The sequence below is a fragment of the Battus philenor genome, unplaced genomic scaffold (assembly GCF_028537555.1).
Source record: "Battus philenor isolate CCGP_79_NKW_IND1 unplaced genomic scaffold, ilBatPhil1.0.hap1 SCAF_12, whole genome shotgun sequence".
Classification (NCBI taxonomy): Eukaryota; Metazoa; Arthropoda; class Insecta; order Lepidoptera; family Papilionidae; genus Battus; species Battus philenor.
This window is the reverse complement of record NW_027181674.1, coordinates 15,210,511-15,271,475: the sequence shown is the minus strand read 5'-3', so window position 1 is coordinate 15,271,475 and position 60,965 is coordinate 15,210,511. Positions and strand designations below refer to the sequence as shown.

Sequence of the window (60,965 nt, the reverse complement as noted above, 5' to 3'; positions counted from 1 at the left end):
TTGTAATATCATATAATAAATATAAATCCCCACACAATACAACCTATCAAAGTGTATTAAAATTATAATACAAAATAAAGAGATGCATTGCTACCCACAACCAGTAGGCCTTTTAAATTAAATTTTAAAATTGATGCAAATATAAATGAACAAATCAACATAGTTCTGTGTATTGACACAAGGATATTACATATTGGTCTTTGTATTTTTGTCATGCGTAAATCCACATGAATATTAAAACTAATGTTACGTGTATTTAATCCGTTAAGAACTGAAGGATTACAACGGCGTGTTTGCGCGGCTATGTAATAATAAAATTATTAAAAAAACTATATCACTATATTTATCGTAACGAATTTAAGAAACGTTATAATTTATAATTACAAAAATTATATGGGATAATTTAATTCTAAAGCCGAAAAAAATATTGTAAACAATGAAGTGGTGCGCGACAATAGATGATATAATAAATAGGAGAACGAACATGAAGTCATCCATTTATAGCGAAAACACGCCAAGAATTTCTTTTCTTACTTAATCCATTACACAATAATGCATCGACTAAATACAAAGATATATTTTTATGTATAAATATAAAAACAAAACAAACTTACATTAAACTTTTAGTTATAATGTGCTGATGTTTGTAATAGGCGATACACTATTTCCCATTGAACTCTCACTGAATGTAACAGAAACAAAGTTATTTTGCGAAACTTAAATTTCTAATTACTGTTCCGTTTCAATAACTTTACTATTTTCGATAACCTTGTTGAATGTTTTCGTTTTATCCGTAGGTTACGTACAGTGTAGCCAACTCCGTGAAATAATTTCCTTTTCTATGCAGGCTGCTTTAAGTAAATAATTGAAAAAATATCTTCAATTATAATGTGATTTTTTACTTATTATGGCGTGAAAAATTTTAATTAAAATACACTTAAAATTTGAACAAAATCATAATTTGCACATTGCACCAGAATAATTGACATTGACAGAAGACAATAGGACAATTGTCATTTATTACTGAACTAGTTAGTATAACCTGAAACTAAGATCAAAAACGAATTGTTTTAATATTAATGTTTTTTGTGTATCTTAGTATAAGCAGGGATAGAAATAATTCATGAAGCGTAACTTAGATTTTTTATATATGTTGTCAATCAGTTATTTCATTTACATTTTAGCTTTGAGTGGTTCACTCAGTAGCTATGAGGAAGTCAGCAGTGTTGCGGTGAGCTAGTACTGTGTTAGACTCCGTGAAAGACGTTACTTATTAAACACGATGTGGGAAAACTTAATCGACTATTTAAAAGACCCGTCGCTAGTGGTGAAGGTGCAAAACTTTTTCGGTGTCATTTACAAAAATGTAAGCCCCGAGGAGTCTACAGAGATTGTACACTCAGAGAAATTAGAGAGAGAGAAAGAAGAGTTTGATCTACGACAGCATAAGAGGATTCCGAGTAACCTGTCAAGCAGTTCACAGTCATCATATGACACTGATACATCTGCAGATAGCACTAACAGAGAAGAAGTTGTGTGCCATGTTAATAACAAGTTCTGGTACTGGGTGTTTGTGCTTGGCACCGCACTTGGGGATGAGATATTTTATGCCACATTTATCCCATTTTGGTTTTGGAACATAGATGGTGCAGTTGGAAGAAGAGTGGTTCTTGTCTGGACTGTCGTCATGTATATAGGTAAAGTATAAATTTAAATATTTTTTTAATGTTTTAGAAATTGACAGTTATTCAAACTGTTTCAAAATAGTGTGTTTAACTGGTCTATATAGTTTATAGAAAAACTTGGTATCTCATGTTAACAACAAAACCCATTCATTCTATGTGGTTTCTATGATTTTAGTATTTTATTTTAACTATTTTGTGTGATTTTACCTGCAAATTCATTGTGAATTAATAATTAAATAAAATTTCCTCCTTTATAATTTATTTGTAAGAAATAAATTAGGAACTTTAAAACTTATCCACATATTTTTAAAAAAAATTTAATTATGATATAAAAATTATGTTACCATGTGTGCAATGTAGTGCTAAGGGTCCTTATTGAGACTGAGGTTTTGGATGTCTATGGACTATAATTACTAAGAGGCCTCATGTAAAGTTTTTTTTGTTGGTTGGTGGGATCAATACATCAATGAAGAACCTAGGTATCTTACCTACTGATATTAAAACATTCTTTAGTTACAAAAGTCTTTTGCAGTATTGTCGGAAGGAATTATTGTTACTATATGAGGATTTGAAGTTTATCAAAAATAGTGTAGTTTTGAAAAGCCTGCATACTTTAATGTGTGCAGTAAAGCAGCAATTTTAACAGTTTTTTTTTTTAACTTTTAATTTTTTTTATGAAAGATCCCACAATCACAATCAAGCTTGTATACTCCTGGATGCATATGACCTTTGATAGGTGGTAGCTTAAGTGACTAATTTTCCTTGGTAGCTTAAAGAAAGATAGTTAATTTAATCTTGCCTTTGACTCCGTTATGTAAGGAAGCACAACAGAGTGACTTGTAACTGTGGCAGGTCTCATTCTATCGCTGTGATATTGTTTGAAACTTGAACCTTATTGTCATGCCATACTTACTTGTCTTAGCTTGTTCACCGGGTGTTACCTGTCACAGATCCCATGTGTTCTCTAAAATGAATATCTACTCATGGTTGCTCTTTGGTTTGAAACATTGTCTAAGCATATATTATTATGGATCTTTTTCCTACATACAGCATTACCAAAGGTGTTATGTAATCACAAAACATTAAAATCATTTATGTAGTGTGCTAATTAAGCTAGGCACTGATGAACATAGTTAAATAGTTAGTTGAAATTTTTTTTATTATCCTCTATTACTAAAAAATACAAGTTTTATTACCTCATTTAGATGCCGAGAGGTGCATATATTAAGGATTGGTTTGAAATATACATAACAGTACTTTACTTGATTACAATATACATTTTTTAAATCTTTTAGTGTTCTCGTGAGATATATTCTAGCAGAACCGATAACATCTATACCACTGCTATATGTATTATGTAAAATAATATGTAAGTGTACATAGAGATCGATCCAAGATGTGATGAGTTGTAAGTTTAAGGGGTTGTAAGGGGTACTCTCCTTGAGTGGTGAATAATTATGACTTTAGCATTATGCACTCTGTTGGTTGCTATAGAATTGCTAACATTACGACCGCATTACAGACAAATGTAAGATAAATAAGATTCATACTCTAGAACAATACTGGTAAGAAATAGGCTTATCATATATTGGATTGGATATATTGGATGGATTAAAAATAACTATGTTGATAATAATTGATAACATAGATAAGCCAGGAGTGTGTTTGTGAATTTAACTATTGCTTTTATATTTTGTTCACAGTTTTTGCTTTTATTTCATTTCCATAACATGGAAAGAATTTTTTTTAATACTAAAATAATTAAATTATTATATTTGCGTTTAGATTAATGTTCAAGGACAGAAATTGTGATATAATTGTAATTAATAATTTTGAACTTGTAAGATACTGGATACTTTTTAATATTCATGTTGATGACGTGTTTATTTATTAATCATTAATGATTTTTGCAAGCGTGTACTTATAGAATGCGTCTCATTGGAATTCCTTGTGAACATTAATAAAACAATGGTGATGTTACACACTCTTGCCAAACATAAATTATATCATATAAACGTCTGAAAATCCATCATTCACAGATTCCAGGTCGTACAGAACAGGTTAATGCGTAGGACACCAGGCGTGTTGACACCGTGGTGTTGTCCTGGAACTGCTACCGATCGCCTAGTTCTTAAAATTAGCAAGATTCGAAGCGAGCGCGAGTGAAAAGCTTCCGAAAGAAAATAAAAAAAATTCAATTAATTCTTATCAATGTTTTGGTGATTTAGAGCCAACGTCATTTCGACGAATTGAAAAGTTTTTTCTAATATTTACATTGCAATCATGTCCAGAGGCGGTTTAAGGTTTAGCTGTATCTATGTTTGTTCGGATTCTCCTACAATTACATATTACATTGTCCTTTTTATCATTTTTATTATTTGTTAATCATGTCATTCTCTTTTTGGTGTCCGTACATTTAAAGTAGGATCAGGTGTTCAGTTCATCGATTTAAAAATTGAACGCACAATCTCGTTTTATGTAATCAAAGTGCAAGTAGTGGTCCGAGCCGGCGCTCCCGGGGGACCTCTGAGATTGCTCACAAAATAACAGGTTTAGGCTACGAGCCATCTGCACCGCGCTTTATCAAACTCGCGGAAAAATTACAACAGATTAAAATACTAAAAAGCCGGCTGTTTGTTATTCCATTTTAAGTAGCTCCTAATAAATATAAATATATATTAATAAATTAAGTTGTTTTAGCATGTTTACCGTAAATAAGATTATTCAAAATGTAAAATAGTATGAGCAAATGAATATAATCCAGTACCGGAATCTTACTCCCTGGAGATTTAGATTTCGCGGGTACGGCACAGCACGTGCTGTATGCAAATCAAACGACGCGGCGGTGTGCGCTGTGAATTATTTAAAACAAACACAAACAAACAAACATTGGCGCACGATGTCGAGGCAATATATATATTTTCATAAAATAAATCATAGCAAGCCCTAGAATATTTCCATATAAAATCTACAAAGTTATATTACGTTTGTGTTACATCACAATTATTTTTGCGCAATATGAAACCTCGTTAATATTTGTTAAACATTCGCGTGCACAAAAACTTATTGAATTAGCATATTCCATTCGGATAAAAAATGACACCAAAGGCGCAATCTGCCTCGCTCGAGACTTGAATTAAATTTACATTTTTAACCTCGCCGCAAGGTCGCTAACGTCGTCAAACTTTTATGGCTGCTGGTTAACCGAAGACGTTAATTTTTATATGTTTAGTATTATTACTTTACAATAACACGAGGTGGCTTCTGTGAACCGAGCGCGGGCCGGACCGTGGTCCACCTTGTGGACAACTGTCCCACGTTCGGAGGACTGCGAGTCGGCTCCGAATGCCGGTTAGGCACCAAGATCTTCGAGGACGCTGTAGCCTTTTTTTTTTGTTTCGGTGGGGGAAATCTTCCGGTATTCAAGATGCCCTGCCTCTGGGAGGAGGACAGGGGTATGTGGGATTCCTACCCACTAAAACCCCCCCCGGTGGTCGCCCTCTGCGCTAAACGGGGGACCGCGGTATCTCCAGGGATCGCCACGAGGTCTTCTCTCGCGCCGTGCTATTTTTCGATAGCCCGTCCCGGGGTATGCGTGGATACGTCTCCCCCCGAAACCCTCGAGGCTATCACGATGGTTCGAGACCACGTCGAACCACCGTCCGCCTCGGAGTCGCCGAAGCTAGTGGGAGTTTAGGGCCCCCACCCTAAACTCTCGCGACTCCGAAGGCCCCGTTTATGGTAGGGGAGCACCATTCATCGGAGGGTCGTCGCGAGGCACGTCTCTGCGCTGACGGCGTCGTCTCCGAGCAGGATCTGTCCTCTGCCGAACCCGTTAGGACGCTGTAACCTCGCTTATCGAAAATGATGAGATGCAACCAGAGTTCTTAGGCTATGTAGAAAAATTGTGATAAACGTAATAAGAAACAGTCAATAATTCAACAAAAACTTAAATAAAATAAAACTAATGTAAGCAAAATAATAAGTACATAAATAAACTATGAAAAAAAAAGAAATTGTAAAAAACTGATAAACGAGGTGATGAATGCAAGGCATAGGTAAAGAGGGAAAATGGAATGAAAAGGCAAGACAGATGAAATGTAGAATGTAAGGAAAAAATGAAAGATCTTAAGATGCATGGAAAAGCGCAAAAATAAAAATATTAGAAATAAAATTATTAAAAAGAAATAAAAGTCTCTAATTCATAAATAAGTTATAGATACGAGAGGCCTCCAATAGCGGGGCTATTTCAAGAAAAAAAAATACGACTCACAGCTAGAAGAACTTCACAGCTAGAAGAGCTTCACAGCTAGAAGAGTGAGCTCATATTCGCTGTATTTAGCGCACATTGTGAAGTTTGAGCGTCGCGTTAACAAAAAATTTTGATTCAAATTGTAAATGCAAACCCATGAAATGTTAAAGTTAGTGTATAGGGATAAAGTGCGACTCAAAAGCGGGAACGAATCGACGACAATGCAGCAAAGATCGGGGCATCTTTCGACAGCAGACACCGAGGAAAGCTTACAAAGAGTAGATAAAATGTGTCGGTCTAATAAACGATTGACTATTTTAGAGCTTGAGGAACTAAACATCTCGTATCAGGACTTCATGAGAACAATTATAATTAGGAGTGAAGGTTGGGTATGTGGCTATGATTCTGAAACTCGAAGTTCCCAATGCAAGGCGAGTGCTTCTGCTCGCCCTAAGGAGGCACATCAATCAAAGTTAAACGTTAAGGTGTTGCTCATTGTTTTCACTGACAGTGAGGGCAGTGCGATAGGAGTCCGACGACTGTGAACTTCAAATATTACAAAGGCTCACTACCACGTTGCGAGATGACGTATAGAGAACGAGACTCGCAAAATGGTACGGTCTACTATACGACAAAGCAACGCGTCACACATCGCTACTGATTCGCCACTTTTTGGCAAAAACAAATGTAATTGTATTTGTACGGTCCGGATTTAGCAGCGTGCGAGTTCTGGCTCGTCCCGAAAATTAAAACCGCGCTGAAAGGAAATCGTCTAGACAAAATTTTCGACGTTAAAAGAGATACGACAGAACGGCTGAAGGACCTTTCGAAAGAAGCATTTCAGAAGTAATTTCAATCGTGGGATCGACGTAAGAAGAGTACTTTGAAGAAGCAGGTATACCATAGGCTGAAATACAAAAATAAGCAGTCACCCGGCCGCTGCGCGTGGCTGACTCTGCCTTTTGTAATTGTGTTTTTTTTTAATAAAAGACATTCTAGGTCATTTTTGGATGTTCCTAAAAAAAATGTTATCAAGATTTATACCTGTAAGAGCTATATGAAATGTTATAATAAACAAATTTTTTACTGGACTGTCAGTGGCATTATGAATGGCATTTGCAGATTTCGTCGAAAAAAAAAGAAGAAGTTTAAAAAAGTTAAAGTAGCGAAGGTCTACGACTTCCGAGGGAGCCTCGACTCGGGCCACTAAATACTACTATTTTACCTGATTAGGAGGACATCGAGCTATTAGATCCCTTGGGTAGACGCTTCATGAAGTGACCACGTCGAAGGACTACCATGAGGGGACCACGGCTTGGGTTGTCACTCATTGATAATACCCGCATAGCATTCCGACACGAGGGCGCTCGGGAACACCGAATTTCGGTTTAATCGGTGGCTATTTCTTGGCTAATTTTAGTAACACTTCAAAAAATTTTGCGTTAGGAAAGAAGTAGAGAAAGGAAAGGAAGAAAGGAGAAGTGGCGAAAGAAACTCCAGCAACGCTTCTGTTTAGTATTATCAGGATATACCATCCGACCTCGTTTCCGACGAGACCGGTTGGTTATCGAATGGTGACGACGACGGCGTGCAGTGTACGCGGCTTGTCTTGTTGTCGTCGCGTCGTCCGGAAACTCGAGTATGCGTCTCAGGATCGTGCGGACTTTAATTGTACTAGGTGTTACCGTATTGCAGGTGACAGCATCCACAATCAATGCATTTAAGAGTTGAGTGGCAGAGTCAAAGTAATGAATTGTTGCTCGTTTGACAGGGCGATTGTAGACAGTTCCAGGTAGACATGCAGGCCTTTATGGCGTACTTATCACGGAGCGCCTGTTGTGAGGCTGATAACAGCTTTATGGAGTTTCATTATCGCAGCAGGAAGGCCGTCATTTTTCGCGGGCTTTTGAAGTGCGCTTTCAAATAGAGTTTTTCATCTAGGACGACACATTAATAACGGGTTTGTGTCACCCACGGCACTGAGCTGCCCGTGAGTGATCGGAGCTGTTTTTTTTTATGGCCCCCGCTATTGGGGGCCTCTCGTACCCCTAACTTTTTGGGATTAGAGACTTTATAATTTTTTTTCTGTCTTTTCTTTATTTATCACTCTCTTTTACGCGTCACAATATCTTACATTCTTTACTTTTGTCCTTCACAATATCTTTCGTTTTGCTCTTTTATAACTTCTTCCATTCCTCGCATTTCTTCCATCATCTTCTTACTCTAAGGTGGCTAGGTACATTTTATTTATTTTTATTCTTTAATTTTATCTTACATTTATTTTATCTCTATTTACACATTTATTTTACTTTCTTAACTCTTTATTACACATTTCTTTTTCTTATTATTAGTTAACAATTTATTTTGTGCAGAGTTTATTGAGTACCTTTTTCTATACAGTTTGACATTTGAATCTTGTTTACATTAAGTACAGTTAGTGCAATTCTTGTAGCTATATAATTTTACTGTGTACACCTTACTTATTGGCTAGTCATCATGAATTGAGAATGCGCCTGCAAGGTTCGGTCGCGTTCTCTTGTGCTTATTGTTCCTGTTTATTTTACGGTTGGGCAGGTTTTTCGTATGTTCTCAATGATGCCGATAAGCAGTTTGTGACAACAGAGAAGACACTTGCCATTTGAAAAGAATCTGTAATTAAACTCGTATCAATATTTATTAATGATAGTCGTCAGTCATTTCATTTTGTCTGGAGAATAAAGGATACACTGACGGTAACAACACGCACAGAGCAGTTAGATGATGCAAGCCGACATTGTAACCTTCCTTATCTAGATGTGAGATTGTGCCCACGAGCGCTCACGCCGATAAGAGATCTCTACTGAACAAATGTTACCGTTTTTATTTTTATTCAAGCGTTGAAAATATAAATAGATCGCTTCCGTGTCGCTTGCGGTGAATAGCTATATCGCGGACAAAAATCTGACAGTGGTAATGACAATGGAAGAAGTTGAAAATTCAACACGAATTTTGTCCATTTATAGATTCCGTTGTTCAATAGCAGAGCGCAGATAGAGCTAGGCTTAAATTTTTTAGTTAATAAAGTTTGAAGGCTCCGTCAAGAGCGTCAGTATGGGTCACCACGAGAGAGCTCTTAGGTCGTTTAAGTGGACGCTCCATCGAGTGACCTGGCGCAAGGACACCCTGAAAGGTTTAACATTCCTAACTAAGGGCGCACTAGAGGACCAAGTCTCGGCTGTTCTAAATGCGGGCGCGCAATGTGAATGTAACCACAAGCTTGCGGTCATAGACTATACTGTTTTTTTACTTCAACTATTTATATCGCAAAACTGTTTGACGGATTATTTATTTCGATATTCAGTTTATAATTGAAAGGCATATAATTAATCGATCGACTACATGTCTGTGTTGTACATCGAACGAAAATATGAAATTATTTATATAATGGTTTTGTTTAATGTGTCGTTGGCGCAATGGAGTGCTAATAATGACGCGTGTTGTCGCAAACAGTTTTGTTTTACGGTATGGTTAGTTAGGTGGTGCCTCGTCGTGATGCCGCGCGCTGCGAATTCCTCGATGTTCATAGATAATGACAATTTTTTTTTACGATAACGTCACTGGTTGAGTCACTGGCTATCGATACAGGATAGATAGATAGTTGGTGTGCTTATCGCTCGTTTGTATTAATCTTGTTTTTAAAGAAAGAGAAGTTGAGCTAACGTCGCGGCCTCTGCGTGTGCAGCCAAATGACTCACGGCGGGACGCAACGTGACTTCACATTTTTTTATATTTGAAATGCTAACATTAAAACGATACAAAAACGATGGCTATGCCATCTTTCCTCAAACAACAATCGGAACCAATTCAACTGCGAATTACATTCCTATAGTTGTAATTGGAAGGCAGCGTCTCAGCGCCGGTGTTATTTTATTGCACAATATTATCAATGATTTCGTTGACCAATAAAGATAAAAAATAGAGAATAAAGAATAAAGCTTACAGACTAATAATAATATGACAAAAAGCAATGCAATTATAACAGATTATTAATAACAAGCTCACATGGTTATATTATTTAGGCAATAAATTCACACGTGTGTTTAATAGGAAATACGTTTTCATTCGAGACTAAGTCAATATCTTTAGTTTTAATGATTCCGTAGGCTAATTTTCTTATCACACTTACATAATTTTGTGAGACTGTGACAAAACATTTGTCTTTATTACCTTTAGCGCGTGTCGCGTGAACACTGCAAGTTTGCTCACTTAGTACCTATGTACGTCAATCCATTACTACTTTTTATATCACTTTTCAAGTGCTGCAGTTAGTTTTGGAATCCTTCGATAAAACATATCATTTACAACAATTTGAACCGGCTTAAATAATAAAATAGAAACTTTATCACTACAGATATACTAATGTACGTTTGCTTGGATATACCATTAGGTAGTTATGTAGACGGCGTCAATTTTTTATATCAAAACTAGCTGTTCCCGCAAACGTTGTTTTGCAAAAAAATAGGGTTTTAATTAACAAAAAAAAATTAGGGTTGATCGTAGAGGGGTGAAAATTTAAGGTTGTATGTATTTTTGTATGCTGTATCATAATAAAATAAAAACCAAAAAATTGTCTAAAAAAAAAATAATTTAGGGGTGGACCACCCTTATCACTTAGGGGTATGAAAAATAGATAGTAGCCGATTTTCAGATCTACTGAATACGCATATAAAATTTGGTAAAAGTCGGTCAAGCTGTTTAGGAGGAGTTCAAGTTCGAACACCGTGACACGAGAATTTTATATACTCGTATTAGATAAAGTATTTTTGCAGTGCCTACGTACGCACAAGCAGGTGTAGATTGTACTGTCATTCGCACAAGTACAGTTATATCTATTTTTTAGTAATTTTTTCTATATTAAGGTAACACTTCTGCTTATACTAAGTATGATATCAATATTCGACCCCTGACTTTGAGTCAACTAATGTGTATCACTTCTGTATTTTGATACAAGGACAGTGGGCACTGGCCCTGTTTGCTCCAGAAGTTGCTATGAGAAGAAAAATAACACAAGAGCAAAATTTGAAATTTTAATCATTTCTCTATGATGACATCCTACAAGGGTTTGTTTGTGATCACCTTTACAATACACTTAATACACGTCATCACCACCATTTTAACCGAACTAAAAATCTCGCCTAAACCTCATAGATTTGTCAATAAGACCGGTTAAAAGCGGCCTGCTAACAACAATTTTCGATAACATTATCAAGGTCTGACCACCTCATAGGTGGACGCGCAGTGCTGCATTTGCCGGTCTGTGGTCTTGACTCCAGAACTCAGCTCCCAACTGCACTCTGTTCTGCTCGCTGTTGGTTTGCCACTGCTTCTTCAACTTGCCAGTACGATGGGCTATGACGTTTACTTTCGTATTTTGGATCTCTAAAAGAAATCCCGAGCATAGTTCCTAATGAGGATACCAGTGTTTCCCAATCTCTATAGTGCTGTGCCCTACCTTAGAATGTATAAAGTTTTTTTGATCCCCTTATGGTTACGTACATGATTTTTAATAGTAAAAAGTGGTATTGTTCACATAAGAAATTAAAACGAATGGTTTTAGGAAGAAATTACTAGGGATTTGGTAACAAAACATAATAAGTATATTTTAATAAAATTCAAAACAAAAGCTGAAATTTAAATTTCAAATATTTTTATAAAGATTTTTCTATGTTCATTTATTACTTTATATAGTTGTTTAAGAATTTGATTTTGAGAAAAAGTTGATTGAGTGAAAGGTTTAAACTCGTGTCGAGTCCATCTTAGAATTTCCCACCTTAAAAATGGAGGGGTAGGGGGGCCTCGTTGGAAAACAATGTTGTATATGATAAAGCGCAAACTACACAAGCTTTATTATTATCAAAAAAAATCTTCATTTTGTGTTAGTAGTTTTTGTTCAATAAACAAAAACTTAAATATTATCATAATTAACTAAATTCATATGCATATTCTTTTTTTGTTTACATTCTATTGTCTACATTATTAACAATTCTGTATGTTTTTCTTTAACTGCCTGTGCGCGTGCCACTGGTATTTACCATTTTACTATTAACAGATAATAAATTGTCTTGTGTCTTGTCTTATACATTTTAACCTAATTAATGTTTTAGTTCTATTGTTGTAATCCCCGCCGTGATATAAGCTGACATTCTTGGCCAGAGCGTCCTTTACTTTGCGGCCTATGAAGGCGACGAGCGGTTGGAGCTGCCCGTTGCCAACTCCAAATCATACCAGCACCGGTCGTACTTCGGAGTGTCCCATAGCAGGTGCAGCGTCCACGTCCAAGCCGCACTCACACGCAGAGCTGTTCATCAGTCTACTATACTGTGAGCATTTGGTTTCGATCTGAATGAACAGGCCGCTGAGCACTGGTTTGTAGGACGCCTGGACGTTAGGCCAGAAAACCTTCGTGATGATGCGCGTACCGCTGCGCCTTCGATGTAACGGTTCTGCCCTGCCTCCTGCGTCAACATGATATCATTTCTATTTTTATTTCCATGATTCGACACTTCTATCAACATAGAAATCATTTCCAATCCTTGATGTACGATAAAATTATAAATAAAAAAATTTATAATACTTGTTTGCCCTTGATTTTTTGTATCGTTTGTTCGATTCGATGTTATACAGGATGATTGGTTATAGGTGTAAACGTTTTAAGTCGAATAAACTATACATAACCAATTTGCGGGAATTTAATTCATGGTACATCCTATTTTGCCAAAGAAAACCATGCGCTCTATTTATGACTTAGGGCCGCAAATCTCCTCATGAAAGCGGTTCAAAGAGGTCAATATTCTTTATTTATGATAATAAGTTATACGTTTAGAATAATTATAATAAATAAAAAACGGTACGTCCATAGTGTTTGTACAAGGCACCGTGAAAAATGACCGCTAAAGTTTCGACTGCAAAAACTCTAATTTATATGTAATAAAAGGAATCATATTTTTTTATAAAAGTGCCTTAAAACATTATTGCACTGACATTAACAAAATTAAAACGCACATTAAAAGTAAATTGACGCTAAAGGCTTATTATGAAATAAACGAATATTTAAATGACAAGAATCCTTGGCAGTGATGTCGCCTGATTACTTTGATTTCATTCAAGATATTCAATAGTGTTTATGTATGAATTTTTATTGTTAAACTATTAAAAAGATATGTTGTTGTAGAGTTTCTTCCTGCTTCTTGTCTATAACTATAGCACTTTGCGAAGAGTCGACTCAAAAATAAAATAGTTTAAGATGAATAATAAGCTGAAGATCAATAAGAGGTCTGTAAAAAGTTCCAGTGTCAAATTAATGAATTTTATCTTTGTCCAAAAATCAATATTTTTAGTATCGGAAATCCATTGTACATACGTTGGTTCTAAATCTTAAATAATGGTGTTAAAGTTTCGTCAATCAGCCGCAAAAAAGAGCACATGTGTGTCGGTATGGTCGAGTTATAAAATCTTAAGTTTTTAAAAAAGTAATTATTGAAAATATGAAGGAGCGTTGTTTAAAAACCATCGGAGCGAGCCAGGTTGGCGAACGCTCCTGTGGTTGTTTATAATACTTATATAAAAACAGGTTATGGAAAATCCAGTGTAAGGTTGGTTGTAATTGAAATTGCGTTAGTGATATCGGCAGAGACTTTGTCTGTTTGAAAAAATAATGAAAGTTTATTTTTAACTTTACAAATAATAAACCACAAAAGTAGATATTTTCTATGTATTGTAGCTTTCAGTACAAAGCATAGACATTATGTATAGTACTATGTAGTATACTATATAGTACATTATGGATTATTAGCTTTAATAGCATCATAAAAATAGTCTTGTTCAAAGTAACAACACTTTCCATTCATTTATAAACTGATTGATTTTTAAATGATAGGACGGTAAGATTGTTTAACAATAAAAATCAACTCAAAATATTGTTTATTCGGAGAGGCTGTTACAAGTATTTTCAAATCGTCAATTGACGTAAAAAGTCGTCATTGTCAGTCTTGCGGGAAGCCACCGCCGGCTCGGAAGGCAGTTATGATGAGAAGAGCCGGCGATAAACTCAACAGTTGCTCTTTACAGATACGTTTTTATAGAGTGTGCGACAATAATGAGCTTCCTGAGTGAGCATCAACAAAATTTAATTTGACGCATTAATATCAGTATAGTATTTTAGGATAGAATGATAAACTTATTCAATAATATATTTTTTAATATTAGTTTTAAATCTCTCCATTGTTTTCATTCATGTTTTCAGATAGCCTATTAAATATTTGTTTTCATTCTTTTCTCAATTTTCTCCTTAATTTACAGATATTTTTAAGTGACTGAGATAAATAAATACGACTTAGATTGTATAAACATGGCGGCTTAATATATATAATTAGATGCCACAGCTTTAAGAGTAGTAAACAGGTAAGCTGGTCCTGGTGCTCGCTGTGTGGATGTTTAATTTCACGTTCTCTTCTTTCTCAGGGCAAGGCTTCAAGGACATAATCCGCTGGCCCCGGCCAGGTTACCCGGTGCAGAAGCTGCAACAGAAATGGGCGATCGAGTACGGCATGCCGTCCACTCACGCGATGGTCGGCGTCTCCATACCGTTTTCGGTGCTGCTGTACACCATGGATAGGTACCTCTACCCGGCGCACTGGGGCCTGCTGGCGGCGGTGACGTGGTGCACCCTCATCTGCGTCAGTCGGATCTACCTCGGCATGCACAGTGTGCTGGTAATTACTATTTTTACATTGTGACCATGCGGTATTAGTGTTTGCTTTTTGAGGAGCTTGAAGCAAACGCTTCATTCAAGCGCGGGCTCTGGACAATGTTAAGTTGCTTACACCTTACTTTTGAGTAAAGTGTTTGCTCATGTAAAGTCGTTGAATAAAGTTATTTAAGCAGATTGCTTTCTTTTCCCTAGCGGTAGCAGCAAGCAAGGTGTACTTCTCAAGCCTGTGATCTTGGAAGAATAGTCGTGCTCATGGGTGATTAAGTGATGACTTTTACTTGATATGTCTAGAATAAAGCAGGGCTCCCTTTAGATTTAGAACCATTTATACCACCCTGGATAAGTCCCACTACACTGCCTTTCATTTAACGTATCCAAAGTATTTCAGCCTTCTCGTGGAGAAAAGAGTCTGATACCCGTAACATTCAAAGATTATCTTGTAAAAGTTGCGGGAAGTCGCTGAAAGCGGGCCACGCGAGATTGGCACTTGTATAGATGAGCAGTGCGGCACAAACTTTCAGGACATCGCGGCCGGGTTGCTGCTGTCCACGGCTTTGCTGGCGGTGCTGATACCTGTGGTGGACCGGCTGGACGGCGTGCTCATCGCCGAGCCTTACGCGCCGCTGCTGGTGCTCACCGTCGCCATCCTCGTCGTGGTGTACCACCCGCACGCCGACAAATGGACTCCTACGAGGTAAGTCTCTTCTTGTAGTGCCTCTCCATCTGAACACCGTTAGTAAAATTTGCTTTAGCTACTTGATATTGTTCGACTGGCTGCTCCATCGTTCTTGTCCAACAGGACTTTGCTAGCTGACCCCGGGTTCGGTTTTAAGCCGCTTTTCCCTTCTTTACATGTCTACCGTGTCTGCAATAGTTTGAATTTTAAAAAGACTTGGATACACATTCGTTGTCTCTTTCAAAATCTTACTTGGGCCAGAACAGTTACAGTGGGTCATACAAGCCGGTAAACTCTTTGTTTGACATTCCACTGTTGCAACACAAGGCTCAACTCAGAGAGAGGATATTTGTCGCAATCAAGCACGCGGACGCTGTGCAGATTGATGATTTTTACATTTTCGCTTCGTCCATCCCGATCTTATTTAGCCATGGTTTACAACTATGACCTGCTGTTTTCTTTCCCACCTATTTTCACAAGATTCTCTTCTTGGTGTGGTGTCTTTGTGTTTACAGAAGGACGGTATTCAGCTTTGCATACTACTTTTTGTCTCGCTGTAAAACTTCCTGTCTTGTCAAATCTCTGACTACACCAGAGTACCTAATTAGCAATTAAGCTGATTTTAGTAAAAAGAAGTGCTCACTACAGATGTACATTCCAAAGTGTACAAATTTGTTTATTGTCTTCGTTGTTAATCTCGTAACGATCGCGTGAACATCGCAATGTGATCGCTGGAAGGTGAGGCTCCTCTCAGGGAGAATATGTCGACCTTCTCTTGACGTACACAAGTGCTAAATGTAAGTTATTTAAAACAATGTAAATAATTGACTCCAGCTGATGCATTATTATAATATGAAAGATAAATATATCGATGATGAGATTTCACCTCTTCTTCTAGAATATATTATAAAATGGAACTGAAAACGTGGTTTCAGAGGCGACACGACCATGATAGTGAGCGTGTGCGCGGGCATCCTGATAGGCTCGTGGACAAACTACCAGCTCGGCAACACGGTAGCCAGCGGCACCGCGCCGCCCTACGAGATCATCTGGCCCTCCATCGAGATGCTCGGCTGCACCATACTCCGCACCGTCCTGGGCTTCTGCGGCGTGCTGGCCACGCGCGCCATCGGGAAGTCCGTGTCCTACGCCGTGGTGTGCGCGCTGCTCGGCAAGGACAAGAACGAGCTGCGCAACTCGCAGGACAGCCTCGACAACAAGAACAAGATCGTGGTGGAACTGTGCTACAAGTTCTTCACGTACGGCCTCATCGGCTTCAACACGACTTACGTATTCCCCAATGTATTCCACCTACTGCGCATCGAGCGCTCCACCTACTACACGGAGATCTGACCGCCGGTCGAACATTCCAGAATAATCCAGTGATAACTAGTTTTTATATATTAACACTATTTAGTGACACCCTTCTATAGCGCGGTCAGCTCCGCAGCCCCGAACCAAACGCAAAGCAAACCATTATCCTTGTAAATGCCAGTGCCAAATTTGCTTACACCTCGTCACGTAAATGGGAAATATACTTCTTGAATAATGGTTAATTTTTAATAATCATATAATTCGATATAAAAAAGTGGCCTTATGAGAGGGCCTTGAGTAAAAAAATATTTAAATGAAACCTCTACAATTGCTCTTAATTTAAAAACTACATATTGTGTTCATCACAGTTTATTCGAAAAGTGTAGGATATTGGCAATAAATCAATAGTTTATAAAGATTTTCAAAATATGCCAGTAGAGTAAATGTGATCGTCCGACCACTATGTTAATAATCCGTTGCAAATGACCACTGCTATAGCTATTGTGCAGTGCGAGTTTGAACCAGTGTGGGGCATGAATTCTTCCGAGGTCATTAATTTATTTGGGGCATGTGCTTTGGTAAATTTTAGAGGGAAATTTCGGTGCTACGTAAACTATATATACTTCATGTTGAAGATGAAATAGAATTTAATAACTTTAAATGTTGTTATTGTGTAATGTAACTGGTGGATTGCACAAACGCGCACAAGTGTGCCAAAAAAAGAGATATTATATTACATATCCTAAAGTTAAACTCCAGAGCTGAATATATTTCTGGTATAGCTCGCGCCAAATTGAGACAATGTTTAAATCATTTAAATGTAACCAAATTTTTTTGCTTTAAAAATGTTTTTATGGTCCAATAGTTAGTCATATAATAATATCCCACACTATATATATTAGTATTTATTAAATCAAGTTAAATAACTTCAGTAAAAAACAAAAAAGCCATTAGCATTATTATTATACTTTTTTATAATGGTTTAACTATTTAATATGTGTAATATGGTGACTGAATAATTTCTGTCTCAGTACACTATCATGCAGTACCCGGCAATAAACATTGCACAACGACCTTTGGATAGAGACAATCGACTAATTTTGGCTTTGTAGAGCACTATCTCTGTCCCACACTACCTATGTTAAGTTTTGTGTCAGTTTATTTCGTGCGACAGAGATAATGCTATAGCAAGCCGAAATTAACCGATTGTCTCTTTCCAAAGGTCGATGTGCAATATTCATCGCCGGGTACTGTACATTTACAAGTCTTCTCAATCTGCAAGTCCTTGTATTATCTAATATTTGCTGTTCCGATGAGATCTGTCTTCGTTTTAGCAGTGAACAAGAAGATTGGCGGGAGCTATACCGTAAAAACTAAGTTTTAATTAAGCTGCGCTGCGCCCTCAACTTATTTCATTCCGTTAGCCGTAAGCACACGGGCATCTGCACAATTTTACAGTACGTCGAAAAAAAAATATTAAATTTATTTATTGTTGGGTAAGTTGAAAATATTGCATGAATAATAAAGTCATGCGTGAGCTCTTATGTCCTGAGCTGAGGTATTAATCTATACGTATAGGTGTTATATTGCAAAAATAAATTGTTTTATAATAAACGAACGCGTTTTTATTCGGTCACGAGTGAGTGGTAACAGTTTTTAAAATAATACTATAAAATCTCAATCATCAATTCACAACCGCCCGCATCAACAATGAACAAGATGACGTGCAACGTGTCGTGGCGGGAGATGCCTTGGTGGGGCATTGGAATACTCCGGATTCATATAAATTTTTAAAGTATATCTGTACTTTTTACGTGTTTCCATTATATATATATATATATATATATATATGTGTATATATATATATATATATATATATATATCAATACAATTTTTAGTTATGCGTATTAAATATATACCCAGAATTTTTACACGCCAGTTCCGCTGTGAGGCATTCGCGCCTAAGAGCTCAGAGGTACCCAGTAAAGAGTATTTTACGTAAAGGCCTGAGCCTTTTTTGGTCTCAGGGAGAAAATCTTCCGCATGTTCAAGAAAGCCTTCCTCAGGGGGAATGATAGGGTTATGTGGGATTTCTACCCACTAAAATCCCTCCGGTGGTCGCCCTCTGTACGCTGGGATATTTTGGATAACCTGTTCCGAGGTCTTTCACGCTACCCCAGAAACCCTTATGATGCTATAACGATGGTTCGACAGTACGTCAATCCATTGCCACCTTAGAGCCGCTGAAACTATTGGTAGTTTAAGGCCCCCACCCTAAACACCTATGATACTGAAAACCCAGCTTCTGCAAGGGGACCAATATCCTCCGGAAGTCCGTCACAGGACGCGTCACTGCGCTGACGTCATCCTCGAGCGAGATCTGTCCTCTCTTGATCTTGCACGGCCGCCTTCTTCTGGACTTTGACAGTCACGGACAGAAGTGCACGGCCTACCCAGCATCGCAGACACGACAGCGGGCAAAGAAATCTAGTGTGCACGTAAGTGCTGTCATCTTCTGTGATATGTGAACAGTGGGACTCGGCAGGTAGGCAAATGAGCAGTCTCAAATATCTCCTAAGCGTCTGGTCTATTTTGGCCATCCCCATTTGCCATTTCATGTGTTACCTGTCGGAGATCAATATGACCCGCATGTTGCACTGTTCAAGTCAAAGCCTAATAAGCTCCATCTAGTAACTTTGTATAGACAACGTTCACATTAAACTAAAGAGTCGGTAAACCAAATCTCGTTTTAGGCTAATTGGAGACTTGAATGTTCCTTTGAATCATTTTATGCAGAACTACTGCAATTCTATTTTTTTTTTAAATACTTCATTCATTTATACATTGCATTAGATTCATGTACGAAAGCTAATGAACGTAATATCGAAAGTTAATGAACCAAAAAACTGCGCGTTTGTCCGCCGAGAACTGCGATAAGATTCCATTCGACGCATTGTTGAGAGAATGATCTCGCATTATAGTTTTATCTCGCAAATAACCGGGAGATAAAAAACTGACCTTTTACAAGTAACAGATTATATAATACGAAGGAGAAAAAATGTAAAAGATACTTAACCCCTTGCCGTGCCATTTAGCTCCACGAAACTTAGGCACAAGTGTTACGTATCAACGCATGGCAGGTCAGACTGATGCGCGAGATAGGTCACAATACGAACCCTTAAACGCCTCTGATGTAAACACTTCTTTACATTGGCGTTGCTATTACTGTTCGAGTAGTTCAATACTGTTGTACATTTAATTTCTTTGTTATCAATTGGCTCGTGATGTTTGGGTTGAGGATCTATTCACGAGGCTGGCTCGACAAGGAACAGCTTGCGATAAAACACAATATTAATGATTTGTGAATCGATCAAAAAGTAGCGACAGTCGATAAAAATATTATTTATTAGCAGAGAATACAATATCATAATTTATAATAAATAGTGATATATGAAGTCATGAGTAAACAAGAGCACCCTCGTCGTTTCAGCTCATAGACGCCCGCTGCAAGGCATCGGCAAAGATATCTATGGAGGATACCGTGATCGCCACGCATGGCAGGCGGGTTGGCGATCTCTGTGTGGTATTATGGTACGGAGAAGACGCTGCTGCCCATATTCTGACAACTTGTCTGTGCGCAGTGGCAATCCTATATAATTAAGGCAGTATGAATCGAATCCGTGACTTATGATCGCAAGTCAGATCCCTCTACCGCTGTGCTACCACGGCTCGGAATTGCTAGCAACATTTTAAAGCATCTTTTCGGCCACTGATACCGAAAACTCTGGAAAGTTTTTGGAAGCTGGTGTCGATAGATTTAATGTTGTTCTCAGAAAGCGTATTGCGCTTTTAATGTAGAGTTCCCACGTGTAACAACTTCATCGCTGTGAATAATACTGGCATCATAGTTGCTAACATAGTTTTCTTTTTTGTTAATTTTGTTTGATAATTGGGTTTTTGTGTTAAAATTAAAGCTTTAAAATTTTATCAAGTACCTTCACATAACATTGTTTTTTTTTTTAAGAAATGATATTTTCGATGTTTTTTTCTTTAAATATTACATTTTTCAATATTTTTTTTGGGTTGTGTATCACTCGGAAGTTACAATTTCACTGGATTTGAGGTCGCTGGACCGAAGGCGGTTAGATTGGACTGCTCTACAATAACAAAGCTCAAGATATACTTCAAGAATTTCACTTGCTTCATATCCCATATATGAAGCAGGTGAAACTATGTACAGCAAGTCCATACTTGAGAACGATCCTGAGAGACGACCTTGACTAAAGCTGTCTCTCAAATCGCGTTTAGCATTCCAATCAATTATTATGATAACTATTAAAATAGGTTACGGGCCATTGTGTATATACCAGGACCTTCCAGGCGTGCAGAACTCCGGTGACGGCGAGCGCGGCGGCGGGTGATCGAATCAAACCACGCAGCGAATTTATTATTGTGTATTAAATGACAAACCATGTTACATACAATACAGTGTACATAGGACGCGCACCCTCAGCTCGAATAATGTGAAATGAAACCATGTTGAATAAAACCAGACTTATAATTAATCAATAGAATAAATTAACCGACGCTGCACCCCCGGGGGGCGCTCTGTGCGCAGCGGACGAACCTATTTACACATTTGGGAAACTCGTCACACAAACATAGAACACAAATATATTAAATGTGACGTAACACAAATACAGACTACACTAGGAGGTAACAGACGCTTGGCACTATCTGTGGAAAGTGTCTCGGTGGGGGGTGCGGAGTGCCAGTGCCCCCCTGAGGATAAGCAGTCCGACGGCGCCGGGCCTTAGGCACCGCTTCCGCGAGGAAGTGAGAGCAAGGCCCCGACCTCGTCCACCACACTCTATCCCGCGATGAAGCACCGCGTTTCATCGGGGTAAACCGCCTCACGACGCTTGCCTGCCATTCTCTACAGATATACAAGATACGATACGTAAACTACAATTAAAATACATATAGTCCTCTACATAAATATATATTTATACATATATCACGGTTTCCGCACACGGAAGTAGGAAGCCATTCCCTTCCCATCCAGTTCAGTCGGCAAACAAACACACACCCCTCATAATTTTGACAAAATTAAAACGACAACTGACATGTCGCTAGTGACAGCTGCTGTCAGCGATTCCCGCGCAAAAACACGGCGCTGATAGCTGCTGACATTTGAACTGTGTTTGGAGGACATTTTCGATATCGGGCGGCAGACGTTCGATAAAGTCAAGCCGCTAAACAAAACGGTCGGAAGGTTTTGATTATCGCGTGTAGTTTAAATAACAAGTGTGGAACGGTTGACTTTATCGTACGGACGCAGCCGTGCCGCTGCGCTGCCGTGTCATTGGACGCAGGTCTTACGTGCTACCTCGGCTGACAAAAGTCAATTAGAGTACAGAACTACGGTTTAAGACAAATATTGAAAAGTCACAGAGCATTTTACATCATCTGGTATTAGATCTAGAGTACAATATTGCACGCACGCGTGTAGGCGGCTTTCTTATCTGATTCAGTTCCGTTATATTAACCACAATAGTGTACGTAAACAATATTCATTGTTATAACAATTCAGCTCCGGGGGCTTGAGGGTGGGTCCGGGAGCGGAGTTGGGGGAGGGTCCGTTTAGGCGACGTTTATCAGGTTCATGTTCTCCTTCAGCTTTTCAAACAGACTCTCGCTGTCGCTGTCAATGTCGATCATCTGAAAGAGATCGAGAGTACGGTTAGACAGGCTGTTGGGTTGCTACCAATAGGATAACTCCTATTACTCAGTATAACAAAAGAATAAAAAGAGTATTTATGTATGTGCGTGTGAGTGCCAGTGTGTGCGTGTATAATAGTTTTTTAGTGTAGTGGACAGACATGTTGTGTGCGCAATGACCTCGGCCCCGCGTATCAGTTTAGCGGCTTCAAGATATGGAGGCGTGTGTTTATTGCAACATGTGCCTACTTGTAACTTTTGTGTAATGAATCGTGGACGGTAAAAAAAGAGTTGCTGAACACAAGCTCCCCTGTAGCTTTCTAATAACCGACGACTTCAAGATCGTCTGTCTACGTTGTTGGCGGCCGTCCTATGCTGCGTTTGCTGGTCTGCACCAATGTTAAGGCCATAGCGATCATCTGCTCAGTCAATCAATGCTTCTACACAGTCGCTCACTCACAAATTTTAAAGGTCATCATGGAGACTCGCTGTTTAATGTAAAGTGAATGATGCTGAAGTTTCAGAGGCTGTTCAGCTTCAAGACGGACGGATTAAGGGGCGGCTAAGTGATCTATGCATGTAGCTGTGACGTAAAACGGGATCACTGGCCACAGCGGCCGCAATACTTTTTATAGTTAAATTATTCTTTTCACGTTAGCATCCAATCCAAGTGAGGTAGTCGTTTGTGTCGCCATTGTGTTTAGGTCAAATTTGTAAATAATTTATGTACATATTTAATATACACAACATCGATAACACGTGGCTTTGGTTTTTTTCGTCATCGGAGAAAAGAAGACCACCCCTGCACATGTTTGTTCCAAGAAACATGTGCAGGGGTGGTCTTTCACCGCCACCTAAATAATACCCACGTGCAGGGGACAGTGAGGAAGGTCTTGGGCACCTCGTGACTACGAGTGCTCTTGATGTTCTTAGGCCGAGCACACGACTGGGGACCCAACCCTGTATGAGTTGTGTGTGCAAATGTGAGGTGCGGGGGTACTCACGTCGTCATCGTCCTCGTCGTCGGATTCAGTCCAGTCAAGCGCTGGCGCGGGGAATACGCGTGCGGCAGGCGTGCCGGCGGCTAGGCGGCGCGGCGTGCGCCCAGCAAGGTCGCGGGCGGCGGGAGACGCGCCGCGCTGCAGCAGCGCCGCGCACAGCCGCGCATCGCCGCGCCGCGCCGCCACGTGCAGCGCCGTCCACCCTGCCAGACCCTCCTGCAACAACAAACACGCGTTTTTGAATGACAACCCAGTGCTGTCGACAGCCACTGTAAATAACTTAACAAAAAAAATCTATGTGCAGCTGTTCCTGTATTTGTAAGCGAGTCAAAATATGTCGCAACCAAGCGTTATTACCGATCAAAAAGCGGGAAATTTTTAATGGCACCGTGTCCCCAAGTGTTACAGAATCGAGTCTGAATAGTCCGGTTTACGTATCTGAATACATTAAGCTGTACTAAATACGAGAGGTTTTGTGGCAGAAGCTTACTATTCACCTCATGTATACAGCTTCTACGGACTGGAAGTGGCAATGCTCTGAGGATGCCTAACCCTTAACCTCATTTTTATTATTTCCAGAGTTAAGGCTTCCTCGGAAGATTTAACTGGGTTCACATAGATATATGAACCGGACCGCGAGGCCGCGTTATGCCGTTGGGGTAGACGCTTCGTATAAATCTTCAAGCAATACTTTTTCCCAGTAGCAGATAATTGTTCGACAATCATCATTATCGCAATACAAAGACAGCCACGATGAACTGTTTTGCGCTGCCTGTGTCTAGCGACTTCCAGGCAATAATGATGGGTAGGTTATTTAAACGTTCAAAATTCCAACCGTAACTGCATACAATAGTCATACAGACCGTCGCTGGGTTATCGGTGTATGCGATTCGTATCAAAGATAGCATCGGCCGCGTTTGAGGAAAACGTTGCCATGAAACAAACGCGCCGGATTTTCCACCGAGCCGCAGCCGACCACGCTACGAACAGCTTACAATATCACCCTTCGACTGTGTATTTACCACCGATGTATGAGGAACTGGAACTAGCTCAGAGCAGCTCTCAGCACTGCGTTGGACGGAATCACGGCCTTGGCCTTTATATTTCCCGATACATTTTCATTAAAAGTTTCTACCAATAACCGCGTTGACAATGATGATATTTTATCTTTATCCATTCGTTGCTTACTAAACATGTAGATTTTTGAACTTTACGTGAACGTATTTGTCAATTATTGTAACAATTTAATTAGGATTACATATAATTAACCACATGGGATCAATAACATGGAAACTATGCAAAATAAGTCCAAAAAAACAAAGGCAAGAATCAAATGATGTTTACCTAATTACGTTGAATTTAATTACGTTGTTGATTTTTTCCACGTATGTAGAACGAATATCTCTTTTATAAATAATTGATGAGTCGTGATTAGATATACGGCGTGGACAGATGAACTTGTTGAAGTCGCTGGAAGACCCTGGATGCTGACCAGCTTCTCAACCGGTCCTGTTGGAAGTCTAAAGGAAAGGCATATGTTCAGCAGTGGAAAATGCTTTATTGTGAACCTGCCTTATTGACCTTTACTGATGCAGCACCAGTTGGATGCACAACGATCATTCCCCGAATGACAGCGACGTGCATTGATCGCGCGCCGCTGTCGACAAACAATAACCAAAATTGCTTGGACCTTGCTGTCGCCTGCATTGCTGATATATTGTGGACTTTGAAACCGACGCAATTTGGATTGTTTACGTTTGGTCGAAAATAAAGTATGAACCGAGCCGAAAAACCCAGATTTATCGATACTGTTGCGCGATTAGATGTGGGAATCCCGACGGAGAGTGCGGTAGAGGGCGAAACCGGTGCGCCCGCGCATGCCTGTTCACCTGGTATTTGTAACAAGATGTAAACGAATGCTCTGCTAATATAACCAAATACGAGAAAATCAATATCAAGTTTAAGCGTTGCAATTAATTAGGGTACTTCACCTACGTTTTCGATTGGAAAGAATATAATATTGTGACGGACTAATACTTACTGCTTGTCCGTTGGCATTTATAGCTCCGAGCTGAAGTGGTAGAGTTATTCTAAACCTTATTATAATAACTAAGTTCGGGTGGACTCTAAGGACGCTCGACTCGAGTCGCTACAATAATATTGTATATATATATTTACCGGATTGGAACTTGAAATTATTAGATTTATCCACTTTATTTTGCTATTTCCGGATCTGCGATAATAAAATGCGCGTAGATAAAATTGAATGTATAAATATTAATATTATCAAACATTACCGGAAATGAACAATGTAAACTAATCTGTGTGAAAATAGCGAGGACATTACAACTCTACCAACAAATTCTTGCGGGTAGTTGGAGTTGTAATGTCCTGTATGTTTTCCTTTCAAAGGCAGTCGACTAAAACAACGTGGCCCTTGAGTTTAACGTAAATCGAACAAATTTTTGATGACAAATTGTGATCGTTTTGACCTTAGCATGGCCGAATTCTCCGTCGGTCTTGCGATATTTGTATGTAAATATTAATAAGGAAACGTGATAATGAACTCTATTCGGCGTGCTCAAGAGTGATATTCGTGCTGCGCAACGTGAGTGTCGACACGGCATGCTGGGGATCTCCGCTCGCGCGATACATATGAGCTTCACTGATTATCGCGTACGCAAACATCTAAAAGGTACAAACGATTTCTATGCCGTATTCTTAAACAACTAATTGCACGGGCACGGTGCAGTGACGTAGTGCAGCACTGTGAATGCGTTCACTATAATTAAACAATAAAAACGATTCCCTTTGACCGGTAATTTTTACAAGGGATCACGAGGAACAATCAAAAGTGGGTAAATGAATAAAAGAAGCTTACAGAGGCGTCAAGGTGTGCACCGTAGTAAGCGAGAGTCTGCACGGTCTCCAGGTGTCCAGCAGACGCCGCCAGGTGGATGCACATTTGACCTGTAACAATGAAAACACATCGTAAATAAAACTACTTCGCACATTTTACACGTCGACGTACGAACACGTTAATTAGTTGGTATTCCCAAACATGTTTGTTTCTTTTTATAGGAGCGTTTTGAAGCGAATTGTGATTTGAGTGTTAGTTTGTGAATGACCTAACCGTTGGTTCAACTGAAGCCGTTAAGCCGGTTTCGATATTGCTTAACCGCGTGACGCAGCCGAAGCACACGTCAGCCGGCGCTGTCCAAGATGAGGAAAAAGCTCCTTAACTGCTACAACACCAGCACAACCATCGCGGACATATATATCTCTGTACATGGCGCGAGTTCTTCGAACTCAAACTAAGAATTATCTCTGTCATATCAACGAATTCGAATCAAAATAAAACAAATATAAACACGACAGATTAAAACATAACACGACGAAAGCGGCTCTGAAGTGAGTACGTGACCGTCCTGCACTAAGGTCACCACGAGCGAGCGCTATCGAGCACGACAACATCTGCTACACATACATGTTGATCCATTTCGTTAACAAGAACTTGCAAATTACCTTGCAGTCGAGCAATAATTACATAATATCACGGTAGAATATTATCATTTACTAATGTTATTAACTACCTACGATCTATATATTATATATATATATATATGATGTATCTCACGTCAATAAAGAATAAAAGGAGAGTCCAATTCCACAGGAACTGTGATCTATACTGACATCTTATAACTACACAAAGCCAAGCGCGGGTTCTAAACGCGTTTTGATCGCATTTTATCACTCTTAAATTTCTTCAACTACTGCAAGTTAGATTAATTAATTCCAAAGCTGAATAATCCAGAAACCTAACCCGGCTTCTGTTATTGTATCTGAATAATTGATAATGTAAGATTTTAGTATTGTTTGACTTGCAGAAGTTTCATTCAAAGTGTGATTTAAAGCTGCAATATTTGGCAATGTTACAGTAAAAGAAATCTAGGTTATAATTATAGACAAATTGAAGAAAAAGCTACAATTGTCCGAAAACCTATAGGAATATAAAAAATGTTATTGTTTAGCGGCCCTGTTCAACAACCTAATTGCGTCTCATGTTTTTAAACTGACCAGATGGGCCGCATACATGCGAACGAGGCCGCCTCTGCCAACCATGTGTAGCATATAATGTATCTCATAACAAAGCCATTGAAGCGGCACTGAAAACATCCCGCGATAACAAACAGCAGCTAATAAAAGTTCACATCGCACATAACGCACGTCGTTGTTATCGAGTGAAAGTTGCGAATAAGAGATAGAGTCGTACGTTAGAGACACGGCGGCCGCTGCACGGTCGCTGCGACGCGAAAAAAACTTGTCCGGACGAAACAAAAGTCACAGAGAGCGCGCGCCGACGCCGGGAATTCCGAAATGTCGAAACGGAGCCGCGAGATAACGAAACACATTCACAGTGCACTCACACACGCGTACTTGCATTTGATCACAGATAAATGTTAATGAGAGATGTGTTTTTCTATTTCATTTAGTTGTCTGTGTTCCAGTGAGCTAACACTTCAGAACTCTATCGATCCCTAAATAATTGTCATGTACATGCGATTGCTACTTAGCACAGTTGCTTTCAATGCCCTCCCTGTACAAACATCAAAGATTTGAGAAAAGATAACGTAATTATAATATAGTGAGAAAAGGTGTTTTCAAAATTAGGATCACTGTATATATTAAAATTATTTATTGTTTACCATCTAATGCTGTACACTTTGTACTGCCAGAAATCATTGGGCTGTCGTATTCCAAAAGAGTTTCAGAGTGATTGTAGATAAGTATAAAAACTTTAAAGCTCGTACACCTATCTCCGACTGGTCACTCAGTACGTATTTAACAATCAACGTGCACACGTTGATTGTTAAATACGTACAGAGTGACATTGATTGTCGAGTAGTGTGAATTCGATAAAGCAAGTTAAGTATTTGAGATTTCTCTTTGGAAGAACCAAGTGAAAAAACGCGGCGTCACGTCTAGAACGTATCATATTCAGCGTCGTATGTTTTATGATACACAAGTGGGAAAAACCGGTCGAACTAAAGAATTAGTTGGAACAGAATTTTAGTTATCTCAGTCGGAACGCTGTGCCGCAGTGAAATGGAAACATTTGTGTTCTAATGGTTGGTGGTATCGTATCTCTTTAGCTTAAATACCTTTAGAAACCTCAAATCAAATGTGAAATTCTTGTAGGAATTAATTTATCATTAATGACCGGGATCAGTTTATTGCTTTATTACACTAATATATGATAAAAAGTTTATTATATTTAGACTACAACAGAGACAAATGGAGGCAGCTTGGTTAGCTTGCGTGTGTTCCGTTTACAACTTTTTTGCTCCACAGTACTATGTAGGGGATTCAGGACTTCCTACTTCGACTAAATCGATTGGTAGTTGTACAATCACCCACGCGGCGCGGCTTCGTTGAATCTAAAACAATCGCACGAACACCATAACACCGATAAGCGGTGCGGTCCGCAGATTGGCCTGGATCCAGGGCTATTTACAACTCGACGTAAATAAATGGGCGCACAGCGCGCTCCGAAATACCCGGGAGGATTTTACATCTCCCGGTGTTATTTCGCGACGATTTATTTTTAGTGAGAGTGAGCAATCGCTCCATCCATCTAGACGGGTTAATCTCGTGTTGAAGGCGGATGAATTGCATACCGGTGTACGCCGTTACTTGTTATCGTGCGAGCAGAATATTACAATACACTTTGCGCGCGAAACTATGTTACAAAAAACATACACACGTGATGAAGACACATTAGAACAAATGTATAATGCTTTTGGGAGCTTCTCCGGAACTACGTTCGCGGAACAGAGCGGTCCGCGAGTTTTACAGACGTTGACAGTCTGCATGCAGTGGCCGCACAAAGTAAAAACCGATGCGTACTCTTCGCTCCGTTTCACGCAGCAATATTATTCTATTAAGCCAGCACATTAGCACACAAATGGCAAAGGACATATTTCTTGTTTATTCGCATGTTGCAAGTGATGTTTCTCTATGGACATTTTTAATATTGTTTTAACAAATATTTCATAGTAGCTAATTATAACTAACAATAAAGGCGGAAAAATGCTCTTTATAGCGCCGCGAAAAAATAAAAAAGAAAGCTAAATAGCCTGCGATTTGCATCTCGCAGGCGGGGCCGGTGAAAGCCGGTGGAGGGCGGCGGAGGCGGGCGGCTGCGGGCGGGCGCCGAGCTCTCCGCTCCGTGAAAAAACCTCGATCGGATAACAACGAAGAATGGAGATCGATAACAATGAAACCGCAGGAAACGAGTCCGCGACCGGAACGACTGCTCGCCGCCTTCTAGGAAACGGAATATCATTTCTCGGAAATCGCAGCCTCGAGTCTCACGCCAGCGCTGCGTGCGCGGCCTTGCGGCCCCGGCCAACACTCCCGGTGGCGCTACGAGATCTGTACTGCTTCTCTCCGGCGCCCTGCTAAATATCGCGCCGTCGCCGTCGAACCTTGCTCGCGTGTATACTGCCTAAACCTGCGATTTTTAATTAATTTCATAAAAACTGTTAAAATTGTTCGCGCAAATCACGCACGCCACGGTTAGGCTGACCTCTGTTAACGAAATTAAAATATCTGAACGTCCGATGAAATATTTAATTTAAGATCATTTGGTGCGGACGGACGCCGGTGCACGCGGCGCCGGCAGAGTTTTATTAATAGGGCTACGAGGGGGAGAGCGGGCGGCGGCGGGCGGCGGCGGGCGGCGGGGCGCACCTGCTGGGGTTTTCCCAGCTATGCGGCGCGCGCGTCGCTGGCCCTCGCCTTATATGGCTAATGGCGAACGTATTTTCACCGTTTCCGTACAGAACGGGTCAGAGAGAGACGCACCGGTTTAGAGAAGCGCGGCGTATTTACCTGGCGTATCTAGTTAAAGGTGGTTCTCAGACGATAAGGCCAGGGTTCAACGATCAATGTCAATGACGCAAACCTCGGTATGAATCTAACGATATCGGGGCAAGTTCCAACCGAGCTATGCAACCTTTATGAGCGCACAATTACTACATTCATTTGGAATTTTAATCTTGTTGTATATCATACGGAGTCGCAACGCGCGTACGTTTTAAATTTCCGGAAATTTCTATGATCTTTGTTTCAGACTAATACTTTAAATTTTCATAGAGATGATATGTCTGTGCGAATGCGTGGTCGCAGGGAAATTTGTCACGAGTCTGTTTACGTGGAAATTTTATTTGAACAGCGCATGTAAATGACATTGAAAAAGCGGGTCGGCAGCTGGAAAACCCCGCGTGTGCTCGGCAATAAAGTGTTCGCAGATAACGGCTCCGCGCTTTTTGTTTGCTGCCCGGAGAGCCTTAGAAGCGGAATTAATCTTTTGTTAAGCTTTAAAGGCTTGTTTCAGGAATTCCAGCGCGGTGATGTAGGCTTTGTAGTGTATATTAACTCCGGCGGACCGTACAATCTTTAACACAAAACGTTTACTTTTTATGGCTCGAACAGCAAATATATGCAGCACGATATGCTTAACTTAATGATAATATATAGACCGGGGCGTATTTTGACAATGATCAAATAAATTGCTTATAATATTAACGAAAGTCGTCGGCTAATACAAAGTGATGTTATTGATGGATTCTTCAGAGCTCTGATCAAAATGATTAGAACTAGGCTGCGGACCGGCACGCTACACGTTTGAATTTTAAGGTGTCGCCCGACTTACATAGCCTGTTTGCCAAAACTCTGAACGAACGTAAATATACTCCGTACGTGAAGCCCCAAAAACGCCAGCGGCTGACTCATAGAAACCAAAATAACTAACTTGCAACTACTTCCTCCGAGACATGTTTGTATACATTTGAACAAGCAGGGAATTGAGAGAAGGCGCTGTTGTAAAATCTGCAGACGAGCGGTGTGTTATCTCTGATCGCTTCGATATCAAATTGTAAACAGGGCAGCGCGTCTTCTTCTGTTATCGTTATAATTGCAATGTCAATAATCGATAGATAGATTATATTTGTTGGGACTGTCCCACTATCGGCTTCATAGATATAGATATTAAAGAATTGTTTACGATCTTCAAGTTTAAAATATTTCATGGGTTTTTATTTAATTTGGTCGAAAGTTTTCGTTAAAGAACTTTCGTTTACACGAACTAAAGCTTCAATTGATTATTGACCGCGAACTTTCTAATAGAAGAGAACAGTCGCGGTCACTGTCTGGAGAAATATTTTACGATTGGATCGGCATCAAAGCTCTTGACAATTAAAATAAATGACGCGTTACGCGTTACATTGAATGATGTCCTGAGGACGGTAAGTTTTCTTTTTTGGTCTAAAGAATTCCAGCGAACTTTAAGACGATTGTTGGTGGGATCGTGTTGCAGCGATCATTTACAAGATGGCATCAAGCGCGATGCATAGCTTCGCATCGCACCGCCTGCGCCGCGCGGCGCGTGTGCACGCCGACGACGGCGGTGCGACGTCACGGCCGCACGTGGAAATTCCAAAAAAGACACTTCGAGGTTACACCGCGTATCGTCGTCCAAAGAAATAAACACATCGTATTTTTTTCCCATTATCTCTGTTCGCTTTTAAAAGAGCGCCGATGGCGCTTACATTATGTATGTTTACAGTAAGCGTGGCCCGGCGCTTCATTAAATAAACAGTCTTGTTTTTAAAGAATTCTTCTCTATTTTTCCACGGTATTGCTCGTTTTTAACTATTTTGTACATAATCATTCGTTAGCCTACTCGAAGACTGCGGCTGACTCGTTCATATGCACTGTATACAAATAAACCGACTTTGCCAACTGCTATAATTAAAATAACGATGACCAATAACCGGATTGAAGTTGGATTTCCAGACCGCGGAGTCTTTGACCACAGAATATTTGCGGGCGCTTAAGTAAATACCGCATACGTATAATTCAATACATTTTGCGGCAACGCACGCTGGCGCACCTCCAAGCCGTCTATCTTTCGAACAGTTGCGTCAATATAACGTCGATCGATTATTAATTCTACACTTTACTGTTCGCGTCGGCTTGAACTGCAGACGAGAAACAGTAGCAACGAGCACTAACAACGTTAAATATTCAGAATTTTAGAATGGTGCTCGGAGAAAAATTAATATTTCATGACCTGATTTCAATAGCTCGGGTAATTTTAACCTTCGGCCTCCAAACCAGTAACGTTTGACGGGAGCAATGTCAAGTTGGATCGTTCGCAAGTGCCCTGCTAACGGTACGTTACGATTGTGTACTCGGCAACTGATTGTTGCGTCCATCGAAGTGCCAACACGGCGCAACACGGAGCAACACGGCGGCTTGATTGCGGCCGAGTTATGTCAGACGCCGAATTTGGAAAGTAAGAAGTCTTAGACGGGCACTTTCACGCGGGGATAACCCACGGCGCAAGCCGTCACCTTTCGGACGCGCCCGCCATTGCAAACCTTTGCGGTTTTCCTTTCAATAGTCATTTGGATTTTTCCCGTCATCTTTGGATTTTTGCCGCCGCAAGGTAATCCCTGAATTAGCTTTTAATGAAGCAATTAGAACCGTTGTTTTTGTGTTTAATGATCATTTCGCCGAAACATTCGGTCATGCGGTCAAACGAATGCTGACACTTGTAGTAAAATACTCCTTCCTTTTCGTACTCTATTTAAAATAATTTATTAAAAACACGACGGGATATTAATTATAATACGTTGATCGAGCGTTATTCATGATGTGAATTAAAGGTTACGTGGCAAACGTTAAATGTTTAAAACACCTTCAAATGCAAACTTCACGTCCGCGTGTCACGTAACACGCGAATTCGCGCTGGTGGGATATCCCACGCCGTGCGGCCCGCGAGCTGCTTTCACTTCGGCTGTTACATGATGGGGAATACCCAAACCTCTCCCACCCACGGCGAGGTTTCGGTGAAACCTCATCAATCAAACGTGTTTACAGCTAAGCTTGTGGTTATTGCGCTGACCGTTTTTGTAGATTCCCCGGCGATTCGCAAACGTTATTGGTATTGGATCGGCAGTTTCGATTACTGAATGACTAATTTAAATATATTAACATACTGCGGACTGGGTCTATTCATCATAGATGTTTCGAACCTGCAAAACAAACTTGTACGATCATACTTTGGCAATTGGATGACGGGCGAAGGCGGAAGCCGCCGCGCGACGCGCTCTCGCCGCAAGGCCGCACTGGTGGGTAAACCCAAATGTAAATGCACATCAGGCGATCTGCGCTGCGCGCTCCCGCGACCGATCGACGGAAAACCCCAATCACACCTCAGCTTCAGTGCACCTCCGGCACTAATACCATTTTACTGTACGTTTCGCGGTACAACACCTTTGCAGTATAGCAAACGCGATAAATTGCATATATTGGGAATGTTGATACTGGTAATTTGGACAATTGTTTACTGGGTAATTTAAATTAAGTGATCGCTAGCACATATAGTTGGGTCATATCAGTAATTTCACGGTGGATTGCAATGTAACCGATTTCAATGCAACTGTCCTGCCATTTAAAATACTAAATGTGCTCTTCGTTCTTTTACATTTTTGGCTTTAAGAGCTCTTAAGGCGTCTGCGAGCTGTGTACAAACATTACACAAATGATTTGAAACCAAAAATTATAATTTTTGACCTACAATCACTTATAACCCGCAGACTGCGAGCACCGGGTATCCTAAGTAATAATAGCATTAGTCAGCCGCGGTGAGGAGATTGCACTTGCAATTCCGTAGAAGCCCGTAGCGGAACTGCTACTCGCTCGAACACGTCACAAGTGTCGTGTCTGGGAACAGGTTCTTCGACACTAGAGCTACTTCATATCCGTATTTTTTGCGGTGTCGGCCCGCGAACAATGGCTCGCGACGAAGGCAAACTGCCTGCACTCACATCCGCTATACCCTCCACGAGTGAAGAATGAAAACGGGTTCTCGGCTTCCGGGACGAGGCGACACTAATCGGTTTATAATCGCAGATCATTGTAGTTCATTAACTTTATCAACATTCATTACCGGGGAGCCGGTAACTGCGATGTTAGAGAACGACGCGTCGTCGTGTCTTTACTGTTAAGTTCAAACGAATTCGACGAAGGATCTAAACTTGACGCACAGTAAGTCATCCAATCAACAATAGGTGATTTGCAGTGCGTCCGTCACGACCGCCATGACGTAAGATGGAAATATTTTTAACAATACAGGAACGTCGGGTGAATGCGGAATGTGCTGCGCATCGCCGGCGCGGTCGCTGCGTGCAATGTGCAATGACTAGCCCTTCCACTTAGAAATGATATCAGTGTTAGGGCCTTGGGGTTTCGCGGGCCTCCGATTACGGCGGAGGAGGGTTTTTCTAAGCGCGTGACCTCTCGCGCGCCGCTTCCTGGCGGCCGTTACCTCACGTCAATATTTGTAATGACACTTGCTTGTTCGAATGCGTGTACGTTTGTATGAAACCAGTTCCGAGCGCACACGACCTAGGCGAGTGACAAAACTTCAGTACGTTGGCAAGCGGCTTTATGCAACGTACATCCACATCGGATCAAAACAAGTTTGAATTTATTACATTATTCACTAACTGACATCATTTGACGACAAACAAATCAATGGTTCGGATGGCGATTATAAAAACAAATGAGAATACTTTGCATACATTTAACAGTCAGTGTATTATATATCCATCAAAATCACTAAACTTGTATGTTAAAACATTTAAATATAGAATTCTCTCGAATTTAAAATCGACACCCACACAAGTATAATACAAACGGGATTTTATTTTTATTGTTTAGTGAAGAACATATAAACTACCTAACAGGACATCCTTTGTGTCATCTGGAATGATGTTCGTTTAATTGTAATTTTGCCCGGTCTATCAAAACTCTGACCTCTAATAAACCTGCGTACGTTTTGTCAGGTGCAAGTCAGTCGCCACTTGACGTTTTCGTCTATGTTTAATGTCAAAAGAATTATGTATTTCTTCTGTATTTTTTTAAGTTATTGTTTCAATATTCGGCTTTTTAAAACTTTTCCACAAAAGTCATTAACCTTTTACGTTACGAGGTTTTTTAGTAGCGACGTCTAATGATTTGTTATAAATAAGTGTTATCATTTGCAAGTATTGGTAACGTGCAACGTGCGTTATCTCCGGACAACGAAAGCAGATAAAACTATCAGCTCCCGGCGGAGTCCCGTGGGGCATCGTGGGTATAATCTTATTACGTTTCAACACTGAATCAAACTAATGCTCAGTGATTAGCAGCAGTAATACCTTGCAGTAATAAAACAAAAACATTAATACAACTTACACGGATCCTCTTGAAATAACTAAATGAATAAACCGGTTTTTAAAAACGTAAAAAGTTACTCGAACGGAAATCTATTGACGCGCCACGTGCTTTCTGGAAATTACTATGTGCCTCTTATGTCTCTTATTGAATAGGCAATAAAATTTATGTAATTTTCACAAAATAATTATCACGTCAATGTTCGGCTCCCTTCGACACCCTTGTAACAGAATGCTAAAGGCTTATTGGGCCGTTCCCTTAAGTATGGATACTCCATGGCGTACACCCAGCGAACTAAGACCTAACGGGCTTCCAATCATAAAGTAAATATAACAGCTTTGGGTTTACTAAAAACGAGGTTTTAATTAAGCAAGATCAGAGCCCTATTACCTTCAATACTCGAATAACAGTTCTTGATAGTATGACAAATGGTTTGCTTAAGCTATAAAAAAACTTCTCAAAAAGTTTACATGGTAATCTAATTACCTGTATAAAATTAGCTAAAGCCCCCTAAGTAGACTTGTATGCGTTGATGAAGGACTGATGCAGTTGGTACATAGACAACATCTTTCGCAACACCTATGTTCTTTTGTGAAGGTCATATTATATTCATATTATATATTCAACATATGCACATGAGTGCATTAAAACCTTTTAAAAAAGTTATATCTAGTCTGTTGCATAAAGTAAACTGTTGTTCTGAACTTAATTACATTCAACAATCAGTTGATCCTAGGCAATGACCGCATAACCAAACAATGAGAAACAAAAGGAAAACATAAAAAAACCAATAAGGCTTGTTTTGGCAGAGCACAGCATTGGAAAAACCCTAGTAAATGCTACTGACTAAGCAACACAACCATAAGCTTTTTAAACAACTCAAGTATATTTTATATTCTTTATACACTAAAGTAAGAGTAAAATTTTAAACCATTGCCTAACATCCATTATGCAAATGTTTTATAACTTTCAAATTCTATTCTTAAAGTAAATTATTCCCTGCAAGATGATGATTACCTCCTCTAGCAAACATTAGTTTAAATTATGTAATGGTAATTAAAAAGCAATTACACTTGTCTTTTTCTATTACAAATTGACTGACATTTAATTAATGCTTATAAGGAAATTAACATAACTGGTCATCCAAAGAGAATAACTGTGTAGAGATATGCGGAAGCAAATTAATTACCAATAAATCATAAAAAATCTGTGTTGTCTAGTACTTAAGGACTCTCTTAGTAAAATAGTTATGATGGTGTGTTAAAGTTACTATGAGAAGACTAGAAAACTTACCATTATAATTTTTCTGGTTCAGCACTGTAGACAGCTTCCTGTGAGGCTGATCCTGCACTGGCGCCAGTAGTGCCTGAATGCAGTCTTTGTTATTCGCAGCCACAGCAAGATGTAGTGGAGTGTCTCCATTGAAATCCCTGAGTGCTAGTGATGCGCCGGCTATAACCAACATTCTAGTGACTACTGCATTGCCACTCATTACTGCTAGATGCAGAGCTGTGTGGCCATAGTCATTAGCCACATCTAGCCATGATTTTTCCGGACATACTCTGATCAGAGTTCCTACTGATTTCTCGCAGCCATGGACTGAGGCAATGTGCAATTGTCTGTAATAAAAAAATCATTAAGTGAATCATAATATTGGTAAAACCACTTTAAGGAACCACCTACAAAGAACAGATTTGTAATGATGATTTAATATACCTATATCTGTATCTTACTTATGTAGTGTGGCCACAACTTGATTTCGCACATTGGGCCAAAGTGTCAGACTTATAGCAAAGAAGTAGTGTTGTCTTTATTCCATAGTGCTTTAATTTTGTATATATATAAATTAAGTAAAGCCTCAGAAAATATTATAATTTCCAACATATCAAATCAAATACCAAGTACTATACTATACACAATATTTATATAAGTTGGAAAGAAATTATTAGTATGAAACATTAAAATCAAATATAATTAGCATGATAATTGAAAAGCTTAGTGCAAATGTACTGGTTACAAACAATGTTATCTAGACATGAACAAGACTAAGCATGTAATCAAATTTTATAATCAACTTGCTTTGACAAATTTCCTATTTTTCCTTGATTTAGTCATAATTAAACTTTTTTTTTAAAGTTCCTATGGTCTCATACATATTCCCACTGCTAAGATATAGACTTCCTTGAAAAAATACCCACTACATTACACGGGCCCATTATGAGATTAATCGGTATAAGAAAGAAATCTCAGGTTTTTTGTCACAAGATCCCTTAGGTCCTCAAAATGTTCCCTGTACAACAAATGTGCGACTGCTATTACACTACTTGACTTCTGGTAGTGAAGTCCAAATCATTATCCCCTATGCAACCTCTGTTCTTGACCAATTACTTTCATCAATTAATATAATGCATGTAAATTACATTAAAAACAAGGTTGTTTAAAAATTTAAAAGAGTCAACTTCAACAACAAATTCTCATGTTAAGTTCTCAGAGATAAGAGTTCATCATCACCATCATATCAGCCGATAGATGTCCACTGCAAGACAGGCCTCCCGTCAAGTTCACCTCAATAACCAGTCTTGTGTTGCCCACATTGACAATGACACTCCAAGAAGTGAGAGTGCAGTTCAAGAGTACACCTTGATTTATGTTCTATTTCAAGATTCATTTATCTTAATTATTTATCTTATTTGTGGCTATTTCTTTTTTACACTATGATCATTGAAAAGGAAGTGGTATAAGAATATAATAATAAAAATGAATTTTTAAATTCATTTAACCATCCAGGGTTGTTTACATAGTGAGAACATACGTGACGTAAATATTTTCATTCAACCTATTGTATTTTAAGGAAAATGGTAAACTAATACGAATCCAATAAGAAATGTGAATACGAAATCTATGTGTAAACAAGTTATATGCATAGAATGTGCAAACAATTTTTCCGATTGACTTCAAGGTCCGAGAGACTGTAATGTACATTGCTATATCGAAGCAGTGTTACATAAATAGAAAGAACTTACGTATCCCCGTCGTCGTCCTGTTCGAATAGTATCTGTAAAGGTGGGTACTGCTGGCTTTTGGCATCCTGGACCTCAATCCGCGGCAGCTGTGTGTCCTTATCACTAATCGTTATGCTGGATAAGCATTCCGACAGATCTAAGCCACTATCCAACGGTTCATCCACGAACGCACTAACATCTACACTATCACCACTGGCTTCAACTTCCACAACCCCCGACAGCTGTTCACTGAGTGGTCCGGACAAATAGCCAGAGTCTGTGTTTTTGTCTTCACTAATCTTCGTTCCCTTTTTGGCACTCATTTTGGATATACGAACACTAAGTTACTTTAAACGATATAACGATAAGTTTACACTTGGCAATGGCACGAAGACATGTTTTGATAATATAAATTATTTTGCTTGCAAACAACTGCGTCGGAGTAAAATCGCGTGCGCAATGAGCGCCGATCGAGCGTTTATCAAAAAAGAAGGACGTCACAACAAATCGGACAAGCCCGAACACAAAAGGCTATAGATTAGAATGTAGGTATGGGAAAATTCCACATTCGGATATACGTACTAGAACGATTTTGGATTATTTTTATAGCGCTTAATAGTTTTGGATTTACTATTTAAGAGTGAATCTTTGCTTAATGCATGCTTAATAAATACTTAAAAAGATAAACATTCTTCACTTTCTGTAAACGTAAAGTAACGCGCAAGTATTTTTACAAGTATCCGAACGACTAACCGTTGTAAAATGTCAAATTTCGGATTAATTTTTATAGGTTACGAATACTTTGTTTTTGTTGATAAATAATATTATTTTCCATAACAGATTCAAAGATCTCTTAAAAGTTTGCTGAAGTAATTAAAAAATGTTTTCTGAAATTTCGTGTTTAAATTTATAAAAGTTACTTGAAAAACCTTATGATATTTTGGCGGGACAATATTAAAGAAGATTTCAAAGAATGTTCGGCGAAAAAGTAATAGAGTTGTTAAAAGAGACCGAACGTAACCGTGATACTATTGACCAGTACAACGTAAGTATTTTTAAAATATAATTGAGAAGAAAGAGTAGCTGCTAGCCCGTGGGAAGAAACATTGCTTTCTTAACTTTCAGTGGTATCTGTGTAACGATGTCTTTTATTTTTGTATTAACTTTTTTTATTCCTGTTGCTAGACAATAAACTATTTTCCAAGTAATACGCGGATAGTATGAAATCCAATTCCAGGAATCAGTAGAAATTAATGGATATTTCATACATTGTAGATATTTGATTGTATAGTTGAATTTCATATTGGTTTCCTCTATTTCCGGTGTATGTGATATTCGCGTTTTTAACATTTTTAGAGCAGTAATACATAATATGTGATAATTTATTTCTTAGAGGATCTTCATGTACTTTCTGCGTACAATAAATAAATTCCTTTACAATTTTGTGTTCAAATATTAAAAATTCAATGATAGTTTTAAAAAAATTGTCATCAGTATCTTTCCAAATTAAAAAATTAACATATAGTGAAAAATAACCTTTTTCAAGAACACAACAATTATTGTTCAGAAGACACTAATTATGTGATTTACAGCTGTAGTAGTTATATTTCATTTACAATTGTTAAGCTGAGAGCCATTTACAAGTCTAACCAAAGGTCCTCAATCAAATAGCCTTTTGAAAATTTATTAATTTGAATAGATAAGAAAAAAATTTCTAGTCAAAATTCAAGTCTCAAATTCTTTGTTTACTTTTGCTCCAATTATATTAAAATATAAATAATTAAATTTTCTATTTGTGTCTAAGAATTGAATAAGTTTCAGCTAAATTTGAGAGTTTCATTTATTTTTGTTAACTATTTGTCAACTACCTGCCTTAATAAAATTTACTTGCAGGTAGATAATACATTTTTTAATAATTGACCAGAATAAATTTACTAGCATTTGTTAGTGAAATGGATTTTTTTCCTCTAGATATGTCGTGTAGAACATTTTTCTGAATAAATATAAACCTTTGACTCTCCTCACCTGGAAAGTGAGCAGAAATGCATAACATGACTTTCTCTTCTTCTTCTTTTAAAGTCCTCATCAACTCTTATTGAGACCATATTAAGTATGCAATACATATTTTTTTAAAAGGGAACATATTTTTTCTGTCTTTTCATCATTCGTTTTAATTTTATCACCATAATATTACAGTCTTCAGAATGCATGACTTTGTTAACAACGCGGCTGCTAGATGTGTTTTATTATAGAGATTGCATTAACTATGGAACAGAAGTTGGCTTAGTCAGAGGAGGATAGGTCTTACTTGCACTAGATAGACAATCTGAATTCACCCCCTGCACTGTGAAGATTACAATATTTTAACAACCACACATTTCAACACAGTGTTATTTCTACAATAATAAAATTAATAATTGGCAAAATTATATCAATTCAACATAAAATATAACCAAAACATGTTATCTACAGTAGATATCATATTATTTATGTTTGGGTAACATTGATTTGAGATAGATTAGTAATCTCGCTGGACATATTTCTTTTGTGGGTGAAAACAATAGAAATTTTATTCAAAAGACAACTGATAGATATGTATTTCCAGCTCAGAAATGTTGCAGTGGATACCAGGTGATATCATAAATTACCAAAGTGCTCAACTCTATACTTTTATGTCACTAAATGTATTAGCAACCCATGTCATGAAATATTTACAATTATATGTTCTTTATGACGATATGATTGGAATATGAAGAGGAGTCCAGTGTTATGGAGGTTTTATTTTTAAAGCTTAGTTTTATAGAGTTATCCATTGTGCCGGAGAGCTGCTTTAAGTCTCAGCAATCTGAATATATCAATTTCAAGTCATTCTGTTTGGGTGATAATGGATTTTAATAGGGAACTATCTATATACCAGAGGGTTCGCAGAAGATATCAACTATCAGGGAAATTTGGATATCTTTCATAGCCAATCATTTACTTAATCCTATGCTCTTGGCAAGGTAAATGTGATAATGGGAGTCTTTTTATGACCATTTTCACAAGGTCGCTACATTTTTGTCTTTTCCATGATTTTTTCCTGCCTTCATAGTCCTACCGTCTAGAGGCATAGATTTTTTATATGTAAGGTTATAATTTTTTCAATTTGCCGTGTTACTTTTTCGTTTCCATTACGGCATTCGCTTGATCCTTCTGTCGCGAAATTGGAAGAACTTAGGATCTTAAGACGTTTATATCTAGAGCAAAGTACAATAAAGTCTTGTACTTAGCGTTGACTTAATTTGAGAGTTACGATTATAGATGGGTGGGGAGGAGGGAGCTGAGGCTCCTGTAGAGACCTCGAAGGCTTCTGCGTAGCCCATATAACTAAGACCAAAGTACTATTCCAACATTAAATATTCTAACATTATCTAGGTCGAACGTCTGACACAAGATACCCCCGTCCTCTGGAGGATGGACAAGGTTATATGAAGTTTTGGCAAGTACTTGTGTCGCGTAGGCAGGCAACCGTCGACTATGTGCCAGTATTGTGGTAGTGAATAGGATACAGCTGAGCACACGCTTGAGTGTGCAGCTTGGGTAGAGCTGCGCCGAGAACTCACCGACACTTTATGGAATGGTACAGAACGAGCAGTTATGGAGCGCTGGTATAACATTCTGCGAAAAAGTAATGTCGCAGAAGGAGGCTGCGGAGAGAGAGAGAGAGAGAGAAAGAACATCTGAGCTACCCATCCGCCGTCGAAGACCTGAAGGTCGAAGGGTGTTATACCACGTTTCTCCAATCACCTTAGCATGGCCTTGGCGACGGAGTCGGGGTGATCCGCCGCAAGAAGGAGTCGAGGGGCTGGGCCACCGCCGTTGAAACTGCGGTAGTATGCAAAAGCGTTCCCCTAGTTTCAACAAAAGTCCTTGAAAAAGGCTGTGGGGTTTTAGCCAGTAGGAGTTCGGCATAACCCTTTTGTTGCCCCCGCAGCGGAGGGGTGTCCCATGCAGGATTTCCCCACGAGTAAAAAAAGCCATCCATACACACAACGCCTCTTACGACAGGCAGAGAATCATAATACTTGTATTGCCTAAGTTAACAGCACATCAACAAAATGGTTCATATTAGGGTAATAACTAGACTTTTCCGAAACATATATAAACATATATTAATGACAAACAGTGGAGCGGAGTTTTTACCGCTTTTTGCCTTTAAAGTAAAAATAAAATCCATTCGGGATTTTCCAATGTTACGCACACTGGTGAAATCCTCATTCCACAAACTGTGTATTATCTTGTCACATGATTAATCGTAAAACTAATCGAAATTTTACAAGTCCGTGCTCGGGACCGCAGGAATGGATTTTACCGCAGCATCACGAGATTTCCGTATCATTAACCCACATGAGATTCTAAACCACAATCATTTGAGAGAAAAAAAAACATCGACCGAATGCCCAGCGAGAGACACATAACATAGTTTAGATGTTAACAAATCTGGTTTATCGTAATACTCTCCACGTGCCAGTCACCGATAAATCTTGGACGTAAAGGCATAAGCAAATTGTAGCGATCACATGTACAAGATATGAAAATACAAATGTTTGTAACCGCGTTAGCGCTTGCCGCCGTGATACAAGAGACTTTATATACCTTGCTTTTTGGAGGAATCCATGATAATAGGTTGGTTTCAGTATTTTAGATGAGTCCCTGAATCCCCTATGGAAAAATCCGACAGGTCCGTAGGTGTAGTCTTTCATGTTCCCGAGACAGAAGGACAGACACGAGACTATTTGTTGTTGCTGTCCTATCCAGATTTGCAGTGGATAATAAAAGACCCACACTCAACTCTCGTTAAACAGAAACCTTGTTTACACGGGAAAATATTTCTTAAGGTATATATACACACGTGGATAGATGGGTGTCCAGCATTGGATTAGATCTTTAATTATAACCTTTCTATCACTGTTCTCGAAATATGATTACAAATCTAGGATTGCTATATATTTTTATGTATTTATATACTCGTATATAAATGAAACGTAGGGGATAATGTGTTTAACTTTAGTAATACCGGAAAAACCCATTGTAGATAAATTTTGTAAAACGACGATAATTGTAAAAAAAACCCAATTAGTATTTGTGCGCAAGTCACTGACCTTAGCATGGTCTCTTGGATTTGGGTTCTTTGTACCGTTTTTAAACTTTGTTACAGTTTTTTAAACTTTGTTACGTAACGCTTAACGTGTCCTCTTCAAAAATTTAACAAATCCTTCATAGCTCTTAGTGCACGCGTGTATAATACATTTCTATAAGGTTTCTTACATCTTCCTTCTCTTATGTTTATATCCAAAATAAGAGTATATTATTGAATATATCTTATCACAACAATAAAGATATTATGGTTTTGAACTTGAATTTGCTCTTATTCTTGGGAAATGGGTTGTAAGTCTACCCAGCCTTATAAACAGTTAAGATCCTTATGTCATCTTCACTGCCGCTCCAGCTTCCTCTTCCACCAGCGTGTACTAAACACGTGGTGTTTGGTCGGTTGAGGAACTACTGCGTTAGCAACTGAACTCACACGTTGTTAGCGACTTTGTTTCGCACTGCGTAACAACCTTATTTACCTCCGTATTTTTATTGATTATATGTATCATATTCGTGAGCAGTGGTAGCCCCGCGATAGTGACCGTATGTCGCGGGTTCGATTTCCGGAACACAATCTTATATAATTCACACTTTGTATTACTTATAAAGGATTACCGTGCTCATAAACAAGTTTTCAGAGGATGGGCTGCAGCGCACTCTGCTTATCATAATACCTCATTGAGATCGCCTCCTAAGTGTGGTGATTATGGTATATCCTCCCATACATATCTTTGGGGGAGTACTATGCCTCACTGCATCTATGAACTGAAACGACGAGGGTACTTTTAGAATTGCTGTATTTTTGAGTGACGTCAATGTTCTTATCAGGGAAATGAAACAACGTTTACTTTAAAAGTCCAATTTTTTAAGTCTTATGCGGATTTTAGAATTCCGGAAGAAAGTATTTTACGATATGCAGATTGTATTGTATATATTAAATACAATTGTTAAGAATTGTTTGTTACAGTAACAGTAACTGTCGTGTACTTTTACCCGAAGCTCCGTGATGTTAGATTTCAGCGATGTTTGAGACAGCTATTAGACATTAAGGGGAGGCTTATGCCCAGCTGTGGACATGTCAGGTTTGAAATGATGATGAAGTATCAATAAAATTATAGTTTTACTACTAAGTTTATATGTCCTTCTGTCTGTTTTGTGAGTTCATGTTGCATGTAAAAACCTACCACCTCACTTTAGTGCAGCCGTATAGTTTCCTACGGGCTTCTCTGTGTCTTAAGGAGAGTTAGACTACGCAATATATTCAAATGTGTTTTCTCTAATAACCTACTGTTATGAAAGAAGAATATAATTGACGACTTGTGCAGGATGAGAAGGTGCGCCAAATCATCGAGGAGATGCACGTGCTGTTCAAGATGAATATGACAGATGCGTGAGTAGCAGTTATTATCGGTAATTAAGACAAAACTAAAATAATTTTTTATAAGAGTTTCTTCGGTGAAATTTTCCTCGCTAAACGACAAAACCTTTTTGATTTATGTGTTCATTTTAAAAATGTTTATACAAGTTAACCGTCTTAACTTCTGTGTTTCCGTCAATGCTATTTACCTGGCTTCATGTGTCACGCACCACATGTTACGAATCGCTGTCTTAGATCATAATTTTTTTTATTGTCTGAAGATCTATGCTGATAATTTTAGATTGTTATTGCCGTAGATGATGGATTAAGTCACTTTAGTAATATTTTAGCGTATTCTGTTTAATTCGCCAAGTCAATCCGACAATAATGATGATAGAAAGACATATATGTGATAATTTTCATATATTTGATTCGTCATTTGTTTTAGTTTGGTGATGTAAATTTGGTGCAAAAACAACAACATCTGTCTTACACAAAACGTGTACGATTGATGTTTTTAATTTCCGTCTCAGGCGAGCAAATATTTACGTTCAGCGGAACAGAATTACGTAACGACGCAATTAACGTGACGACAGTTCGATGTGTAGTGACGCCGCTGTACACAAACTGGAGGGAAATCTTCCGATGAGTCAATTTATCTTTTCTCGGTAAACTCACTGCTTGTTATGACACGGCAGCGGTTTCCTGGAGCTTTAGGGATTTGTCAACGTTTGATAGAGTTGTTTCTAGAGTTGAACTTTTTTTTAGAAATGCGACTACGGAGAACAAGTCGCTCTGGACGGCGGTACAGGTGCGGCACGCAGCGCTGGAGAGGAACAAGCGCTGCCTGCTCGCCTACCTGTACAGCCGCATGACCAAGATCAGGACGCTGCGCTGGGAGTTCGGCTCCGTGCTGCCGCCGGACGTCAGGGAACTACTCTGCGACAGCGAGTACGACTGGTTCTCCAAGTACTCCACCAACCTGGCCTCCTACATGCGCTCTCTAGGCCAGGACATCGGCTACAGCGGCATCGATCTTACAGAAAACCTGAGGCCGCCCAAGTCTCTATACATCGAAGTTCTGTGCTTATCTGATTACGGGAAGCTGGAGCTTGAGGATGGTGATGTGGTTCTCTTGAAAAAGAACAGCAGACACTTTCTGCCCACGTCGGAGTGCCAGACACTCATTCGACAGGGCGTTCTAAAGCAGATTACATAGCCTTTACTATCGACTTCCGGGCAAGTCCCCGGGATCATATTTGTTTAATTTTTGGTAACAATTGTATCGCCCAAAATAAAATTTTGTACATTTTTTGACAATATTTTATTTCTCTTCATTGAATATGTAAATTCAAAATGCTGCTAAAATTATCAATGCGAAAATTGATTATAATTATTTGATGTAAAGTACAGAAATCGATAGGGCCAACCAGTTTGACAGCATATCTGTATGTTATTATCAATGCTTTGCTCTTACCAGAAGTAGATTTTTGCCGTAGTCCTTTTTTTAAATAACATACTCGAAATTTAAAATAATGAATTGTCTTTAAGGTTCAATACTGATACGGGTTTAAATTTTTGGTTAATAGATTTTAGTATTAATTTAAATTTATGACAGTGTCAAAATTAAATCAAATTATGAAATATGACAATGACAATCACAGTCAGTAAATTCTGCATTCATCCAGTACTTCGGTATTTATGATGGTTTTAGACAATTCCATCTAGCCTATGACAACTGGAAGCTGTCGACACCTCACCGTCCAATGTTAAACTTAAAACAGAGTCTTTAAATTTTAATTGTTCACAATTGTGCATTTAGATACACTATTTTTATTAAAAACTTGAGTATGCTCGTACAAACGCACAATGTAATCATAAACAATAAATTATATGCGGAAAGAATTCAATTTATTTTTCATTTACCCTAATCCTGTTTTTATATATGGTGTTCCGGAAAGGTGGGTAAGTTACTTTAATAAATAACTACAAAGCCATGTTACGTAACTTTTCTTTCTACTTCTGCACAATTTTAATGCTAACAATAGTAGGGCCCGGTTTTAATAATAGGGCGCGACCTCCCATATATTCAGAATGTAATGTTTAGCGGAAAACCTTATATCGCGTGAAGGAGACATACATCTTGTATTTCCTATTCCCCGAGTCCAGATCTCACGTGTCTGGTTTTTTTCTGTGTGTACCTCAACAGTGTTACGTCAAAAAATCGACGATAAATGCCCGGGTAAAAAATAACATTCTCGAAATACGGCATTCCATGAGCGATGTTTCACGAATTTGCGGTTTTGATGTATCACTACTGATGTTATTTTTAAATAATGAAGTTTCTATGTGTTTACTAAATTTATATTCTTTTTCAGTTTAGTAGCCCATGCTGCATATTATAAAATATTCTATTTCAGTAAAATATAAGGCTTTTGAAAGTTAAATCATGCGACGGACTTTCCCGGTTTTGCCAACAGTGCCTTTATTGTAAAATATTTGGCAAACGACGCGTTTTTTTTTCTGTTATATATACAAATAAACGTTGTGGTTATTAGTTTTTAACATTAGCTAATGCAATTATGCTCCGTAACGTCATCCCACTGCTGTTTGTCGTGTTGTTGTGTCGGGTTGCATCGACACCGTCAGTTGGTCGTGATTCACAACAAAGATGTCTTCATGTTTTATTACGACCGTAAATACCTACACGATATAAAATATTCCAATAAAGAAATTGCGACGTTGTGTTATCTCCATTGGGGATTTCCAAAATGTGAGACCATACATTTTTCTACCTAATAATCGTCAGCTTGGTTGCGTTATCTCGAAATATGTGAAGAATAAATTTAAATTTTTAATAGACTTTTTTGTTTTGTTTTTCTAATGTCTACCCGCTGTAATGTTGGCTGCAATGATCATCGCAATGTCCCTGTCGGTAAAGAAGCTATATTGTTCAGAAATATTTTATAAAACTTGAAATAAATCAGGTAACACTGTTTTTACTTTTATACCGAACATTTATGAACAACAATGTGTTAATCGTAAATTAAAATTTCATAAAAGAATTATAATTGGCGAATCAAAATAAGCGATACTTGAACCGGGTAAAACAAAACCGATTAATATTAGGAGTTTATAGACTTTTGTAATTCAAGCCGAAACAGATAAAAAATAGTCCGTTCTGATTGAATATTCTTCTTAATATATATTTAAGTTTTTCATAAATGGCTTATTTCGATCATTTATAAAATAAGTGGCAAGTAAATGTAATAATACTATCTTCAGGGCTATCGGATTCTCAAAACGCCGATGTGCCTCTCCGAAATCGCCGGCAACATCAAGGGTCTGCTGGGATTTATCGAGGAGTTGGCTTGGCTTGATTAAGACCAACCATGAGGCAAAATGAGCGCAGCGCTGCTTGGTTGCGGAAACCAGCTCGTTGACAACACAAGATAAGACAATGTAATACGATTTTAACATTGACGTATAAAAATGTTGCCATAGTAATCTGGTAGTTTAAAAAAGAATAATAAAGAATGAAAATAAGATCTTTGTACTTCTTTGTATTTGTTTTTATTCTCTGCGATAAATTGTTTTTGTACCAGTGCTGCGCAAGGTTCCTGATTAAACAGGAGATATTAACGTGGATACTTATTTAATTATTTTTTTTTATATTTAAAATAAATCAGTTTGTATATGCTATGATGCAACGTGCTCATCGACAAGGCTCGTGCAGCTTCTACCCTTACTGCTTATCGATTTATAATATCCTCAATTGATATGGAAATTGCATATATATATACTATTTTTATGATAGAGACAGATATATGGCTATGTTCAAATTCGAACTAAAAGATTGAAATGAAAAATTATGCGATATGAGGTCCTGAAATTAATAATAAAAAAATTATTGTCTTATTTTACATTCTGAAGACTGTTATTGTGGAAAAACTCGGAATGTAGTCTGCTTCCAAACGGTTTCTTTGCAAACTTATGGGGGAGGCCTGTCTCGTAGTGGACGTCTTATGGTTTGAAATGAGGTTATAGATGATGATTGTCTCATTACACTAATAATAACCGAGATTTTTATATTTAACTACATTTACCACAGGTGTCTCAGTTTATGTTGACCGGGATGAGATTCCGAATAGCGCAGGTTGGCCCTTATATTATGAACATAAAAACATGAATGAAAATTTATTTCTTCTTTTTTGAATAAAATATTTTACCACTTGAACATTCCGCCCGTGTTGACATTTTTTAAATAATGTTTTATGCTCGACTACCGAAGAATAAAGACAACGGTCTCAAGGTAATTGTTCACATTTACTCGGCGGAAATGAATAATTAGAAAGAAGTAAATCCATGCATGTTTTATTCATTTTTTCATTTTACACAATATACATAAAAAGCTTTTTAAAGAATTACGTATATAAAAATTATAATGGCAGATAAGCAATGGCCCTGTTTGTCCAGGTTTTTTAATTTTTCTTCTATTTTCTTTATTTATTATCAGAATATGCGCAATTATTGTTTTTAAAACAGTTGTTTTGAAAAGCCTAAGGATTTTCAAGGTCGTTTTTACTTTTGAGCTGCATAAAATCGATTGTATTTTTGAGTATTAGCTGAAGAGGAAAGCTACTACCTCCATGTAACAGTCGTTTTTACTTATCAATCCTCGCACCTGGAGCAGCGGTGTTCTAGTATTAGATTCTTAGAAGGTGGCACACTTACCACTAATAAACGGCGAAGGAAAATATGATCAAAGTACGTGCTGCATTTAATAAACAAATGATTATGATTTTTCACCAATACGTGTTGAGCTCATGTGGTAATACAACAACCTTCTCTACTCGAACTAACCAACTCGAGTAAGGCTCGACTTTTATTTTTTTCGTATTTTCGCTAATGCAAGGAAAGATTGTTATGGAGAGACAAAATGGAAAATTTCGAAGAAAATGATAAAAATATTACTTTACCCGTATGAACCACAGAGTATATTAACATACCTGTTCCCAGTTGTCAAACGATTGACGTGTATCAAAATCGAAAAAGGCATAATTGGGTGTAATAAAACAAAAAATATGATGTACCATAAAGCATTACAATTAAAATTTGCCACTTTATTACTCAAGTCTCGATGTGCAAAATTAAAAAACTTATTTTGGTAATTTAACGTAATTTCAGACTTTTTACTGCAGTGCGAAATGGCTATGACTTTTGATAGTCTGAAGTCTTTTGAGCAAGAAGAATAATAAATAATAATACTATCTATAATAATATTAATTTTTTTTTATATATCAATAATTAACTTATTTTATATATACATGATTAAGTAAAAATAGATTACGTGTTATATTTCTCTTTTTTCATGCCAATAGTTTATCTGTGTCGATTTTTCTTTTAAATTTAATTTTTACGTTTTTGTTTTTGTTATTACATTCTTTTTAACACAAAGCGTAGTTGACGATACGGTGTTTTGTATAAAAAAATATTAATTGCATTGGGATTTTACTTAGGTAAGGAAAACATTGCAATAACAGTTGCCAGTGCTCGTGTAAACATTTCCCCGAGCACCGGGAGTGTCCGGGCCGGCGCCGAGGGAAACCCGCCTTGGCAACAGTTTTGGGCGCGCGTGATTCATGCAGGATTTCCGCCAAAATTCATAACGGGTTCCAATAGCGCAGCCCGCGTCGCCGCACCGCCTCAATGCTAATTATATCCGTAAGTGTTCACTTTTAGTTACACGTCATAATCTATCATCGCTAGTTCGTTAGGTAGGCATTAAAATGATTTAATGGTTGCCTTGGATCATATGTTTACGTTCCAACGCGTCGCCTTCACATAACCTGTACAAGGTAATTTGTTATAGGTGTAGAAGCTTATAATGTATAGCTCATTTGTCAGCAAAAAGATTTAAGATATTGCGCTTATTTCCAATCACCTCCTGTTCAAAGTGATCACTCTGAAAAATGGACAATAACTGGCAGTGCAAAGTTTACATGGAGAGAAAATAAAAAATGATTAATATTCATACGTAGTTATTCGAATTTTAAAAATATTTTCTCACTATTTTATCATCACTTACGTACGTATCACGCATTAATCGATAGCAAATGAACTACCTATACATATATACTCACCGCTTTGAAGCTTTTACACCAGGAACCAACCACTCTGTATAGTAGTTAAATTAGTTCATAGCAATACCACGTGACCATGCATTCAGTCATGTGTTAAAAACGCTACTATGTACGCGCTAAGATCAAACAACGGATTCCGTAAATGCTTCAATTACCAAAAATGCTTCGACCGCGTTATTTGTAAAGACTATGCTTTGGAAAAACTTGTTGTCCACTGCGAGCTTTGCGATGGATTTATTAAGAGGGTGCCCACAAGGAATCACAGCTACATATGCGTGTGCGGACTGACTGCAAGAAGGGCCGTGCAACAACTTCCTTGATCGTCTGCTTCACCAAGATCAAAAGGCTAAGAAGGAGAACACCGCATGATTTGAATTGGTATAGACTTTCATTTTACCTTCTCCCTCACTTCCTCTGTACTACATCTGTTAACATGTTTTTGGTAATTGCATAATGCAATTATTCTAACAAAAAGATTGATTTCAGCAAGAAAAATAAGAGGGTTGATGATGAGAGGGCTATGCTCGGAGTTTCGCTGCGAGATTGAATCAGAAATAAGAAGATCTACAAAAGAACCAGGATTGTCGAAGAAGAAGAAGAAAGGTTCTCGAGTGGTAATCGCGGCGATGACATCATTAAGGTTGCGGGGAGTCAGGATGCCGGCCGCGCAAGATCGGTCATTATGTAATGTAATCTTTCGGAAAGGCCTATGGTTTGCAGCGGGCGTCTATTGACTGAAATGTATGAATGAATGAAATAGGTAAAGTTAACAATGCAATCTTGTTCAAACTCGGACAGGAAAAGATACTCCGACAAATGTATTCATGTTACGTTACTGTCAACTATTTTAATGCTTGTTATTTGGAGCTCTGGTTTTACTTTTTCAATTTATTTTTTCAAAAATGTGAAGTATTTTAATTGCTTTAGCACCACAATTTTTTATAATCTTATAGCGTAATAATATAGCGAATGTTGTTCATACTTTAAATAAGTGAATGCATTTGTATGTATATATACTCATAATCTATTACTGTTATTATTTAACTATTAATTGTAATTATCAGAAGAGATTTACGGATTAATTCTTTGTAATATAAGACCAAATACAGTTACACTGCGTTATTTTTCGTTACGTTGTTTTGTCGGCTTGACTTATATACAAGAAGTATAAAATGATGTAATAAAATTAAATATTACAAAGTAATACAAACATAGCATGCTGTTAAGATAGTTTATAAATCTTTAATTATCATACTCATGCGCCAAGTTTTTTGTTACATTGTTGTTATTTTATAAACAGTGACAGAATCATCTAAATGTAATTTTTTTAAAAAAGGCAACGGTATGTAAATTTGATCGGCCTTTATGTTATTTCAATACAATTTAAATAATTCTGATGCTATCGGAATAGGTGAAAATCTTACAGAAAAAGAAAAAATAAATGACAGCAACCATTTTAACTCTCATTTTCCTGTTATTATCATAACCAACCAGATAACAGTGCAGCCAAAGAGTATTTAATGCAATATTTTTTTCTTTTTTATAGGTATTTACCCAAAATGATTTCCCCGATATAGATTGAAACAGAATTGATATCTAAACACTCGAGTACGTAATAAACTAGTACATTGTACAATCGAACGTTAGTTGCAAAGATTGCGGCGCTGATACTGCGCGGGATTTATTAGATTGACGCAAATGGACGCTACGTCAAAGATTGTTATTCGATTTGGGTGTCGTGGTATTTTTGATTCCGTCACTAGGACAAATTTGGCACAGACCGACACGATAAACATACATGTCCAACGCATGCATCACTAACATGGTTGTTGTCAACCTGCTCCCCATTTAGCTGTACAGTTTTGGTACTAAATAACTGTTCGTTCATGAAAATCAGACAAAAAAGACCTTATAGAAAAGGTTGAAGTAATAATTATGACTGACGTATTCAGTACTTATATATGTATATTTGTGTGTAATAATTATGTGTATAAAAATGAAAGCAGGGTTAGCAATAGAGATAAAGCTTAAGGAGTAGAGAACCTGACTGTTTTTAACGGATCGCTATTACGGGCTGCTTGATTTGACCCGCGGGAATATTACCAGGAAAACTTCCGACATTCGTCTTGTTGCACTTTAGCCGTTGCTCGAAGTTTGTAGTTTGTCTACAGTTATTCTTGCGGCGATCGCGACTTGCGGGTTAAGAAGCCAGCAATATAGAATGAAAGTTCAAGTGACAGCACTAAAACAGACTTACTATACTACTGTGAACAAAAAGTAAGGCGAAATTGTTATTTAAAATCTCCGGCATTAGGAAGACTGGTAATTTTTTTCCCCAGGTTGGTAGGACTATCCATAACATTTGACAAGCGTCTGTTTGCCAAAAGTTGGAATATAATTTGGCTCAGCCAAAACCATATTGAAGGATGTTTTGTATCTCAAATCACGATTGGTGCCAAAATGGCTTAACTTTTGGAAAAAAAGCGTCAAATACTCAGCTCATATTGTTCTGCAATTACCGTATCCACCTGACATGGTTCTGTGTGACTTCTGGGTGTGGATACGCTGTTTTGACACGATTGAGAAGACAAAAATCGATCGGAAGAAGGTCTTGAAGGCTAAACTGGAAAAAAGACTATACCGAGTGTTTCGAGGACTGAAAAATGCGTCGGCGAAATTGCGTTTTATTGGATTACTTTGAAGGCGATGAAACTGTTTTGGAAAAGTAAATAAAGAATTTACATTTTATAAATAGATTCACCTTACTTTTTAATTAGAACATCTAAGCTCCATACAATTAGTAAATCTTTTGTATCCAATTGTGTACGCTTGAACAATGAACTCCCGCGTAAAGAATGATCGTGCAATTGTTTTTTAAAGTTTGTCGCACAAAACTAGCAAAAGAAAACATTACTTTTTTGTAAAAAAATTCATTACACAACTACACAGCTTAGCAATAAATTACTTTTAATACAGTGTATAAAAATACATTTGTGGGAATGATAACAAAAAATCCGTCTGAATTCGTTATGGACTTTTCTTAGATCAGAACAAATAGTCCCCGTAGATTTTTAATCTATGTATCTTAAATGGTTATAGGCAAAGCATTTGACTTCTGTCTCATTTGATGTTAAGCGATGACCAGGTCTGCGATGGACATGTAGGCTTAGAATGTACGTATTCTCTATATTCTCTAGTTTCTTTCAATTATGGCTCTCTGGCATCTTCTCAGCGGTTACAAGTGACCAGTATTGATTGAATTTGCAGGACTGTCACCCACTAATGGAAAAGTACTTCATTCCCTGTTTTCGTTTTAATTCAAATGAGCATAGCATGTCACGGCCATATATGAAATTCATTCGATAGATGGTGCAATTGTCTAATGACAGGTGCGCCATCTGTCGAAAATTGGTTATACTATAATATTGGTATAAGAAACCTTCATTGGGTCATACACAATAACTTTACATCATCACATGATCAAATGCATAGTATACGATTCTGTTAAGTACATACATACAAACGTTCTTTGATGTATGTATTTGTACAGATATTTAAATTTTATTTGATTTATATTACAATTTTAATGTGTTTATAGGGAGGCCTATGTCCAGCGGTGGACGTTTTATGGCTGATGATCATGATATTACTTATTCACAATTTTCACCGAAGCGATCTAAGAGTTAGCTGGCTTCCCAAACCAGTAGAAGAGCAGTGTGTAGCGGCTAGTGTGTGAGCCCAGGCCCTCCGGAAACCCTTGAACTTCACTATTTTAAAAGAGATCTTAAGTTATCGTAAGCGATCGTAAGCGCACTCGGCACGCTGCCACCTTAAACCCCCAGAATCTGCAAGTGTCATGTGGGCAGCAGTGACAGTCCAGTCCAAAGAAGACAAAAACTCGATCGATCCAATGGATTCCTAGAACATAACGATTTGAAGAGATCTTTAGTAATTAAAAATCTACTTAAATTGCATAATGTTAATTGTATGCAAACTACGATGTTACTTATTTCTGGAGATATCAATAATTTTAGTGCATGTAGAGAAAAATAATATTAGATCATTAAAAATTATTTACATCATTTGAAAAATTGAAAAACGTAGATGATGTTTTCCAATACTATTTACTTTACAATTAATAGAAATAGCGAAACAAGGAAGTAATTGGGTTTATCTCTGTAAATAATTCTATGTTATTTGCGATAACTTCTTAGTAATTATATGTTATTGTAATTTAAAAGTAAATAGTTACATTTAATGCCATTTTTATACACACGTTTTTTTTATTTTTTTTATCTGTAACAGTAGCCATGGTGGAAATAGAGTAGAAAATGGTTTCCTAATACAATTTATAGAGCTAACAAAGTTAAAGTAAAAAAGGTAAAATTTCATTGACATCTCAAAACCGAGACGACGTTAGCGCTGTTTGTCTTCCTAATTATTTTTATCTTTTTATTTTTACGTTGGACTAAAATTACAGTATATTCAGGAAGCTTCATTAAGGAAATTTGGAACGGATAAATGGTTCTTAAAAAGAAAATTTCTTTTGAGAAAACCAACAGGGGAGACTGGAGGACAATTTGGGACGTATCGATTTATTAAAAATGATTATTGTGGAAACGAATATCGGAAATAAAAAAGTCGACGGCTCAAACTCGTCGTTCAGTACCAGCGGGGAGGCAATAAGAGATTTTGACTCAAGGTACGTTCATTGTAAGTTCAACTCCCATCACGTATCATGAATCTCATGAATCATCTCATGAATTTATAAGAAAGAAACTGTGGAGAAAATTGTTGTAAGAAAACTAGCGGTCTCTGAACAAAAAGTATGAAACATATTACACCTACCGATCCGTACTTTAACTTTTTACTTTAGTAAATATCTTTATTTACTAAAGTAAAAAGTTAATAATATATAATAAATCGTAAACATCTCAAATAAGAATAATGTTCGATGCATAATGCAGTATAAAGATATACATGAGTAATCAATCAGTGTTGTTTACAATAAAAGTAAACTGTTTACTGCATTAGAATACAAAAAGTTGAATCACATCCTGTCTTCTCAGTCGTGTATACTTGGCTGAGCACTCCTTGCACTTGACACGAAGGTCATTGCACGCTCCCTTTTAAAACTCCCGCCATTTCTTTCTCGATGCGGCATTTTCTACACAGGTTTAAAGGTGCTCTGGTGAAGGACGTCTTGTGGCTGAAGCGATGATTGTGATGATGAACAATGTCTTTATGCGTTCCGTTGCAAAACGTGGCCAGAGTATCTTAAATTTAAGAACGAACGCTTGCCACGAAGTTTTGCTTTATTCTTCTCCAGAACCATATTAAGAAGCTATATAGTATTTTGTTTTTTTTTTTTAACTTTCACGTTTCTTTTCCGCAAAACAACACTGCAAACCTTTACAAAATATGGCGCGCTTTTGTATGTTTCATAATTTAATCGATATTTTGGTGAAGCATTGTTTATTTGAAAATTAAGGTTTTAGAGAAATTAGGGAGTAAGTCTTTTTCTGCAAACAATAAGTTTACCAGTTTTGGAATATCTAATCTTTAATTTTGTTTTTCAGCGGTCGTTGCCCAGCGGTAGAGGAAAGAGACTAGCGAACGTTGATTTCCGAAATACAATTTTATATAACTCAATTATTGTATGCACAAATATAATTATATAGGATAGTTACTCTTCACAAACAAGATTCCAGAGGATGGGCGGCAGCGTTCTATGTTTATATTATACGACACTGCGATGGCCAATCCGCTTGCTAAGCATGGCAACTGTGGTACATATCTATGGAGACCTATGCCTTACAGTGAGCAACTATGCTAGGCTAAACGTTGACGAAACAGCGACTTTTGTTTTTTGTTTATCTATTTTATTCTCATGTCTCTAGTATTTGATCTATTTTAATTACGTCTTTATTTATTATTTCATTTCCTGTTTGTTCTTTTATGTTGTAGGTAAAGCTTTTTTTCTGGTCTAGTTTTTAATAAAACATTTTGTTAATGTTTAACTCAAACGGTAACATTGCCTATAATAAGTGACAGTTTTACATTTGTTCACAATTCTTATTTTTATTATGTGTTAACAACTATTGGGATTTTCTCAACAATAAAATAAATACAACTTAAAGTGTACCAAATTTTTTTAATTTTAACTGTAGATATAATTATTTAGGTATTTAGTAACCGTTATAAAAATGAAACGATTGAAAATATCCAACAACCGTATTCCGGATGCGGTCGCTTCCCCGGGCACGTCGCGTCTAACACCCGCGGGGGCTTTCCCCGTGCCATTGTTTTTTTTGTTGGAGGAAAACAACGCTTTATTTATTTCTCATTTTAACTACAAAAGGCACTTTTTAAACAGCCAGTATGTAAAAACAAGTCTGGCTTTAAACGTTCAGTTCTTTTCCTACTTTCGCCGTTTTAATTATACAAGTAACACATGCACAATGCACTTCATTTATTTTATTACAAAATATTTTATCCTCGACTACATCAACCCTTGATGACTAAGAATCTGAAAGCATTATTATCGTATATTTCACAAACGGTGTGCGTCTCCTAGGATTCGTACCTCGGCCTTCGATCATACAGCCTTACACTAGTGTATCGTGATGTAATATATTTTGTAATTAACAATGCAATAGCTATTACATTGGAATGTTGTAAACATAATTGATTATATCATTGATATTTGCTAAACGTGTCTTAGTTGATGTAAATTCGCAATAGACCAAAGGCCAAACAAAATAAAATGCGCGTTACAGTGCAAGGGGAAAACCAACATAACTTGGCAATGCTGCGCAGTTGGCACAACGCGGCGTTCTATGAAGTGTTCGTTACAACGCGGATTACTTATGAGTACAACGCGATGTTCTTTTGGGTACAACCCGGATCACTTACCATTGTACTAGTCCGTGCCTGGGTACTGCAACACATTTCGTTGAGACATCGCACTGTATCATTTCAGTTGAAATTGGATAAAAAACAAAATATTCCAGAACATTAATAATTAGAAATAAGCTATGTATATGGTAGGTCACCATGTGTCTAGGCTGATATCGCCATGACATCAACCAGCATTGCAATGGTTATTATTTGAAATTTCTGGGTTAATTAAAAATATTAGCTTATTTTAGTTACTGTCTACAATTCTATAGAGTATCTTTCTAGATAGTATCATTACAGCGTATGAGCTCTGGTGAATACACATAACCGAATTAGATTTAATTTACTTTTTATCGCAGGGAAAAGGGGAGTGGCCAAAACATAATCGTTAACCTTGTGTGATAACCTAGATTGAGGCAAAGTTATTTTCAGTTTTTCTCAGACGAGGACCTTCAATTAGGGCAAAGCTTTAATTAAGTTGAAGGTTGCCATAATAATTGAATTCTATTTGAATGACGTTTCTACCAAATTTAGCTGTTCTGTAATTCCTTGAAGGGCGTACAATAGCAATCATCAAATGACCTTTTTCGTCGTTGTCGTCGCTGTATTAGGTGAAGAAATCGAGAAGTTTCGTTCGTTATGTTCCGGCTTACTTTTTATTGAAAAATACTTATCTCACTTCAGAACGGAACTGCGTGGTACCATCGCTGGCTGGGCAATTTTGTAGCGATTATAAAAATATTGTGGGTGTTGTAATTGAAATAAATCCAACATAACCCTTTCCTGCTTGGATATGAATTTACTACAGGTAGAACAAAAAAAAAGTGATTTGCAAACAGCAGGTGACGAGAAGCGCACGGCTGCAGCTATCCTGAGAAATTTTTAGGGCAGGCATGAAATACTATTAATTGACTTACTTTGTAAGAATGAAACAAAACATTTTCGAAAAAATGGCTCCTTGAATAAACATTGTTGCATTCGAGTAAGGAAAGGGAAGGAAACATCTTTGTTAAGCTGTCTTCCCCTGCTAGGTTTTAAGATACAATGAAAGCTCCTACCATCATTTTAGATTGAGTGTGAAGTCACAAAAACCGCTTTTGGTATCAAGATGAATATATGTGCGGTGTTCTCTGTGATTTTGTATTTGAAAGTAGTAATAACGTGTATTACTTTAAAAAACCGTTATGAAGAAAACGATCGAATCGCATCGATCATGCAAATATTATTGAAACGTGTTATAAAAACTATTCCATATTGGAATGAAATTAGATATAAAACATCAAGATAGATATAATTAATTATTATTTATGTAAAAATTAATGCATAATTATTGATTAGTTACCATATAATTGTTGTATCCACTATAACTACATTTATTTATTTATTTTACTAATAAACATGTACGAATATCTTCGCAGTAAATTTTAATACTAAAATTGTTACAAACAAAATGGTATCGGGTGAACAAATTCAATTCCTCGGATTTTGATATTAACAAGGTATATGTAACAACGAACTGGAAACCTATATTCTACGCCATCAGATACCGAAGGTATATTCCGTGATATAACCTAGTTCTACATGGCTGAAATAACACAATAATACACCAGGGAGTACTGTACACCGGACTGGTGTAACGAATATTTAAAGTTAATCATGTTTATTATTTTGATTTCACTTTGTCGATCGATTCTACTGCTGGGTATTGGACGATCTTTGGGAAATACCGCTGACGAAGCGCTGTCGACGCCTTCGGAGATTTATCTAGAACATTCGCGGTCAACGCGTCCTACTGCACGCGCTTAGTGACCTTACGTAACAATGCCTGCATAATACAAATTTTACTACAAAATACTACTGAATAAATTTTTAAGAATGTTTTAAAAACGTTTGAAGGTAATCGCAACTTTTTTTCGGGTTTCGAAACAAGTGGTTTTTTGTTTTGGAAAGTCCGAATTTTTTAGTGACAACTTAATAAATACCATTTTTCTTGGGACGAATACTCATATGATAAATATGCTAGCATTAGATCTGTTATAAGTGGCCCCATTCTGTTGAAACCAAATCATGGACCCATACTCATGCATTGAAGAATTGGTTGCAAAGAGTTATTTAAAAAAATAAAGGTACATTTTATTATTGCGTAACATGTATATTTTAAAATTATAAATAGTATATTCTCGAAGTAACTGAACTAGTATTACGCCATTGTCGAAATAACTAAGAAAGAATTTGTAGAAATTTTACACGCGGTGAGAGTGGGAGGAAAAAGTTTAATGGCGAAATGTCTATATTACATGCTTAAGGATTTAGGCCTGTCGGGGGTGAAAACAGGCTCTTCTGGAATGGGCTTCCAAACAAAAATTTAAATTTAGTTAGGTACAGAGAGATGTCTGGTGGGTGCACCAGTTCAGAGCACCACAACGCGATGGACCAATTATACCTATGGTAAGTCTTTGGAATACTGAGAAGTTACATCCAAAATAGCTGATCTGAAGACTACGTACTTTATAGTCAGACTTTAAAAGGACCTGAGATCTTGAATTTACGGATCTCCATATAAAGGGAAAGGGATTAATTTATCTATACTTAACTTCGCTGTGTTACATGAGTCTCCTCTGCGCTATTGTCTCCGGATTTACTTTAGTGGATAAAGAAGGTCTCCAATATTAGCGTATTCGAACTACGCTCCTCTAAGTCGCAATATATCATGGAATAATATCTAATATCATGTGATAATAGAC

General features: G+C 37.8%; 3 protein-coding genes across 3 annotated transcripts; 2 read left to right on the top strand and 1 right to left on the bottom strand.

Annotated features, from left to right (window-relative positions):
* Window positions 1-1,037: 1,037 nt before the first annotated feature.
* LOC137932703 (sphingosine-1-phosphate phosphatase 2-like) lies at window positions 1,038-18,260 on the top strand. The gene is made up of 4 exons (XM_068776353.1): window positions 1,038-1,697; window positions 14,437-14,687; window positions 15,208-15,380; window positions 16,298-18,260. Exons 1-4 carry the CDS (start codon window positions 1,283-1,285, stop codon window positions 16,713-16,715), a joined length of 1,257 nt encoding a protein of 418 aa, XP_068632454.1. The 5' UTR covers window positions 1,038-1,282; the 3' UTR covers window positions 16,716-18,260.
* A 2,859-nt stretch (window positions 18,261-21,119) lies between these two features.
* On the bottom strand, window positions 21,120-39,199 carry LOC137932617 (NF-kappa-B inhibitor epsilon-like). Its single transcript, XM_068776225.1, has 5 exons — window positions 38,710-39,199; window positions 36,980-37,305; window positions 26,280-26,368; window positions 23,402-23,614; window positions 21,120-22,397 (listed from the first exon to the last, which is right to left on the bottom strand). The coding sequence occupies exons 1-5, from the start codon at window positions 39,009-39,011 to the stop codon at window positions 22,320-22,322; spliced, it is 1,008 nt and encodes a 335-aa protein (XP_068632326.1). The 5' UTR covers window positions 39,012-39,199; the 3' UTR covers window positions 21,120-22,319.
* Window positions 39,200-39,543: 344 nt separating this feature from the next.
* LOC137932995 (DNA replication complex GINS protein PSF1-like) lies at window positions 39,544-46,448 on the top strand. Its single transcript, XM_068776719.1, has 3 exons — window positions 39,544-39,733; window positions 45,147-45,211; window positions 45,947-46,448. Exons 1-3 carry the CDS (start codon window positions 39,662-39,664, stop codon window positions 46,395-46,397), a joined length of 588 nt encoding a protein of 195 aa, XP_068632820.1. The 5' UTR covers window positions 39,544-39,661; the 3' UTR covers window positions 46,398-46,448.
* The last annotated feature ends 14,517 nt before the right edge of the window (window positions 46,449-60,965 follow it).

Bases quoted from the DNA above. Each gene is read 5' to 3' on its own strand.
- LOC137932703 (XM_068776353.1), top strand. From the start codon at position 1,283: ATGTGGGAAAACTTAATCGACTATTTAAAAGACCCGTCGCTAGTGGTG. The intron at 14,688-15,207 runs GTAATTACTATT...ACAAACTTTCAG, and splicing joins TCGGCATGCACAGTGTGCTG to GACATCGCGGCCGGGTTGCT. The intron at 15,381-16,297 runs GTAAGTCTCTTC...ACGTGGTTTCAG, and splicing joins GACAAATGGACTCCTACGAG to AGGCGACACGACCATGATAG.
- LOC137932617 (XM_068776225.1), bottom strand. From the start codon at position 39,011: ATGAGTGCCAAAAAGGGAACGAAGATTAGTGAAGACAAAAACACAGAC. The intron at 37,306-38,709 runs GTAAGTTCTTTC...TTTTTATTACAG, and splicing joins CAGGACGACGACGGGGATAC to ACAATTGCACATTGCCTCAG. The intron at 22,398-23,401 runs GTGAGTACCCCC...GATCTCTTTCAG, and splicing joins ACGACGAGGACGATGACGAC to ATGATCGACATTGACAGCGA.
- LOC137932995 (XM_068776719.1), top strand. From the start codon at position 39,662: ATGTTCGGCGAAAAAGTAATAGAGTTGTTAAAAGAGACCGAACGTAAC. The intron at 39,734-45,146 runs GTAAGTATTTTT...CGACTTGTGCAG, and splicing joins ATACTATTGACCAGTACAAC to GATGAGAAGGTGCGCCAAAT. The intron at 45,212-45,946 runs GTGAGTAGCAGT...ACTTTTTTTTAG, and splicing joins AAGATGAATATGACAGATGC to AAATGCGACTACGGAGAACA.